The sequence below is a fragment of the Cryptomeria japonica genome, chromosome 10 (assembly GCF_030272615.1).
Source record: "Cryptomeria japonica chromosome 10, Sugi_1.0, whole genome shotgun sequence".
Classification (NCBI taxonomy): domain Eukaryota; kingdom Viridiplantae; phylum Streptophyta; class Pinopsida; order Cupressales; family Cupressaceae; genus Cryptomeria; species Cryptomeria japonica.
In genome coordinates, this window is record NC_081414.1 from 754,947,251 (window position 1) to 755,019,339 (window position 72,089).

Below are 72,089 nucleotides of genomic sequence, written 5' to 3' on the forward strand. Positions count from 1 at the left end.
AGATTGGCGCACCGCCAGTTTAAATTTAGGACATTTACATTGTAAATGACCATACTCATGACACAGACGACACCGAAATGGTAGAGTTTCATAATCTAACTACTGAACCCAAGAATAAGAACCTGCGCACATATCTATAACATCTGGAAATGGTTTACTACGATCAATTTCAACACAAATGCATGTGAAGGTCAGTACCTTTCTCCCTAGGGTTTGCATTGAAGATCCCACTGGTCTCCCTAACAAAGAAGCAAGCATCCATAGCACATCCTCTGGATAGCATTCCACAGGAAAACGTGGTAGTCAAACCCACACTGGAACCCTATTTGGGAGCTCCTTAGAAGGATTAAACCCTGCATGCCAAGGTTTGATGAACAAACTCACTTGGTTGTAAAAATATGGGTCGCCTTCAAATACCCTATGGCGATCCTCCATGCAGTTGAAAGTAACCATGAAATAGTTATTTGCCAACAGCATAATCTCCATTTCCCCTTCCAGAGCCCAAATCCTCTGCACCCAGTTTTCCAAAAACTGCAAGGACACCCTCATTCCCAAAAACTTGCAATAAAGGGAGTGTTTTGAAAATATTCAATGTCTTCAGCTATCATCTCAGGAGGAATGACCACCTTCGGCTTCTCGCTGCATCTCTCCAAACATCCATTAATCTTCATAATGCGAGAACTGCCAGCACTCCCAGTCCTAGAATCAGATGAAAAGAGACTATTGTTAAAAGTCTTCATACTTTGAAGTGGGGGTTTTGAGGCCACTGCAGCCCAAAAATCCATAGTTGACATAACCAGCAAAGCCTCACCACCAGGAGTCAACATAAGAATGGCAAAAAATAAACCACGAGGGCCAAGCACCCCCACCCCAAAGGGGCCACATAAGGAAGGACGAATCCCAAGGCACCCCCCATCCAACACCACCAAAAGGATGGCCTGCCGACACCCCTAGACCCATGGGATCAGAACCGTAGCAACCCAGATCTCCACCCTCGTGCAGCCGAAACTCAACCCTCTGCAGCCTTAGCCCTGCCCCAGCACAGCCAAAACCCCGCTCCCCAAAATCCCCGCAGCACCCTCCTCCCCTAGCTCTGAGCCCAGCACCACCCCCGTAGCCACTAAGCTCCCCCAACCCCGTGCAAATCCCTTCCCCGCTGCACCTGCAAACTCCCCATGTGCGAGCTAGGGCCACGTAACCCTAGCTCGGCCACTTAGACATCGCCCCACGCATGCCATCCATTTTTATTTTTTTTCATATGTTAAATTTATATTATTATAATATATTAATATAAATATATTGACTAAACTATATTCAATATTATACTATTTAATATGATATAATTTTAAATTTTATCATATTACTCTTAATAATGATTAAATTATTTAATGTTTCCATATTTTAGTTATAAAAAAAATTAATTATATTATTATTACTGAAATAAATTATTATAGATCAATATATAATATAGAGATAATGTTATGTTAAATATTTTATTTTTGCTAGGTGTTAGGTCAAAGATTTTCAATAAATATTATGAGTACAATTAGTTTACAAATATAAGTAAGGTTTGGTAAAAATTATGGTTTAGTGAAGGTTCAATTAGAGTTAATATTAGTATAATATCTTATAAAATATAATACTATTAGGATTATTAAATAAATTCTAGAGATATTTATCAACTTTTTCTATGTAGATTTCTTGAAAGATATATACACTAGTAAGATAGTTTACATATGCATTCTAAGGTTAAATAACTAGATATGACACACTTTCCTTTTAAGATCAACTACACCCCTCCATTCTAATTATGAGTGTTAAAACTAAGTTTTAAATAATAGGATAGTCTAGAGGGGCATAGATTTAGGAGTTAAGTGGATTTTAAATAATGATATAGTACACAAGCGCATTATAAGATTAGTTTTAAAGTGGGTTTTAAATGAATAGGTAATGCAAAAAATCAAATAATATGAATATCCACTCATATGTCCTAAGATTAAATGTTTTTTATTACAAAAAGTGTTATTGGCCCATACCGTAAGAAAAAGAAAAATCGGGATACGCCCATACCACAAAAAGCTGCCACAAGGGCATGCTAAGGGTAGAGCTCACAAGAAGTGAGATGCCCCAGGAAACACCAAAAAAGGCAAACCCTTTATTCAGAAAAGGCTTTTGATAGGAGCCATAACCAACAAGAAATGAAGTTCTGTGCACTGAAAACTACCAAATCAGGAAAGAGGGGTTTAGGAATGCACCCCAAACCATTTTAACAACTACCCTTAAGTTCAGAATGGACTAGACAAGGGGACAAGCAACAACCAGTAGATTTTGAAACACATTTTGCAATCTTTTTCCAATAAGGTAGATAAAGAAACTAACAAAGGCCACCTCAATGGGCCAAATGTCAACATAAGAATTAGGTAATAAAGTCCTAATAAGGAAAAATATAGGGGAGAAATCCATAGATAAAAAAATAAAGATTAAATGAATACAACACCTACTCAAAATGAGACGTCTTGCAGGAAATAGCCCCACAAGGAAAATTTGAAGATAGGGAGAGCAAGGGACAAAAGCAAAAGTCCTCTAGAAAGAAATCATCTTCTAGCAACAATAAGAATCCAAAACCACAGTAGACACATGACAAATAGAGTCATCTCTAGTTAAATGCCCATAGGGTAAAGAGGAAACAATCCTCCCCCCTCCCACACCCTTCAAGAAGGAGCTTCCTAAACACAAAATCTTCAAGACCCACCTCCATATGGCCAATTGAAGCAGTAGGATAAACAACACCTCCACAACCCTTCCCAAAAAGCCCACCTCAATAGGACCAAAATAACATATCCTTTCCCAATAAAACCCCCTCAATAGGAACAAAAGAACAAAAATAGAGGAGCCCTGATCCACAAGGAAAATTGATCCAAGTGGATAGATGTTTCACAAAAATAGATAGTTGTAGATGTTCCACGTGGCATCTCTCTGCAATAGAAATTTTGGTCAAAACATGGTTGGGCAAATCGAACCCCCAACCTCACATCCACTACAAACTTTTCTCATCACTATGCCCCTTCTTTACTTATGGGCGTCAGTTTGTTTTGACAAAAAAAGAGATTCATAGTGGAGATTGGTGGGGGTCGAACAACCGACCACCCAACTCCTGTTAGCATCTGTAGACCAAAGAATCCCACACGAATCTTGCAATTTAAGTGACCAAGTCCATAAATAAAATATTGTGAATGAGGTAAAACCCACGAGTGCAAGGCTCGGGCCAATCCCAAGCCCCCCAACTATCAACCATCAAAACAAAATTTTAACCTCAAATGCCTAACTCGATTAATAAGGGATTCAATAAATACCCAAAGGCTATATTTTAATGCTTAATTAATATAAGCCATACATTTTACTAGGGTATGGTTAAAATTTAAGAGTAATATGGATTTTGATGTTAATTGAAGGGGATTTTCAAGATTTAAGGTTGTAAATGGAAGATATAGGGAAATTTCCAAAAAAAAATGGTTTTAAGCCAAATTGGGAAAAAATAGTTTATAAAAAGAGGGGTATGTGGGCAGTTTGAGTTAGTAGTGATTTGTGAGAGAATTTTTCAGAGAGCTTGAGTGTTCATCTCTATTCAAGTTGGAAGATTAATGTCTTACTATTGCATTTGAAAGAGGACTTTGTACTCATTGTAATCAAGACACTTGAAACTTGTCCAAGCTGAAGACCTTCTAACTATTGTTGGAGCATAATCAAGTATCGGTCACTTTGTTGGAGAGGGGCCTGAACACGTAGCCATAGTGGTGAACTCCATTATCAACTTATATTCGTATATTCTCTCTTCTTTCTTTCTTTGTTAATTCATCGCTTTATTATTGTTATGTTCATTTAAGCATTTCAATTACACTTTCAAGACTTTCAATTTAATCATTTTAATAGTTAATTATACACATACAATAGACATATATCCTAACAACAGATAAAAAAGGATCGTGTGGAGAGACCCAAGAGGTAGGGGCCACAACCATCCACACAACTCCCATCACCAAACGGAAACCCCAAGGAGCAGCCACCAAAGCACATAGCCACACAACAACCATAGAAAAAGGCCCAAAAATGAGTCCCTCAGTGAAAGTAGAGTTAACAATGGCCCCTGAGAGTAGGTGCCCATGTGGTTTCTTAGCTTATTTTGGCTAGCAACTGTTGCTCAAGTTTCTGGGTAGAAATTTGTGGAGCTGGCAACCCCATGGACAATCAAATTTGGTGCTGGTTTTTAAGCGGTCCTTTTCAATAATATTTTAAAATAAATTTTTACTAATATTCCATTCAAATAAAATCTAGAGGCAAAAATTATTGCAAATAAATAGGAAATTAAAAAAATGGAAAGAAGCCATGTGTTATTTTAGCTGCTTATTTCCAGCCTCTCCTTTTTTCTTTAGCTTATTTTCAATTGTTAAGCAACAACTGCTCCACAAAAGTAGGAAAAGATTCTGAATTTTCCTTTTCCTATAATTAAAAAATTACATGGGGACACCTTTCTTGCTTAAAAATAAGAAAAAAATAGACTTAATATGCCACATGGGGACATGGGGTGAAATAGATCTCACAGAAGCGCAAGAATGCACCATCAAGAAACAATATACAGGGGTAAAGGAAAAAGAAAGGGGTGGGGAATCAAACACGAGCATACCATGAGGTAGGCCTCAAATATAACTCGCAAAGATCTTCCACCAGTATACACATGCCAAGAGGAAAATGTGACAAAGGGCGTAACCCCAACACGCAAGAGAAGAGAAGGGGCCAAATTGATGCTTTCCACAGGTTCTTGGGAGTGATATTTGGCCTCTATGTTTTTTAATATGGGTATATTTGATAATTAACAACACAACTCTTTTTGAAAGACTTACTATCTGCAGCCAATCTCTATAAGTTTGAAAGTGTTGTTTGAAGGAATCAAATTTTATCTCCGTTTCGTCAACTAAAAACTGATTCTTAAATGCTAAGTCCGCTGCAATCAACTAAAAAGAGAATTCTCATGAAACTAAAACTTATTCTGCAGAACAAATTTTCGTCTGTAATTAAAAAAGAAATGCCAATGTTATCTGTTGAAGATCTAAAATTTGATGGCACTAAATGATTAAAGACGGTAATAAATTTTGTAAGTGTAAAGAAAATTCCTATGAAAGTCATAACTGTTGCATGGGATTGTCTGCATGCATTCCAAGCATTTTGGAATAATTCTATACCTTAGACCGCTACGTTAGTTTATCCCTTTAAACAGATTTGATTATTTTGTTTAAAAATTGTATGTAAAATATGTGGATAATTGTAAAAATAAAATTAAGGCAGATAAAGTAATTTTTAAGTAATGGATCTATTTGTTCTTTTTATTTGAAAATAGCAAATCTCATATAAATAAAATAAGAAATCTTGTTTGTTAAATAATTATTAAATTAAAAAATTAAACAAATTTTAAAAATAAAATTAAAGAAATAAATAAAATAAAAAGTTGTCTTTCAAACAATTAGCAAAATAATAAAAATGAAATAAAATTAAAATAGAAAAATAATCTTTATGTAGGAGAGCCATTTGTTTAAAAACCATCTAAACATCATAATGAAAAAACCAAGCACAATAACCATCTAAACATCATAATAAAAAACCCAAGCAAAAAAATGGAAACATAAAGCATAGAGGAGCTAATCCTTCTTTATCAGGTTCCAGTTCCCTGGATCCTATCAATTTGAGTTTCTCACGTGTCCATCTACCTGTCTCCATCGTAAGCTTCTTTCTCTTCCTGTCCGTATTTTGCCAATTTCTTTTTTTTTTTTTAATAATTTTTCCATGTCCCAACACCAAACCCCTGACAACTTTATTCATAACACAATTAGTAATGCAACAAAGCGAGCTAAAGGCATTATAGAGATTATCAAATTTCTGTGTGTGCTCCTTGTTCGTCTCCTCCAGGTTAACAACTCTCTCTTTTAGCTTCTTCATTTGCTCAAGTACATCCCTATTGTTCTCATTTTTAGATGGAGAATCTTGAGAATAGGGGACCATTTTTTCATCATTTGGATGGTTAGGCACCATGGGACTTTGGTCAAGATTATCAGAATCCTCCTCCTTTTCACTATCCTCTTCCTTTTGACTTTCTTCTTCCATCTCTTCTTTACATTTTTCATCAGGGTCCTCTTCCTCCACCTGAAAGTCTTCATCATCCGAGTTATCAATGGAGGTCTCCTTGTTTTCTTCGAGTTTGTAGAATTCCTCTATATTTTTTGCCAATTCTTTGTTATCCAATTTGCATTTTCTCTCATTTGCTCTTAATCTAGCTGATCTTCTCTCTCCTAAGATGCTTTCTTTTCTCTCCTATTTAGAAGTCATTTATTCCTCATTCTTCTAGTGATGCAGATCAAGGTCAATAGTAATTCTCTTTCTAGCCGATTCTTTATCAGTTTTTTTTGGATTTTGTAGAGGTATTATTTGGGGTGTCCATTTTTATTTTATCAAGATTAACAATTTAACATTGAGAAGGGCCACTTCTAGGGACATAATTTCTTGAAGCATAAGGATTTTCTTGCCTTTGGGCTTGACTGGGGGAGTGGATTTAGGCGAGCAATAGGGTTTGTAGACAATTAGCTCCATCTTAGTTGAAACATCCTCTTTTTCTTGAAGGGTTCATCACTATTAGCTGATGAAAGCAAACGGCTATGGCTAGGATAGTGTTCGAAGGAAAATTTATAGAGCAGATAAATTATACCTTGATGGATTAGAGGGTTAGCTCCATTATGGATACAAGATTCTAAGGATGAGTACAAAAAAGAGGGAAGGTTTACTTTCTCACCATGTCTTATATGGTTGAGAATAAGGAAATGATATCCATACACTATAGTATACAAACCTTCTAAAGTTAAATACTTCATCACAAAATAACTAACAATGGGGTAAAGTTTAGAAAGAGTAGAGTGGTCATACCCATTTTAAATCGTCATAGGATTTACCTCTTTTTCGAAGAACATCTTCATATTGTATATGGTGAAAGTGGAAACAACAATATTGAAAGACTAAATGGATTTAACCACAAAACCCTAGCCTAACAACAATAAAGATCCACCATAACATATGAAGATTACCTAAGACAATGTAAATCAAATGAAATCACAAAGATTATACCATCACATGTCCAATAGGGTTTGGATCTCCATTCTTCCTATCTCCATTGATCTTGCTTGATATATTTGCTCTCAGATTTTATGTGTGCACAAGAGCTCAACAAAGAATGGAAATGTGGTTGCAAGTAGACTAAATGGTGTAAAAGATAAATGGTCAGCTATAATTAGAGGGTAGGTAGAGAAAATAATAAAATAATGAGAGGGTAGGTAGTGTAGGAATTAAGAGATGAATGACATGTGTCATGGGTAGAAAAAGCTAATGAATAAATTAAATAAATAAAGATTTATTTAATTAATAGAGGAAGTGGGATCAATTAAATAAATAAAGTATTTATTTAATTTAGGAAAAATGATAATTTAAATAAATAAAGGTATTTATTTAAATGAGAAATAAGGCTAGAAGAGGATAAATGAATTAATTAAATAAATAAAGATTTATTTAATTAATAGAAGAATTAGGCTAAGATAATTAAATAAATAAAGACATTTATTTAATTAGATAGGACAAGTTTAGGTGTCTACATTTTGCCCCTCTTTGAGACAATGCAGCTTGTCGCATTGTTTCAAAGAAGATTAGATGAACTAATACAAAGTTGCCCCAAGATGGGAATGATATACCCCCTCGAGAGATTGGATGAAAATGTTTGAAAAGATTGCAGACAATCTCTCGATAAAATATAAAGGGTAGAAAGGACTGAGCAGACAGGATAGAGTGACAGAGTCATGGGATAAAGAAGACTGGCTCAGGAGACGAGGGCTAGGGCTAGGGCTAGGACAGTCTATAAAATAGACCATGAGGGGAATACATCCTCATTGTCATCCACACATCCAAGAGATCAATGTGCAAAGAAAGAGGGAGCAGTCAGCAGTCAGCAGCTATGGCATTGGTGCATAGATTCAATTGCGTTCGCCGATATCAGAGGCCAGCAGATGTAGGAGAGTCGGTAAGTACCACAAAACCTCCTTGTACTTTGTTGCATTAATTGTTGTCATAAATGTATGCTAGGTAGGGTAATAAATGCACTTTAGGTATGTCTAGAAAAATGTCAAGCGGGGCAAAAACATTAAGGCGCATCTATGTTTGTGCAGTATGAAAGCACATTTATGTCTTCATGGTTGAATCGACAGTTCTGTGATAAACATATGTTGTCGATTGGATAAGCTGCTGAGAGAATACACTCAAGCAAGTCCTCTAGGGAAATCAAAATAGCAGATAGGGATAGGATTGATAATTCTGTGATAGAACATATGTTGGCAATGAAGAAACTACTCAAGAGGATACACTCAAGTAGAGGCCCTAGGATAGGATAGACCAAGGCACTTTGTGATGAACAGGGAATGCCAAAACATAATACTTTGTGATGAACAGGGAGTACTAGAAAAGAGCAGCACTTTGTGATGAACATTGAGTGCAAATATGAGCAGCACTTTGTGATGAACAAGGAGTGCAAATATGAGCAACACTTTGTGATGAACAGTGAATGTCACTAGGATAGAGTATCATAAGCACTTAGGATAATAAGAAGCATTTTGTGATGAACAGGGAATACCACTTTGACTGACACAGTTGATTTGCTTGACTGTAGGAGGACCTACCTATGCTAGAGTCACGAGAGAGATTCCTGTTGACTCAGAGTTTATGACTAGAGCTGACATTCGAGGATAGAGCAGAATTTGAGGTTATGGGCTTGCGATTTATTCTATATGTGCCTGAGTTTCGGGCGAACATGGGATTGCTAATTGCACTTGCTGAGAGATGGCACTTTGAGACTTGCATGTTTCATTTGCTGATGGGTGAGATGACAATCACCTTAGAGGATGTGTACAGGATACTGAGGATACCGATCAATGGGGAGTTGGTTCCTTATGATTGAGACAGAGATAGGGATGCACTGAGACAAGTGTTTCAGGGTCTAGGATTGGAGATGAGGGCAGGACATGTGGCTTGGGATACCATGACATAGACAAGATTAGCACTACTAGCAGTGTTGGTAGGAGTGATCAGTGGGTTCCTTTGTCCAGATAGGGTGACATGAGGATTGGCTGTGGGATGGGGGAGGATTTTAGAGAGGGATACAACTAGACTCAAGAGATAGTTGAGGGATACTGAGCAGGACAGGGATCAGACTATTCAGCGCTATACAAAGGCTGAGATAGCATTGAGGGCAGGGAGGCAGGCAGCAGAGGACATAGGGGCCAGATACGCCTTTGTTCTACAAGCTAGGGAGGAGATAGGCTACTGGAGAGACCTATACTATGGAGCAGTGCCACCAGAGTAACGGGCTAGGAGCTTCTGTAGACAATCACAGACGACGACGACCTCTAGAGGGAGAGACAAGAGACAAGCATCTAGCAGTGGGGTCATGGGTCCTCCACCACCACTAGATAGAGGGGGCATGAGAGATGATCCTGGGGTGGGTCCCTCTAGGGCTCAGACTCCATCGAGGCCAGCTGGCTCCGAGGGAGGGAGTTCATCATAGCCTTAGAGGGCTCCCTATGTATCAGTTTTGTACCATTTTGTATGATGATGTAGACACCTTCGGGTGATTTGTAGCCATATGATTTTGACATCATTGTATCATGACATGATTTTTGATATATATATGAGATGATTCATCCTTGCGGCAGCTATATGCATGTGTACCTATGTGATGCTTCTATATGTTTTATGATGTATGTTTCTTATGTGATTCTTATGATATGGATGTAATTATGTACGTGATGAAATGCAATATTTTTGTTCTTTTATGTTTTTAATATGTTATGTATGATGCAAATGTGATTGTATGAAATGCAGATGAATATGAGAATGCAAATGACTATTTACATGATGAGAATGCAAAATGTGCTAACATGCGTTGTTTGCAGATTGTGATGCAATTGTGATATCTATATGTATGTATGAAATGCCTAATAAGTGGTAATGCAATTGCAAACTACATGAAATGTAGATGTTTTTGGTGTTTCATTATACTCAGTCGCGTAATAGCAAGCTACATGGACTCAAGAAGGATGATGGAAGTCAATCAAGAAAAGGGGATGGAAGATAGAAGATATGAAAGTGAAAGAGCTTCTTGTGTGTTATCATCATTGATCTTTATTATGGTTATGACAATCGAGGCATATGTTTGACCCAGAAAGTCATTGCACCCATTTGCATGGAGATAAGATAGTCACAAAAAAGGAATGCCCTAGTTCACACTAGACTCATAGTGTCTTCATATCCTTGGACAAGTCATAGCATTACTAGGAGACAATCCACAAACAACAAAGAAGAATTGGTGATGATACCCCATCCTCGCCTTTCTAGTCAAAGACATCCTGGAGATAAAACCTCTAGTCAGAAACATCCTGGAAAAGCTAAAAGACATGTCACCAAAAAAATAAAAATCAAAAGAAAATCAAGACTCGACACCAACATCCACTGTAGTCCTCAAGTTTAGTGTCTCTTGTCATTTGTATAAGTCAATTTTATTGTGGTTACAATGTTTTCTTTCACAAAGGATAGATAGCACTGAACCATATGTTGTCTGAGTCTGTTGAAAGATTTGATTTGTTGAAGCCCATTGTTATCGATGTGTCTCATCTGAAACTGACTAAATCCATGAAACTGATACTTTATTGCAGAGAAAACAGAACTTTATTGCGGATTGGCAATGCAAGTGTTGCTTTATTATGGATTGTGCGCGGATAGACTGAAGGAAACTGAAAGAAACTGTACTCCTTAGAATGTGTGATGCTCATAGTTCTACACCCATCACTAGACGTAGGATTTTGTCTTAGCGATAGATAGGATCTAATTTATTATGGGTTGAAATGGGCAAAAATGAAGGTTTATTATGAATGGCAAACCAATCTTGGGTAGATCAATAACAAGCCATGATGAGAATGGGTATGTTTATTATGGATGAATAGGTTGTGAGTGTGTGCAAAGTGAAAGGGTGAAATGGAATCCTGAAGAAGGGAGGAGCAATGTCGCTACACATGGTGCCGCGTGACTTGGTTTTCACCATGGTACTTGCCCAGGATGCCACCAAAGTGGTTTTCACAGTTGGATGAAATGTTTTTCAGTTTTTTTTTTTTTTTTTTTTATTTTTTGTGTCACAAGGCACCTGTTTGCTAGGTTTTCACCAAGTAACGATTTTTTATTTTAATGATACTTTTTTGTATTTTTGAATTTTTTTTTTTTTTTTTGTATTTTTTAATTAGGATACTCTGAAGAGCTATGTGTAAAATCTGCGAAGGTGCATGCTATTGAGATGATCCTCCAAAGGTTCGCCCTCTATGGTTGAGAGTTGATATGCACTAGATCTATATGCTGCTATGATGATGTAAGGACTAAGCCAGTTTGGTTCGAACTTTCCCTTCTTCTCTCTGTCTTGCTGATTTTTAGGATTTTCTTTGAGAACTAAGTCACCTACCTCAAATGTGCGAGGCTTGACTTTATGATTGTAGCTATGAATCATTCATTGTTGATAAGCCTTGAGATGATTAAAAGAAGTTTGTCTTTGTTCATCCAATAGTTTAAGTTCTTGTAAGTGAGAGACCCTGTAGTCTTCATCACTAATAATGTTTTGCAAGGAGATTCGTAAAGAGGGTAACTCGACCTCAATAGGCAAGATAGCTTCAGCACCGTAGATAAGTGAATAGGGTGTAGTTCCTGTAGGTGTGCAGACGCTTGTGTGGTAAGCCCAAAGTGCAGGATTAAGTTGGATATGCCAATTGCGGCCAGTGTCGTCGACTGTCTTTTTTAGGATTTTAAGGATTGTTTTATTAGACGCCTCAGCTTGACCATTACCTTGGGGGTAATAAGGTGTGGAAAAATGATGGGTAATATGGAAGCGGTCACAGAGTTCATGAACATCTTGATTTTTGAAGAGACACCCGTTATCGGTGATGATGGAAACAGGAATACCATATTGACAAATAATATAGTTGAGAATGAATGTAGCAATTTGTTTTTCAGTGACTTGTGTGAGAGGCATGGCTTCGATCCATTTTGTGAAATACTCTATGGCAGTGATGATGAATTTATGACCATTAGAGGAAGGAGGGTGAATCTTGCCTATGAGATCGAGTCCCCACTGACAAAAGGGCCAAGGAGTCGCATTTGGTTGAAGTTCTTGCGCTGGTGCATGAATGAGGTCTCCATGAAGTTGACACTGCTTACATTTCTTGACAAATCGATATTTGTCTTTTTTTTTCCATATTGGGCCAGTAATATCCAGTCCGGATGAGTTTCTTGGCTAAGGTAGGACCACTAGAACGTGGACCACATATCCCTTCATGCACTTCACGTAACGCAATCTAAGCTTCATCCCTTTCTAAACATCTAAGAAGAGTGCCATCTAGACCTCAACGGTATAGGATATCGGCTAAAATGATGTATCGAGAAGATTGGCAAATCAAAGTGTGACGTTGGTTATTGGATAGGCCATGAGGAAGGGTATTGTCACGAAGGTATGTGAAAATGGAACCATAGAATGGGGAATCAGGACCGACGACACATATCATCTCAGTAGGAGTGATCTCATATGAGGGAACCAAAAGGTTATCCACCAAGAACTCATAGTAGGTCTCATTTTATGGTAGATCAATTAGGGAAGCAATTGTAGCCATGGCATCTTCGGCTCGATTCTACTCTCTTGGTATCTGCTCAAAGTCTAACTTCGTGAAATGTTGTTTCAGGTCATCCACCATTCTTTTGTAAGGCATTAATTTCTCATCCTTTATTTGGTAGTCATCAGTTGCTTGACGAATTACAAGTTGAGAGTCCCCAAAAACCTGAAGTTCTTGGATCTTCCACTGAACTGCAATCCATAATCTAGTTGTTAATGCCTCGTTTTATTTTATTTTACTGTGATTCTCTATGTTGTAGAGTATTTATTTAGAGATTTCATTTTATTTTATTTTTATTTCTTAAATGATATAGCATAGCATTGTGCAAAATCTTCGAATGGAGAAACATGTGAGGGTATTTAGGGTTTCCACATCTTATGAGGATTTGAATTGTGCACTGCGGGTGTTGTATGAGGATTTATATTGTAAAACCTCAATAGCATATCTGTGTCTACCATAAATGGCATAGGTCTAGGTCTTGGCATAGAGATAATATACACCGCCATAACTGGAAAATGATGTTTGAATTGGGGGCATTGCTCTTCAAGGATTGGAAGCCTGCACTTTATCCAATGGCATACTTTTTAACCCTCCTTTCTAAAAAGTATGGCCTCTGGGTGTTGCGCAACTGTGGTGAATAAGCTGTGGATAATTGGAACCATACCCAACCATGTATGACATCTCCAGAGGATTGGAACCCAGTATACAGTCCACCTACCACAACATTAAATTCCTCAGAATAAGACCTGGGTTGTTCGCCAGAAAGCATGGGCAGTGACACTAAAATGTTTAGAAAACAAGGATAAGAAGAGTTGCCTTTTTAACTATTATTTCCATCATGATTATAGTTTGACAATTCGTTATTCTTTTTAGTAACTGTTCCATATACCTGGCACTTTTCTACTACTCTAATCGTGCGAGGAGGCAATGGCTTTTGACAACGCCTCTCTATAATTATGCAAACCACAAGACCTCTGGTGGTGGTGGTGATAGCTCATTCCCACAGATCTGTAGGTGGTTCAGCAAATACCCAACTGAATGAAATTGGACGGTTGAATTACGACTTGAGATTTATAGGGCTAGGGAGTCCTAATGGGCACGTAATAGCAATGATATAAATTACCTAAAACGGATTTTAAGCTACAACGCAGGGGCAGTGGCACTTAGTAAAATGTTTAGAAAACAAGGATAAAAAGAATTAAAAAATGCCTTTTAACTATTTTTTCCATCATTATTATAGTTTTGACAACTTGTTATTCTTTTCTGTAACTGTTCTATATACCTGACACTTTTCTATTGCTCTAATATAGCAAGGAGTCACTGTCACCCCCCCACAATACACTAGTTGTTTGGAGGAGCTGAGGTATTTAGATGTAGATGTAACATACTGCAGTTTAATTTCGGTAACATGCAAACTAATTTTATTTAAAAAAATGAATTTTAATAGTAACCACTATGAAAAAACTGAAATTTATTGTACCTTTGATAAAGGCACTCATGCTACAACATGTTAATTGAAACACCCAAATATATCGTCTGATTCAACAGCTCCTAAACTCTGGTTGTTTCTTTGAATGTAGTTCAAATATTCGCCATTTTTTGTTGCCTTATACAGCCATATTGCAGCTCGCCGTAGCAGTTCGTCCTAAGACAACACCCAATAAAATCATTTCTAGTCTGACTTATTTTTACTATAATATAATCTGAAAGAAAGCATGCCACATTTAGTTTCTTTACCTGATACCCAGTATAAGGGCATAAGAATGGACAGAATGTAGACTTAACCGAGTTGAAGTAAGATCTTTCATGCTTATGAGCGAAATCAAATACCTGAAAATGAAAGTTTTATGAGCTACTGAATAATAAACAGAATTTATTAAAGCTTTCAAGCTGCTGCAAACAATGTACCATCATGGAAGAACCTGCAAGTGTTGCAGGGGTTTGTTTTACGAAACAGTAGGGATGCATGCACCTCTAAGTGTTACAGCTGTTGCGGTAGCAACATCTGACCCAGGCTTGAAAAGGTGTGGGAAGAGTTGTAGACTAAGATGGCGTAATTACTTGAGACCTAATATTAAGGATGGGGAGTTCATAGAAGAAGAAGACAGAACCATTTATAGCCTACTTTAAAAACTACAGATGATTATGTCGTCTTTTTCTGAGAACACCCATAATTAACATTATGCCTAAAGTAATTCACCATCTCAGTCCACAAGTCTTTCCACACTTTTCAATCCTACCCGAAGGATCATATAAATCAACACAACAAACCAGCGCTGGTCTTCAAAGAAGGCAATGGATTTTGACAACTCCTCTCTATAATTATGCAAACCAGTAGACCTCTCATAGATCTGTAGTTGCCTTTCACCAACATAAGAACACACAACAACACCAACTTACTAAAAAAGTCCTCACTTTAGCCTCAACAAATACCCAACTAAATAAAATTGCGGTTGAATTGCGACTGTAGAGTCCTGGATTTATAGGGCAAGGGAGGCCTAATGGGCATGTAGTGGCAATGATAGAAATTAACTAAAACAAGATTTGGGAGCTCAAGAATCTCCCTCAGAAATCACAGGAAGTCATTTACACAAGTCAAGTAGGGAGGGAGCTAAGATTTTGGGAACATATTTTAATCAATCTCCAGCGAGAGTTAATATTGGGTAGCATTTGTCCCACTGCCCACGATGTGAAAAGCGGAGAATCGTGCCAGTTTCGAAAGGCACCGACTTTAACAGGCGTGCTTCTTCTCTGTCTTTTGTTTGGTTTCTATTTCTCTTGATTTTGTTGGAGTTGAAAATTACTACAGAATATCTAGTGCGTTGGCCTTCAAAGAAGGCAATGGCTTTTTGCAACTCCACAGATCTGTAGTTGGCACAGCAAATACCCAACTGAATGAAATTGGACGGTTGAATCGCGACTTCAGAGGCCTAATGGGCAAGTAATAGCAATGATATAAATCAACTAAAACGGATTTTGTTCAACCGATTCCTATCATATTTTAGGTTTGCATCATTTATACAGAGCACTTTAGAAAAGGAGAGGATTGGGAGGACTAAGATTACGAGGTGGGGCATAAATGGTCCACTCGGATTAGAGGGTAGTTATAGAAAATAGTAAAATATTGGAATAGTGGTTAAGTGGGGCAAATTAAATTAAATAAATATATTTATTTTATTACATTAGAACAATTTTAGGTTAGGAATCATTTAGTATATTAAAATTTTATAAAAAGATGATCATTTCGTAGATTTATGAAAGCAAATATAACAAATTTATTTTACTTGTTATGTTTATATACATGTTTTAAAGTATTATAAATAGTGTTAATATAAAGGGATAGTTCATATGTGCTTTAAGTTTTTTTATTTAAAAATAAATAAAATTGAATATATTAGCTTATATGTCTATAATTTTTTTTTAAATATTTAAATTTATTCCAAATAATGAAGTAGTTTATATGTGAAACAATTTATATATGTTTATAAAAAAATATAAGTTTAAATTACGTGCAAAAGATAGAATATTTTATAAATACTTAAAAATTTTATAACGATTTAAATTCATTTTAAATTACAATTTTTTTTTTAATTAACTGTTAAACCTACATGTGTACTTAAAAACCATATATCTATCTTAAATTTTATTTTCTATTTGTTTTATAGATATTATGCTTATCATCAAATGTTAATATTTTGATTTGTAAATAGATATTAAATTTGTGATCCAATAGATATGATTTGATGTTAATGGGATCATGTGATTACACTCTATCCTTTATTGTCACTAAATTTTAAAATTGAACATAAATAATGAGATATTTCCCACATCTATTCAGAGAATCAATGGTAAAATTGGTTTTAAATAATGAGATAGTGCATACCTACATGCTAATATTAAGTGTTAAAAATGATTTTAAATAATGTTAGAAATTGATTTTAACAATTGAAGATGATCCTCTCCGAGTTTATGTCTTACTACAAAATATTTTCATGGATGAATGGATTGGCTACAAGTGGGTATTGATTGTGCTTTGCAAGAATACTAATAGGAGTAGTGGAGTCTCTTCAATACTACAAAGCTCATGCTGACATGCTCTCCTACTTATGCTTTAGTAGAAAAAGAATCATCGATGATTAGATTGAGTACAAGTGGGAATACATTGTACTCTACAAATATTCTAATAGAAAAAATGAAGTCTCTCTAAGATTACAAAGGTTAGGCTAATATTTATAATTTTAATCATGTGTTAGATTTATATTAAGTGTTACATTAAGTTTTAAAAATAGGTTAGATTTATAATTTTAATCATGTGTTAGATTTATATTAAGTGTTACATTAAGTTTTAAAAATGAGACAATCTACATGTTTGTTTAAAAACTACTATAAATTTTAAATGTGCTATATATTTTATAAATATTATGCTTATTCTTAAATATTAATATTGTGATACATCTTAATATATATCATATTTATGATCCAATAGATGAGATTTTTTGTTTATAGGCTCATGTGATTACACTCTATCCTTTATTGTCATTGAATGTTAAAGTTGATTTTAAATAATGAGATAATATACACGTGCACTCTAATATTAACTATTAAAATATACACTTTAGACCGAATTAAAATGTATATTGTGCGATATTTTACTTATATTTATAATATATGTTAAATTTATATTATTATTTTTTTTATATTGCATATAAAGGAAAAACGTTGATACAGAGATGTTACAAAAAGATTACACGGATTGTTTGAGTGGACCCTCGGTCCAAACTTACCAAAACATGCAGATTAGCTACTGCGTTTATACATGGGGGAGTATCTATTTTGATCTATAGACTATACTATTAATTACAATTGTGAACCAAAAAAAAATGGAGTCTTCAGGGCTGGCAGTCAATTATCCTTGAAGGATTTTTTCCTACAGAGCATCCATCCATGTGGTCCAACCCCAAGGGCCCTCCATCCAAATGGCTTGTTTTCCATCAAGAAGTTCTATGAGAATTTGAATCTGATCTTGAATAGGGTCTCGTGCTCTGGCCACCTCTGCTCCCAGGGTCTCCAGAGCCAGGTCCATATCTTTCTTTCCTTTGATTGTCCTCCTCCATTTGTATCCATTTTCCAGCTCGTGAAGGAACATCTTTGTGTTTCCATATTTTATGAACCTGAAGAACTTGTTCTTTTCTACATTCATCATTACTGATACCTGCAAGAGAATTCGATGAAGGGTGAGTCCACGATAAGACTCAGTAAGGGCCCTACCCTAGCCTTGAAATTTATCTTCATTTCTTAATTTCCAAATGTGCCATAAAATCTCAGAAGTAAGAACATATGAGAAAAGGTTAGTGTCCTTTTTTAGATCTTTAATATATCTGATTATAACATCAAGAACAATAAATTGAACAGGAATATCAATACCAAACAATAACTAGATCTTTGAAAATTAGGGTTTTGCATAATTTTTCTCATATCTCACAAACTGCTTGGATTGTTTGCAAAATTTTTTTATGTAGGTTGGGAATGGTATCAAGAGTACCTAGTAAACATTTTAGATTTTTTGGATCAATGTTGCATTTTCTATGAATTTTTTATGATTTTTCATACAAAATTAATTTTTGGAGCAAATTAGCAAATATTTTGGATTTTCTTACATTTTTTAAAAGCACATTGTTGATGGCCCGTTATTTCACAAAGTCTTTTGGATCTAAAATTTACATAACTTGTGTGCTTGCAGGAGGGGTATTATTGAAAAACTACTAACAAAACTTTATTGCAGAATTTTGGCAAGGGTTTTTGATCTTTATTGTGTGCGTTGTTTTCATAGATTACCAAACACTTCAATTGGTGCACTAAAATTGAACTAGTGTCTTTTGTGTCTTGGGCAATAATCTCTTTTGGTTTAATCTCTAGAGGGCCTGTCTCCCCATGTGTTCATTAGGACTACTAGTGAGGAGAGAACGACCCAAGTGGTAGCGAGGAAAACCCACCTCTTCCGAACCACTATAAATAATTGTATCCATGGTGAAAGCCATGGGTAACATGTGCTGATTAGTTCAAACCAACACTATGTCTCCCCATAAACCTGCTTGATCAAATTTATTTGATCAGTTGTAGGGCATAACCCCTACTGGCTGGGAGCCTTCTGTATTTACAGAGCTGAAAGTGCCCCATGTTCGGCCACACAAGCGGATGCCCTTACTAGTACTTTTTGATTTAGAAAGCCAAATTCCTTCTAGTTGTTGGGGTAGGAGGTCGGACCTCTGGAGCGGCCCACACACATACGGTTCTTAGTAAAGATACAAAGTTCACCACGGGGAGTTTTCATGGGGACTGATGTTTGGCTTCCTTGGAGAAGTGAGTGCCGAGGGTGGAGCTAGTGGGGTCAACCATCTAAGTATCCGCTTTGAATAGCATAGCCTCGGGGGAAACCCCATGTGGGATCAACAACTATTGTCTTGGCCATCCATAAGAATTGTTCTTGTCTTCTTTTGAACATTCGAACATTCAAGATCAAACATCAAAAAATTGTGTCTTTTGTGTCTTCAAGTGTATGCAAAACATTTTTACATCAAACAACACACTTTATTTTGAGTTATTTTGAGTCTAAACACTTGCAAACATAGAATCCTCATCAATATTGTGTCCTCTTGCCATGAAAAATAGTCACAGATTCAGATTTGGTCACAACAACAACTTTAGAAATTGGAAAACATCTACATCCAGCAAACAAGAGTAGTCAATTTCAGACTCATTGAGCTTCCTAGGTTATTTCTTTGGGTTTTCATCTATCATTCAGCCTATTTTTGGGTCTCACAAAGTTCATCATTTCTTTACATCCTGCATTACATTCATATTTGTCTAAACTTGAGTCAAAAGGTCACTTTCTTGTCCTCATCTTGCTTTGTCAACACACTACATGTAACAACATTTTGCTAAGTGGTCCCTCGTCAAGGTCTATGAACCTTTGGGTCTCATTTGGTCTTACTTAGAGTTAAGGTCAACTTACCTCATCAAGAGTAACTATCATCTCTTTGGAAGCCACACCTACTCTACTACATACATACTTGGTCTTACACTTTAGACATTGCAAGTACACCTTAGATTCATTTACATTCCATCCAACTATTGGTCTTCCATACTCATTCCATTTTCATCTAGTATCCCACATCTTGGTCAATACCTAGTTCATGGTTGAAACTCATTCCCAAAAATCTAGGAGAGAAGCTAAAGAGGCTCAAGAGTTCGCAAACATGAGTGCCTATGAGTATGACAATGATGTCTTTTTCAATTCTAATCATACCACATTACCTGACATGGATGCCTATAGAAACACTCCAAATGTTGAGAACATGGACACTACAAACAACAATGATACACATAATGACATTGTGGACAACTTTTCTGTACATTCAGCAGAAGTGGAAGACTCCATTATGGATCCCTGTTTTAATCGATTGGTTGAGGAAATAATGAGGAGAGATAGACAATATTTCTTACAAGTGATGGCACAAAGTGGAGCCAAGATACCTCATGATTTTGACATGTCTCAAATAATGGAACATAGACCTATGCAAGAAACTCAACTCAACATGGATCAAAGGAGGCCTAATAGTGGAGGTAATAGAGGACCTAAGGTCCCATACACACATGGTCAAGCATATAATACTCACCTTCATAGACCATTATGGAAGTCTTATGCAGAAAAATATACTCAATCACATACCAATGCTAAGGACCAACCACCAAAGCAATTGGATCTCCAAAGGCATGATCAAAATTTGGACACAAGGAAACCCCGCATCAAATTTGGGGGCAACACATCAGAAAAAACTCATGACATGCCTATAGAGTATGGTATACATGGACAAAATAGATATCATATTCCTCATCATGAGTCTATACCAAGTGGTCCTTATATGCAACATCACTATAGACCTCCTCCATATGAACATGTGTATGATCAATACCATCCATATATGCAACATGCTCCTCCTCCACCCAGTGGTTCAGGAATGGGATATGGTCCAAGAAGTCGGTCTCTACCTAGGAACAATTTGGAGCAGCAAATTAAGGACTTACAAAAGAAAATGGAAGATATAAATAGACTGAAGCCAGCTTACACAATGAGAGACATATGTCCCTATCCATTTGAAAAAGAACATTCTAATACCTCCTATTCCTACACATTTCATGACACCTAAGTTCAATAAGTACAGAGGCAAAGGAGATCCTAAGGCACATATAAGATAGTTTTTCACAGATTGCATTGAGGTAGTAGCAGAAGAAACATATTTGATGATATTATTTTCACAAAGCTTAGGTGATCAAGCTATGGAATGGTTCTCTCAACTATTAAGTCATGGGGTTATCTAGCAAAAGCTTTTATCCAACATTTCTCATATAACATAGAGACAGACATATCACTCACTACTTTGTGCTACACCAAGCAAAAGGATGGAGAGTCTTTTTCATCATTTTTAAAAAGATGGAATAGCTTTTGACTGGAGCTATGAACCAGTGGGAACAATCTTAGAATTCCGCTTTAGATGTCCCTATTGGGAATTGAACTTGGGTCTCCATAGTGAGAAACCAGTATCTTAACCAGTTAAGCTCAACACCTTGGGCTGTTATATTTATATTATTATATTGTATTATATTATATTATATTAATTTTAATATTAACTAAACTATATTCTATATTTAAAAATTTAATATAATATAATATTATATTACTCTTAATAATTTTCAAATCCTTGACTTACAAAAGGTTGTTAGACAGTTCCTCTGGTCTGATGGTAAAGGAAAAAAAATTGCATTTTGTTAAGTGGAAGTGGTGTCACATTGACAAAAATCTTGGTGGCCTTGGTTTGAAAGATCTTAAAATCCAAGGTATTGCCCTCGCTGCGAAATGGATATCCCATCCGTTGGAAGGACAGTAACCTTGGAAGATTCTAGTTAGAAACAATATTTAGAATGTGGTTCCTATGAAATCTAAGTCGTTGAAGGGTCTTCCCTTTAGTGACCTTGTGGTTGGAACCTTCCCTATCTTGGTCCAAGGTACTCGTGTCTTCAAATCTATCTAGAAAGCATGAGAGCATGTTAGGAGGCTTATTGTTAATACTAATATTAACAACAATAATTTCTTGCATGGGGAAAGGTCAATTTGGTAGAACCTCTACTATACTTCTAAATCTCTGGCGCTTACTCAAGGTTGTTCTGCCAAACTTTAGGCCAGGAAAGGCATAAAATACCTTATGAACATTCTTGAATTTAGTGATTTAATAAGTTGGGAGGACCTTAGCTCCAAATTTGATCTTCCTGCTTCCCAAAAATGAACCTATAACATGATCAAAAGTTCTTGTGTGGTCCTCTCCTTGCCTATTATTTCCCATGTGGATTCTCATAGGTTTCTTTCCTTCGAGTGGCAAGATGGCTTTCTCCTCACTAAAGTCAAGGCCCACTCTATTTACAATTTACTCACCTATGATGACTCCACTATTAAACATGCTAATCTGAACTGGTACTCTAATTTGAATGAATCTTCCTAGCAGAAAATTTTGGGTAGACTGTGGAAGAGCACTATCCCTCCCAAAATCCAATGCTTCAAATGGTAACTTATCTTAGATATAATTCCAACTAAGAAGGTTACCAAGAGTATTGAACTCTTCTCTATCTGTAGAGTCCCCGAGGCTAGTAGACACATATTTTTTGATTGCTCTATGGCTAAAGAGGTCTAGTTAGTTTTTGGTATATACGTTCCTGTCACTGTGGATGTTTTAGATTGGTACTATCCATGGGCTCAAAAAAGAAGCTAATTTATTTTGGTTTATTCTCTCAGCTCATACTCTATGGTATATTTCAGAAATTAGAAATGAAGAAAAATTCCATGGTAATGACAAAATCTTTACCGAGTCTTTCTGTAGGCTCACTTTTTATAATATTGATGTGCAGATCTATTTTACTATGAATGTTGAGGAACAAGCTCCTTCGATTCCTTAGAGATGGCTACAATACTATGTTCATTTACGAGATGAAGGATGGTACGAATGGAGAAGGATTTCGGAGAACCAAGTTTCCTTTGAACATGCCCTTTTTAAGCTATTGGAGGAGATAAAGAGCAACAGAGGACTCTCTTATGCTCATGTGGAGATGTTGTTGCAGCTTCAAGTCTACAAGAAGATTGTTTGGATGGAGGGAGCGCAAGGTTGGACTGCATGGGTAGAATCACATTATGAGATCCTTCAATGAGCTATTTTTACTACAACACTATATGTTTTGGCTCAGGCTTAAAACTCTTACTCTCTTTTTTGGTTGAGGTCTGGCGTCCCCAGATGTACTCATTGCTTTAATAACGATTTTTAATACAAAAAAATAAAATAAAATAATAATTTAATATTTCCATATTTTCATTACAAAAAAATGTTAAATATATTATAGAAAAATATTATTATTAAATTTTACATTATTATAGATCTATATAATATACATATATAGGGTTAGCTCCATGTTTTTCAATAACATTAGTACAATATAATATAGAATATAATAATATTAGGATTATTAAATAGATTCCAAAGATATTTGTCCCCATTTTTTAAATAGATTTCTTAAAAGATGTATATGCTAGTAAGATAGTCTAAATATGTATTAAAACGTTAAATAAAAAGGCAGGCCACACTTTCATTTTAATATCAAGTGTTAAAAATAATTCTTAAATAGTATAATAGTTGAGATGTGTATTCTAATATAAGATTAGGGTTTAAGTGGATTTTAAATAATGAGATAGTACACACGCTCAATATAAGATTGGGGTTAAACTATATTTTAAATAATGAGATAGTTCACAACATCAAATAAGAAGACTTTCCCCTTATGCACCCTACGAGTAAATGCTAAAATCATTAAATACATAAATAAGACTATCCCTTCATGTGTCTTACTATTTTACTTTTTTAAACTAATTTTAACCAATAAGAATGAGATAGTCCACAATATGAAATAACAAGACTATCCTCTCATACGTTCTACAATTAAATGTTAAAATCATTAAATACATAAATAATTCACAACTTTAAAATAAATCTTTTTAACTAATTTAAACCACTCAAATAGACAAGCAATCTCCTCTAAATTACACATAACTCACTCCAACAAATTCAAGAGAAATAGAAGCCAAATACAAGATAGAGAAGAAACACACTTATTAATATCAGTGACTTTAGAAACTGATAAGATTGAGTAGATCGTCCTACTTTTGCACATCATTCATTGATGTCCTTTACAAGCTTGGTGAGGATTGAGATCAAGCTTGGGGGCTTAATATTTGCAAAAGGAGGAGGGTTTGTGGGAGGGGAGGGAAGGTTAGCATCATCATTAATATTCTTGATAGAGGATCAATCTGATCCTGTGGTTTTGGAGGAATTTGACTTATTAGAGGAAATTGAATGACATCTTGAGTCCTCAATAATTTCCACCTCCTTATGCTCCTCAATGTAGAGATCCTCAACAAGGTCATTTTGAGAAGTAGAGATGGCCTTGTGTTTGGCCATGTGTGCGAGGTTTTTTCTAGTAGAAAATTTAGGTCTTGACTGGGAAACTTCAATAGAATTAGATGGGGTGATAATGAGGTCAACATACAAATTAGGGTTATAGGTGGACCCAATTTCAACAACGAGGATCACACCTAAGGGCATTTGGTACAAATGAAAATAATATAGCCTAAAAATAAGACCCTGTCAAGGGGAGGTTTACCATAGCAATAGCCCTAGAGATAGATTGAGACAAGGAAAATAAACCCCAATAAAGAAATTTTAGTCTTATCCCATGGTACAAGTGGTTCAACATAGACAAGAGCTGAAGGTGAAATCTCCTCTTCTTGCCATTGAACATGAAGTATTTCATAAATAGTAGGGCAACCTCCTTCCAAACACCTGGGAGATTCTTACGATTGTAGCCACTTTAAAATTTAGAAACAAAGGCTATAGATAATTTCGGGTCATGGTGGGCCATGCCCTTCACATAGGAGTCCAAATCTCCTTGAAAAACCTTTCCTTAGAGTTTGCCATTATTTTTAAATTGAGAGCACTCGTTTGGTTCAACCTGTTTCAAATCTATCCCCATCTTCGCAAACCTAGATGCCAAAATATGATAGTGATAGGTCTTAAAAAAATAGGGGTGGCTACCAACATAAATAAAATTTTGTTGCGTTAACTAGTTGGGAAAAAAAAAGGGCAAGAATAGAAAAATTTAAAAAGGAAATTTGTGCAAATGGAGCCAAACTTTCAAATTGTTAATCATCTTTCTCAACTCGACCGACTTGTCCACCACCCCATTACTCTTGCGTTGCTCGTGGCAAAATCTGACTTCTTCAAAGGTAGGGCAGAGGGGGTGAGACTTGTCGATGAGAAGTTAAACCTTCTGGTCTAGCCTAGTCACGTCATTCAGCATCATGATGGTGTAATGAGAGTCTACCTTCAATAATGATTTTTCTAAGGCCCAACTCACTTGCCACATGAAGCCCATGAAAACCGACTACCACTTTAGCCATCTCGTGAAAAATTTGTTGTTTCAACATTAACCCCATAGGTCATTCATATTTATATGTGCTTAATTAATCATTAATTAAACACACATATATGTGTTTCACCTATATATTACCATGATACACACAATTACATAATTCCATCAGGTCATTAGGCCTATCTCTTAACTAAAACAGGAGATTTTTATGCATTCTCTTTTTACATTTGTGCCACTATTGTCATATCTAACAACATTGTATTGATATTTCCTCTTTTACACATTGTTATAGTTTGTTACATTATCTTTCCCATGGGGTCTCTGATTTATAGAAATCTCACACTTATATCATTAATGAAATTCTAGGGTGTTATGCTTAACACTTGTTTTTTTTTTAATTTGGGGGTATTGAGCTAGACACTCCACTTGATTTTATTCTTCAACCTTGAAACTTGTGCTCCTTCTCCTCTCTACCCTTTTCATCTATTTAATCCAGCTAAGTCTTGCATACTTTCATTTTTCTCTCGACATTTCTCTCTAAAATCCCGATGGTGGTTCAACTAGTCTGACATGAAACACTGATACAAAAATCTTTTACATAATTGAATCCAAAAAATTTCTCATAAATTACTATTTCCCTCTTTTGATAGTTCCTTTCATCCTATTACATCAATTATTGATCGCATGTCTTATAACCAATGTAATAGAGACTCACCTTATGTATATTATTATACATACAAGGTAAACATGGGTGGTTGTATCCTTACAGAGTCCATTTTTTTATATGGGTTGATGAACTGATATCCTTAAAGCACTTGAGATATTTAATTTACATTCATATTTTTAATGCCACATGCTTTAAAATGTATAAAATTATTTTAAACCTCACATGTATATCAAGGTGGGGACAAAAAGTAATGGTAAAGTTTACATACAATGTCATTTTACATTTATTTTTTTTTCTCTATTTTTTTTATTGGAGTACTTTTATACACAAAGACATTGACAAATGGTATATTCTCAAGTAAATGTGAATTAGTTTGGCAGAGGACCAACTAAACACAAATTTGTGTGTTTGAACGACTAAAGATTGTTGTATCTAATCATCAAACAAAGTTAAGGAAAGTAAGTTACAAATCATACAAAGACAGTTTATACCACAAATACAATTTTCTACTTTATATTCTACTCATTTATAGACATATTCAATTTACTATTTTATTTTATCTTTATTTGAAGAGATATTTTACTTTGTGAAAAAAATCATTTTATTTCACAAATCTATCATTCATTATTTAGTAATTTGTTTCATTATAAGATGATTATTTTGTTTTGTTCTTACTTTGAAAAATATAGAAAAATGTATTATTATACATTTAAAAGTTATTTGTCAATAGTTTTATTTGTATAAAATGATTTTCATGAAGGAAATAAGATTATTTTGACTGAAAATATAAAAAAATATGTTTTGATTGCAACAAAAAATAAGAGAAAATAAATTTATTTGATTGTTTATTTTTTGAATTAATGAAAGCAATAACAAGAAAATATATATTATTTAATTGATGATGAATTGAACATTGAAATAATTAAATTTAGATAAAACTAATTAACTAGATGTGACTTTAATATAGACTAATTAAATAGACAATTTCATGAATTAAATTTTTATTACACTTAAAAACACTTCATTTACAATGATAAATTTTATCTTTTATCAAACAAAATAACCAAATGTGTTTAAAGGGTAAACTAACCTAGTAATCTAAGGTATAGATTTATTTTAAAACTGTTGGAATGCATGTAGACAATCCTCTACAAGAGTTATGTGTTTCTGGGAAATTTTTCTTTGCACTTTGAATAGTTACTGTATGGTTTATTATCGTCTTTAAACATTAAGTGCCATCAATTTTTTTGATATTTTAACAGATAACATTTAAGTTTTAAGTAAAGACAAAAAATAGTTTTGCGCTGATGAGAATTCAAGGATAAAAACAATTTGATCCTTTGATCGTACAGTTCTGGTTTCAAAGGTAAGCCCTGCAACGTTTAGTATTTATCTTTTGATCATTTTTGTTGAGGTCAGAACAATTTACACCGCCATAACTGGAAAATGATGTTTGAATTGGGGGTATTGCTCTTCAAGGATTTTAAGCCTGCACTGTATCTAATGGCATACTTTTTAACCCTGTTTTCTAGGAAGTATGGCCTCTGGGTGTTGAGAAACTGTGGTGAATACACTGTGGGTACGTGGAACCATAGCCAACAATGTATGACATCTCTAGAGGATTGGAACCCAATATACAGTCCACCTACCACAACATAAAATTCCTCGGAATAAGACCTGGGTTGTTCGCTAGAAAGCATGGGCACTGACACTAAAATGTTTAGAAAACAAGGATAAATAGAGTTGCCTATTTAACTATTATTTCCATCATGATTATAGTTTTGACAACTCGTTATTCTTTTCAGTAACTGTTCCATATACCTGGCACTTTGCTACTGCTCTAATCGTGCGAGGTGTCAATGTCATCGCCCCACAAGACACTAGTGGTTTGGATTAGCTGAGGTATTCTGCATTGGCTTCATCAGCTCCTAAACTCTGGCTGTTTCCTTGAATGTAGTTCAAATATTCGGTTGTTTTCTTGCGTTATGCAGCCATGCAGCTCCCCGTAGCAGTTCATCCTAAGACAACACCCAACAAAATCCTTTCAAGTCTGACCTATTTTACTGCTATATAATCTGAAAGCATACCACATTTAGTTTCTTTACCTGATACCCAGAATAAGAGCAACAAAATGCACAGAATGTAGACTTAAGGGAGTTGATTTAAGATCTTCCGTGCTTATGAGAGGAATAAACTACCTAGAAGAGAAAGTTTTATGAGCTACTCAATAATAAACAGAATTTATTAAAGCTTTCAAGCTGCTGCAAACAATTTACAATCATGGAAGCACCTGCAAGTGCTGCAGGGCTTTGTTTTACGAAACACTAGGGATGCATGCACCTCTAAGTGGTGTAGCTGTTCCGGCAGCAACATCTTAGCCAGGCTTGAAAAGGTGTGGGAAGAGTTGTAGGCTAAGATGGTATAACTACTTGAGACCTAATATTAAGGATGGGGAGTTCACAGAAGAAGACAGAATCATCTATAGCCTAACCTAAAGACTACAGATGATTATGCTTCAAGTAATTCATCATCTAAGTCCACAGCTCTTTTTACACTTTTCAAGCCTACCCGAAGGATGAGCGATACCCCAAGGATCAGATAAATCAGTAAAGAAAATCTAAAGCGTTGGCCTCGAAAGAAGGCAATGGCTTTTGACAACGCCTCTCTATAATTATGCAAACCACGAGACCTCTGGTGGTGGTGGTGGTGATAGCTCACTCCCACAGATCTGTAGTTGGGTCAGCAAATACCCAACTGAATGAAATTGGACGGTTGAATTGCGACTTGAGATTTATAGGGCTAGGGAGGCCTAATGGGCACGTAATAGCAATGATATAAATTAACTAAAACGGATTTTAAGCTAAAAAGCAGGGGCAGTGGCACTTAGTAAAATGTTTAGAAAACAAGGATAAAAAGAGTTAAAAAATGGCTTTTAACTGTTTATTCCATCATTATTATATTTTTGACACCTCGTTATTCTTTTCTGTAACCGCTCTATCTACCTGACGCTTTTCTGTTGCTCTAATATGGCGAGGACTCACTGTCACCCCCCGCACAATACACTAGTTGTTTGGAGGAGCTGAGGTATTTAGATGTAGATGTAACATACTGCAGTTTAATTTCGGTAACGTGCAAACTAATTTAATTTTAAAAAATGAATTTTAATAGTAACCACTATGAAAAAACTGAAATTTACTGTACCTTTGATAAAGGCACCCAGGCTACAACATGTTAATTGAAACATCCAAATATATCGTCTGATTCAACAGCTCCTAAACTCTGGCTGTTTCCTTGAATGTAGTTCAAATATTCGGCATTTTTTGCTGCCTTATGCAGCCATATTGCAGCTCCCCGTAGCAGTTCGTCCTAAGACAACACCCAATAAAATCATTTCTAGTCTGACCTATTTTAACTGTAATATAATCTGAAAGCAAGCATGCCACATTTAGTTTCTTTACCTGATACCCAGAATAAGGGCATTAGAATGGACAGAATGCAGACTTAACCGAGTTGATGTAAGATCTTTCATGCTCATGAGAGAAATCAAATACCTAAAAGAGAAAGTTTTATGAGCTACTGAATAATAAACATAATTTATTAAAGCTTTCAAGCTGCTGCAAACAATTTACCATAATGGAAGAACCTGCAAGTGCTGCAGGGGTTTGTTTTACGAAACACTAGGGATGCATGAGTGTTACAGCTATTCCGGTAGCAACATCTGAGCCAGGCTTGAAAAGGTGTTGGAAGAGTTGTAGACTAAGATGGCGTAATTACTTGAGACCTAATATTAAGGATGGGGAGTTCACAGAAGAAGATGACAGAACCATCTATAGCCTACTTTAAAGACTACAGATGATTATGTCGTCTTTTTCTGAGAACTCCCATGCTTAACATTATGCCTAAAGTAATTCACCATCTCAGTCCACAAGTCTTTCCACACTTTTCAAGCCTACCCGAAGGATCATATAAATCAACACAACAAACCAGCGCTGGTCTTCAAATAAGGCAATGGATTTTGACAACTCCTCTCTATAGTTATGCAAACCAGTAGACCTCTCACAGATCTGTAGTTGCCTTTCACCAACATAAGAACACACAACAACACCAACATACTGAAAAACTCCTCACTTTAGCCTCAAAAAATACCCAACTAAATAAAATTGCGGTTGAATTGCGACTGTAGAGTCCTGGATTTATAGGGCAAGGGAGGCCTAATGGGCATGTAGTGGCAATGATAGAAATTAACTAAAACAGGATTTGGGAGCTCAAGAATCTCCTTCGGAAATCACAGGAAGTCATTTACACAAGTCAAGTAGGGAGGGAGCTAAGATTTTGGGAACATATTTTTATCAATCTCCAGCGAGAGTTGATATTGGGTAGCATTTGTCCCACTGCCCACGATGTGAAAAGCGGAGAATCTTGCCAGTTTCGAAAGGCACCGGCTTTAACAGGCGTGCTTCTTCTCTGTCTTCTGTTTGGTTTCTATTTCTCTGGATTTTGTTGGAGTTGAAAATTAGTACAGAAAATCTAGAGCGTTGTCCTTCAAAGAAGGCAATGGCTTTTGCCAACTCCACAGATCTGTATTCGTCTCAGCAAATACCCAACTGAATGAAATTCGACGGTTGAATTGCGACTTGAGAATTATAGGGCAAGGGAGGCCTAATGGGCACGTAATAGCAATGATATAAATCAACTAAAACGGATTTTGTTGAACCGATACGTATCAAATTTTAGGTGTGCATCATTTATACAGATCACATTAGAAAAGGAGAGGGTTGGGAGGACTAGGATTACGAGGCGGGTATAAATGGTTCATTCGGATTAGAGGGTAGGTATAGAAAATAGTAAAATATTGGAATAGTGGTTAAGTGGGGCAAATTAAATTAAATAAATATATTTATTTAATTACACTAGAACAATTTTAGGTGTAGGAACCATTTAGTATCTTAAAATTTCATAAAAAGATGATCATTTCTTAGATTTATGAAAGCAAATATAACAAGTTTATTTTGCATGTTAAGTTTATATACATGTTTTAAAGTATTATAAATAGTGTTAATATAAAGGGATAGTTCATATGTGCTTTAAGTTTTTTTATTTAAAAAAAATAAAATAGAATATATTAGCTTATATGTCTATAATTTTTTAATAAATATTTAAATTTATTCCAAATAATGAAGTAGATTATATGTGAAACAATTTAGATATGTTTATAAAAAAATATAAGTTTAAATTAGGTGCAAAAGATAGAATATTTTATACATACTTAAAATTTTTATAAGGATTTAAATTTATTTTAAATTACAAGATTGTTTTTATTTTCTATTTGTTTTATACATATTATGCTTATTGTTAAATATTAATATTTTGATTTGTAAATAGATATTAAATTTGTGATCCAATAGATATGATTTGATGTTAATGGGATCATGTGATTACCCTCTATCATTTATTGTCACTAAATTTTAAAATTGATCTTAAATAATGAGATATTTCCCACATCTATTATGAGAATCAATGGTAAAATTGGTTTTAAGTAATGAGATAGTACATACCTACATGCTAATATTAAGTGTTAAAAATGATTTTAAATAATGTTAGAAATTGATTTTAACAATTGAAGATGATCCTCTCCGAGTTTATGTTTTACTACAAACTATTTTCACGCATGAATGGATTGGCTACAAGTGGGTATGGATTGTGCTTTGCAAGAATGCTAATAGAAGTAGTGGAGTCTCTTCAATACTACAAAGCTCATGCTGACATGCTCTCCTACTTATGCTTTAGTAGAAAAAGAATCATCAATGATTAGATTGACTACAAGTGGGAATGCATTGTACTCTACAAATATTCTAATAGAAAAAATGCAATCTCTCTAAGATTACAAAGGTTAGGCTAATACTTATGTTTTTAATAATGTGTTAGATTTATATTAAGTGTTACATTATGTTTGAAAAATGAGACATTCTACATGTTTATTTAAAAACTACTATAGATTTTAAATGTGCTATATATTTTTTAAATATTATGCTTATTACATCTTAATATATATCATATTTATGGTCCAATAGATAAGAGTTTTTGTTTATAGGCTCATGTGATTACACTCTATCCTTTATTGTCATTGAATGTTAAAGTTGATTTTAAATAATGAGATAATATACATGTGCATTCTAATATTAACTATTAAAATATACACTTTAGACCTAATTGAAATATATATTGTGTGATATTATACTTATATTTATAATATATGTAAAATTTATATTATTATAATATATTAATATAAATATATTGACTAAACTATATTCAATATTATACTATTTAATATGATATAATTTTAAATTTTATTATATTACTCTTAATAAAGATTAAATTATTTAATGTTTCCATATTTTAGTTATAAAAAAAATTAATCATATTATTATTATTGAAATAAATTATTATAGATCTATATATACTATAGAGATAATGTTAGGTTAAAGATTTTATTTTTGCTAGGTGTTAGGTTAAAGATTTTCAATAAATATTATGAGTACAATTAGTTTAAAAATATAAGTAAGGTTTGGTAAAAATTATGCTTTAGTGAAGGATCAATTAGAGTTACTATTAGGATTATTAAATAAATTCTAAAGATATTTATCCACTTTTTCTATATAGATTTCTTGAAAGATATATACACTAGTAAGATAGTTTGCATATGCATTCTAAGGTTAAATAACGAGATAGGACACACTTTCATTTTAAGATCAACTCCACCCCTAGGTTCTAATTATGAGTGTTAAAACTAAATTTTAAATAATAGGATAGTCTAGAGGGGCATAGATTTAGGATTTAAGTGGATTTTAAATAATGAGATAGTACACACCTACATTATAAGATTAGTTTTAAAGTTGAATTTAAATGAAGAGGTGATGCAAAAAATCAAATAATACGAGTATCCACTCATGTGTCCTAAGATTAAATATTTTTTATTACAAAAAGCGTTATAGGCCCATACTGTAAAAAAAAAGAAAAATCAGGATAGGCCCATACCACACAATGCCGCCCCAAGGGCATGCTAAGGGTAGAGCTCACAAGAAGTGAGATGACCCAGGCAACACCCAAAAAGGAAAGTCATTTATTGAAAAGAGGCTTTTGATAGGAGCCATAACCGACAAGAAATGAAGTTTTGTGCACTAAAAAATACCTAATCAGAAAAGAGGGGTTTAGGAATGCACCCCAAACCATTTTAACAACCACTCTTAAGTTCAAAATGGACTAGACAAGGGGACAAGCAACAACCAGTAGATTTTGAAACGCATTTTGCAATCTTTTTCCAATAAGGCAGATAAAGAAACTAACAAAGGGCACCTCAATAGGCCAAATGTGAACATAAGAATTAGGGAATAAAGTCCTAATAAGGAAAAATATTGGGGAGAAATCCATAGATAAAAAAATAAAGATTAAATGAATCCAACACCTACTGAAAATGAGACGTCTTGCAGGAAATAGCCCGACAAGGAACATTTGAAGATAGGGAGAGCAAGGTACAAAAGCGGAAGTCCTCAAGAACTAAATCATCTTCTAGCAACAATAAGAATCCAACACCGCAGTAGACACATGACAAATAGAGTCATCTTTAGTTAAATGTACACAAGGTAACCAACCCACAATACCTACTGAAAGTTCACCAACTCTAATAAATAAGAGTAACCACTAAGAAGAACACCACCATCCTAAAAAGAAAACAACCCTCCCCCCTCCCACACCCTTCAAGAAGGAGCTTCCTAAACACAACATCTTCGAGACCCACCTCCATATGGCCAATTGAAGCAGTTGGATAAACAACATTGCCAAAACCTTTCCCAACAAGCCCGCCTTAATAGGACCAAAATAACATATCCTTTCCCAATAAGCCCCCCTCAATAGGACCAAAAGAACAAAAATAGAGGATCCCTGATCCACAAGGAAAATTGATCCAAGTGGATAGATGTTTCACAAAAATAGATAGTTGTAGATGTTCCACATAGCACCTCTATGCAATAGATGTTTTGGTCAAAACATGGTTGGGGAAATCGAACCCCCAACCTCACATCCACTACAAACTTTTCTCATCACTATGCCCCCTCTTTACTTATGGGCGTCAGTTTGTTTTGACGAAAAAAGAGATTCATAGTGGAGATTGGTGGGGGTCGAACTACCGACCACCCAGCTCCCATTAGCATCTCCAGACCAAAGAATCCCATGCGAGTCTTGTGATTTAAGCAACCAAGTCCATAAATAAAATATTTTGATTGGGGTAAAACCCACAAGTGCAAGGCTCAGGCCAATCCCAAGCCCCCCCCACTGTCAACCGTCAAAACAAAATTTTAACCTCAAATGCCTAACTCGATTAATAAGGGATTCAATAAATACCCGAAGGCTATATTTTAAGGCTTAATTAATATAAGAAATACATTTTAAGATGGTATGGTTAAAATTTAAGAGTAATATAGATTTTGATGTTAATTGAAGGGGATTTTTCAGGATTTAAGGTTGTAAATGGAAGATATAAATAAATTTCCAAAAAAAATTGGTTTTAAGCCAAATTGGGAAAAAATGGTGTATAAAAAGAGGGGTATGTGGGCAGTTTGAGTTAGTAGTGATTTGTGAGAGAATTTTTTATAGAGCTTGAGTGTTCATCTCTATTCAAGTTCGAAGACTAATGTCTTGCAATTGCATTTGAAAGAGAAGTACTTTGTACTCGTTATAATCAAGAGACTTGAAACTTGTGCAAGTTGAAGACCTTCTAACTATTGTTGGAGCATAATCAAGTATCAGTCACTTTGCTGGAGAGGGGCCTGAACACGTAGCCATAGTGGTAAACTCCATTATCAACTTATATTCGTATATTCTCTCTTCTTTCTTTCTTTGTTAATTCATCACTTTATTATTATTATGTTCATTTAAGCATTTCAATTACGTTTCCAAGACTTTCAATTTAATCATTGTAATAGTTAATTATACACATACTACAGACATAGATCCTAACATTAGATAAAAAAGGATCGTGTGGAGAGGCCCAAGAGGTAGGGGCCACAACCATCCACTCAACTCCCATCACCAAACAGAAACACCAAGGAGCAGCCACCGAAGCACATCGCCACACAACAACCATAGAAAAAGGCCAAAAAATGAGTACCACAGCGAAAGTACAGTCAATAATGGCCCCTGACAGAAGGTGTATTTTGGCTAGCAGCTGTTGTTCAACTTTTTGGGTAGAAATTTGTTGAGCTGGAAACCCCATGGACAATCAAATTTGCTGCTAGTTTTTAAGCAGTCCTTTTCAATAATATTTTAAAATAAATTTTTACTAATATTTCATGCAAATAAAATCTAGAGGAAAAAATTATTGCAAATAAATAGGAAATAAAAAAAATGGAAAGAAGCCATGTGTTATCTTAGCTACTTATTTCCAGTCCCTCCTTTTTTCTTTAGCTTATTTTCAATTGTTAAGTAGTAGCTGCTCTGCAAAAGTAGTAAAAGATTCTGAATTTTTCTTTTCCTATAATTAAAAAATTGCATGGGGACACCTTTCTTGCTTAAAAATAAGCAAAAAAGAGACCTAATCCACCACATGGGGGCATGCGGTGAAATAGATCTCACAGAAGTGTGAGAATGGACCATGAAGCCGCAATATACAGGTGTAAAGGAAAAAGAAAGGGGTGGGTAATCAAACACGAGCATACCATGAGGTAGGTCTCAAATATAACTCACAAAGATCTTCCACCAGTATACACATGCCAAGAGGAAAATGTGACAAAGGGCATAACCCCAACAAGCACCAGAAGAGAAGGGGCCAAATTGATGCCTTCCACAGGCCTGCAAGAAAGAGTCTAGCCCTTCTCAAGCCACACAAGATAGGAAAAACACCAACACACAAACACACCGAGTACAATGGACCTAAACACATCGAGGGCACAAAACACAGTAGGCGGAAACCTTCATCACGAACCACACACCCGCAAATGGAAAAGATCTGCAAGGAAGCTACACCAAGAAAATTGGATGTTAAAAGAGAAGTACTAAATTCAAACCCACATGTAGATATAGAAATAAAAATAATGGGGACACCATCATATTACATAGGGTACTACCTGCCGCAAATAGAAAAGATCTGCAAAGAAGCCACACCAGGGAACTTGGATGTTAGAAGAGCAAGGCTACATTCAAACCCACATGTAGATATAGAAATAAAATAAAGGGGACACCATCACAGTACCAAGGTACTACCTAATGGACAAAACATGGAGTAGATACACCTACCAAAAGGGAAGGTAGCATTCAACACAAAATACAAACTGGGAGCACAACACCCCAAAAGTCAGGATGGACAAGCATAGAATAGAGAAAATAAGTCTCCATTCCCAAACAACCCTCCATCTAGACAAAGCCATGAGAAGAAGGGAAAAGATAAACCTATGCATGTCATCAACAAGCGGCCAAAGAAACAATGTCGCAAAGAACAAGAGCCAAAAACTCCCTTCATCAGCTTCCCATCTCCCTCTGCCAAAGAAACAATGTTGCAAAGAAGAGGAGCCAAAAAACCTTGTCATTAGCTTCCCCGTCTCTCTATACATCTTCCCCTATATCTCCCTCTCCTATCAAACCCTAATTCTCGATCCACAACCGCTCCCTCTCCTGCTCTCCATTTTCTTATGCGCTAAAATATTTTCAACATAATGGAGAATAATTGTACTAAGATTAAATGTTAAAAACTAGTAAATATAGAAATAATCCACAACTTTAAGAGAAAAGAAGCCAAACACAAGATAGAGAAGAAATACGCTTGTTAACACAAGATTGAAGGAGAAAAATGTCAAATTTAAAGTATTTCACTAGATTTTTAAGTTTGTTTCTAATTAAGTTAATTTTAAAAAATCAATGGTTTTAAATAACGAGATAGTCCACACATGCATGCTACTATTAAGTGTTTAAAATCAATTTCTAACATTATTTAAAACCAATTTTAACACATAGTGGTCTAATAAAGGATAAAGTGTAATTACATAATCTAATTAACATCAAATCTTATCTATCACATCATAAATCTAATATCTATGTACAAATTAAAATATTAATATTTAACAAGAAACATCATATATATAAAATAAATTAAAATATTTAAATAGACATGTAGATCTTTATTATTTAAAATTATCTTAATACTTAATTAAAAACAAACTTAAAAATCTAGTGAAAGAGTTTAAATTTGACATTTTTCTCCTTCAATCTTGTGTTAACAAGCGTGTTTCTTCTCTATCTTGTGTTTGACTTCTTTTTCAAATACAAAAAAATTCATAAGATAAAGGTTATTGTTATTTTTATGTGTAAACATGTATCAAAAATATAATTGAATAGATATCTTTTACTGTCATTGAGTGTTAAATTTGATTTTAAATAATGAGATCATACACACCTGCATTCAAATTTTAAGTTTTAAAAATTATTAATAAGTACTGTTAGAAATTGATTTTAAACAACTAAAGACAATCCACATGTGCATTCTAATATTACATGTTAAAATGGATTTTAAATATTAAGACAATAAAATTGATGTTAATATTTATAATATTATGTTAATGACCTAGTGAGAACCCAATGTTTTAACCAGTTAAGCTCAACCCCTTGGACTATTATATGTATATTATTATATTGTATTATATTATATAAATTTTAATATTAACTAAACTATATTTAAATATTTAATATAATATAATATTATATTACTCTTAATAATTTTCAAATCTTTAAATTACAAAAGGTTGTTAGAAACTTTCTCTCATCCGATGGCAAAGGAAATAAAAAATTGCATGTTGTTAAGTGGAAGTGGTCTCACATTGACAAAAAGATTGGTGGCCTTGGTTTGAAAGATATCAAAATCCAAGGCATTGCCGTCGCTACGAAATGGATATTCCATGTGTTGTAGGGACAGGAACCTTGGAAGATCCTAGTTAGAAACAATATTTAGAATACGGTTCCTAAGAAATCTAAGTCGGTGAAGGGTCTTCCCTTTAATGACCTTCTAGCTAGCACCTTCCCTATATTGGTCAAAGGTACTTGTGTCTTCAAATCTATCTAGAAATCATGTGAGCATGTTAGGAGGCTTATTGTTAATACTAATGTTAACAACAATAATTTCTTGCATGGGGAAAGGTCAATTTGGTGGAACCTCTACCATACTTCTAAACCTCTCGCGCTTACTCAAGGCTGTTCTGCCAAACTTTGGGCCAGCAAAGGCAAAAACTACCTTATGGACATTCTTAAATGTAATGATTTAATAAGTTGGGAGGACCTCAGCTATAAATTTGATCTTCCTGCTTCCCAAAAATGAACCTATCACATGATTAAAAGAACTTGTGTTGTCCTCTCCTTGCCTATTATTTACCATGTGGATTCTCATAGGGCTCTTTCCCTCATGTGCCAGGATGGCTCTCTCCTGACTAAAGTCAAGGCCCTCTCTATATACAATTTACTCATTTATGATGACTCTGTTTCTAAACATGCTAATTTGAGTGGGTACTCTAATTTGATTGAATCTTCCTAGCAGAAAATTTTTGGTAGACTGTGGAAGAGCCCTATCCCTCCCAAAATCCAATGCTTCAAATGGAAACTTATCTTAGATAGACTTCCAACTAAGAAGGTTACCAAGATTATTGAACTCTGTTCTATCTATAGAGTCCCTGAGACTAGTAGACACATATTTTTTGATTGCTTTGTGGCTAAAGAGGTCTGGTTACTTTTTGGTATATACATTCCTGTGACTGTGGATGTTTTAGATATTATTTATGGTACTATCCATGGGCTCAAAAAAGATGCTAATTTATTTTGGTTTATTCTCTCAGCTCATACTCTATGGTATATTTGGAAAATTATAAATGAAGAAAAATTCCAGGGTAATGATAGAATCTTTACTAAGTCTTTTCGTAGGCTCACTTTTTATAATATTGCTGTATAGATCTGTTTTACTATGAATTTTGAAAGGAACAATCTCCCTTGATTCCTTAGAGATGGCTAAGACACTATGTTCATTTACGAGATGAAGGATGGGTATGAATGGAGAAGGATTATAGAGAACCAAGCTTCCTTTGAACATGCCCTTTCCAAGCTACTAGAGGAGATAAAGAGCAATAGAGGACTCTCCTATTCTCATGTGGAGATGTTGCAGCTTCAAGTCCGCAAAAAGATTATCTGGATGGAGGGAGCTCGAGGTTGGACTACGTGGGTAGAATCTCATGATGAGATCCTTTAATGAGCTATTTTTGCTACAACACTATATCTTTTTTGATTATGTATGATACCTATTGATATTTGTGGTATAGCCGAGGTAGGCGTGTGATGTAATAGTTTTTGCTCGGGCTTAACACTCTAACTCTCTTTTTTGGTTGAGGTCTGGCCTCCCCGGATGTACTCTATGCTTTAACTAACAATTTTTAATATAAAAATAAAATAAAAAATTATTTAATATTTCCATATTTTAGTTACAAAAAACTGTTAAATATATTATAGAAATATATTATTATTTAATTTTACATTATTATAGATCTATATATAATATACATATATAGGGTTAGGTTCATGTTTTTCAATAATATTAGTACAATATAATATAGAATATAATAATATTAGGATTGTAGACACCTAAAATTGTCCTGTCTAATTAAATAAATATATTTATTTATTTAATTATTTTAGCCTAATTCTTCTATTAATTAAATAAATCCTTTTTTATTTAATTGATCTCACTTCTTCTATTAATTAAATAAATCTTTATTTATTTAATTAATTCATTAGCCTTTTCTATCCCTGACACATGTCATTCATCTCTTAATTTCTACACTACCTACCCTCTTATTATTTTCTTATTTTCTCTACCTACCCTCTAATCTTGGCCGACCATTTATCTTTTACATCTCTCAATCTTATCCCTCCATTTCTTATAGTGTCTTCTATATAAGGAGATGCTTCCTTCATTATCAACCATATTACACTAATCATCTACACATTCTAATCAGCTAATCAAGTATTCTAGCATTTGAACTTTTATATGCGATCAAGCCTACTTTCAACCACATCTTTATTGAGCTCGTGTACACATAAAATCTGAGAGCAAATATATCAAGCCAGATCAATGGAGATACAAAGAATACAGATCCAAACCCTATTGGACATGTGATGGTATAATCTTTTTAATTTTATTTGATTTGCATTGTCTTAGGTAATCTTGATATGTTATGGTGGATCTTTGTTGTTGTTACGCTAGGGTTTTGTGGTTGAATCTATTTAGTTTTTCAATGTTGTTGTTTCCATTTTCACCATAAACATTTTGGCACACCCAGTGGGACATGGATTTTTGTTAGATATATGTTTTTTGCAGATTTTTCTAGCCCTATATTGCGGTTTTGTAAAACAATTTGGAGAATAACCTTGTGCAGCAAGGGTTTTGAACACAAAATTAAGATCTTGAAGAGATTTGATCCTATTTCACAAACAACTTGGAATTTTTGCACTAAGTTTTGTTGGCAGGTTGAAGACAATATTAAGGGATCTCAGTCCAAAATTCAGAATTTTTCGGGCGCATCTCTATTTTCTATGATTTGTTTATGAATTTTCATGAAAATTTAATTTTGAGAGCAAATGAGCGAATTTTTTTGATTTTCTTTCATTTTTGGAAATCTCTCAGAATTGTACACAGGATTTTTTCTTTGTGACTTTAATTTTGATGCAAAATATTTCCTTAAAAATAAGATCTTTGAAAATTAGGGTTTTTCATTATTGTGATCAGGTCTCACAAACGACTTTGAATTTTGACATTAAAAAAAATTTCAGGTTAAAAAAAGTATCAGGAATGCTTAATAGAAAATTTAGATTTTTTGAGCATATTTGAATTTTCTATGAATTTTGTATGTATTTTCATAAAGAAATTAATTTTGAGAGAAAATGAGAGAATTTTTCAGATTTTCTTACGTTTTTGGAAATCTCACAGAATTATACATAGGATCTATTCTTTGTGATTTTAATTTTGATGCTAAATATTTCCTCAAAAAGCAAATTTTTAAAAATTAGGGTTTTTCATTATTTTGATCAGATCTCACAAACTAGTTTAAATTTTGACATCACATTAAATTATTTGCAAGTCAAAAAATGTATTGGAAATTTGCACTAAAAAAATCATAGTTTTTGGATAATGTGTGAATTTTGTATGAACTGTTTATGCATTTTCATAAAAAAATAATTTTGAGAGCAAATGAGCACATTTTTCAGATTTTGTTACATTGCTAGAAATCTCTCAGAATTATACACAGAATATATTCTTTGTGATTTTAAATTGGATGCAAAATCATTCCTAAAAAATTAGATCTTTGAAAATTAGGGTTTTGTATTATTTTGCTCATATCTCAAAAACTGTTTAGATTGTTTGCAGTTTTTTTTTATGCAGATTGAGAATGGTATCAAGAGTTTCCAGTAAAATTTTTAGATTTTTTGGATCAATGTTGCATTTTCTATGAAATTTTTATGATTTTTCATAAAAAATTAATTTTTGGAGCAAATTAGCAAATTTTATAGATTTTCTTACATTTTTGAAAATTTCTTGAAATTTTATAGGTTCTCTATTTTTTTATGATGCAAAACAACTCATGGAAAATCAAATATTTGAATTTGTCAAAAAACACATTGTTGAAAGCCCCCTATTTCACAAAGTCTTTTGGATCTAAAATTTACCTAACTTGTGTGCTTGCAGGAGGGGTACTATTGAAAAACTACTAACAAAACTTTGTTGCAGAATTTTGGCAAGGTTTTTTTATCTTTATTGTGTGCCTTGTTTTCATAAATTACCAAACACTTCAATTGGTGCACTAAAATTGAACCAGTGTCTTTTGCGTCTTGAGAAATAAGCTCTTTTTGTTTAATGTCTAGAGGGACTGTCTCTCCGTGTGGTCATTAGGACTACTAGTGAGGAGAGAATGACCCAAGTGGTAGTGAGGAAAACCCACCTCTTCTGAACCACTATAAATAACTGTATCCATGGTGAAAGCCATGGGTAACGTGTGTTGATTAGTTCAAACTGACACTATGTCTCCCCATAAACCCATTTGATCAAATTTATTTGATCAGTTGTAGGGCATAAACCCTACTGGCTGGGAGCCTTCTGTATTTACAGAGCTTGAAGTGTCGCATGTATGGCCACATGAGCAGATGCCCACTAGCACCTTTTTATTTTAGAAAGCCAAAATCCTTCTAGTTGTTGGGGAAGGAGGTCGGACCTCTGGAGCGGCCCACACACATACGGTTCTTAGTAGAGATACAAAGTTCACCACAGGGAGTTTTCATGGGGACTAATGGTTGGCTATTCTGGAGAAGTGAGTGCTGAGGGTGGAGCTAGTCGGGTCAAGCATCTAAGTATTCATAATGAATAACGTATCCTCGAGGGAAACCCCATGTCAGATCAACAACTATTGTCTTGGCCAGCCATAAGAATTATGCTTGTCATCTTTTGAACATTCAAACATTCAAGATCAAACATCGAAACATTGTGTCTTTTGTGTCTTCAAGTGTATGCAAAACATTTTTACATCAAACAACACACTTTCTTTTGAGTCATTTTGATTGTAAACACTTGCAAACATTGAGTCCTCATCAATATTGTGTCCTCTTGTCATGAAAAACAGTCAGTAATTTAGATTTGGTTACAACAACAACTTCAGAAATTCGAAAAAATCTACAATCCAACAAACAAGAGTAGTCCATTTTAGACTCATTGAGCTTCCTAGGTTATTTCTTTGGGTTTTCATCTAGCATTCAACCTATTTTTGGGTCTCACAAAGTTCATCATTTCTTTACATCTTGCATTAAATTCACATTTGTCTAAACTTGAGTCAAAAGGTCACTTGCTTGTCCTCATCTTGCTTTGTCAACACACTACATACAACAACATTTTGCTAAGTGGTCCCTTGTCAAGGTCTATCACCTTTGGGTCTCATTTGGTCTTACTTAGAGTCAAGGTCAACTTACCTCATCAAGAGAAACTATCATCTCTTTGGAAGTCACACCTACTCTACTACATACATACTTGGTCTTACACTTTGGACATTGCAAGTACACCTCAGAGTCATTTACATTCCATCCAACTCTTGGTCTTCAATACTCTTTCCATTTTCATCTAGTCTCCCACATCTTAGTCAATACCTAGTTCATGGTTGAAACCCATTCCCAAAAATCTAAGAGATAATCTAAAGAGGCTCAAGAGTCCGCAAACATGAGTGCCTATGAGTATGACAATGATGTCTTTTTCAATTTTTATCATACCACATTACCTGAAGAGAGATAGACAATATTTCTTACAAGTGATGGCACAAAGTGGAACCAAGATACCTCATGATTTTGACATGTCTCAAATAATGGAAGATCGACCTATGCAAGAAACTCAACTCAACATGGATCAAAGGAGGCATAATAGTGGAGGTAATAGAGGACTTGAGGTCCCATACACACATGGTCAAGAATATAGTACTCAACTTCATAGACCATTATGGAAGTCTTATGCAAAAAAATACACTCAATCACATACCAATGCTAAGGATCAACCACCAAAGCAATTGGATCTCCAAAGGAATGATCAAAATTTGGACACAAGGAAACCACGCATGAAATTTGGGGGCATCACTATATACCTCACAGAACATCACTATATATCTCCTCCATATGAACATGTGTATGATCAATACCATCCATATATGCGACATGCTCCTCCTCCACCTGGTGGTTCAAGCATGGGGTATGGTCCAAGTAGTTGGTCTCCACCTAAGAACAATTTCGAGCAGCAAATTAAGGACTTACAAAAGGAAAAGGAGGATATAAATAGACCAAAGCTAGCTCACACAATAAGAGACATATGTCCCTATCCATTTGACAAAGGTATTCCAATGCCTCCTTTTTCTACACATTTCATGACACATAAGTTCGATAAGTACAGAGGCATAGGAGGTCCTAAGGCACATAAAAGATAGTTTTTCACAGCTTGCATTGAGGTACTAGCAGAAGAAACATATTTGATGAGATTATTCCCACTAAGCTTAGGTGAGCAAGCTATGGAATGGTTCTCCCAACTTCCACCTAGAATTAAGTCATGGGGTGATCTAGCAGAAGCTTTTATCCAACATTTCTCATACAACATAGAGACAAACATATCACTCACTACGTTGTGCAACCCCAAGAGAAAGGATGGAGAGTCTTTTTCATCACTTTTACAAAGATGGAGGAATCTAGAGAACAGATGCTCTTGTGAAATTCCACAAAAAAAATGGTAGAGATGTTCACACAGAATGTCCATAGAGAAATTGGTTATGAATTAAGAAAATCTTTTTTGTCCACCTACAAGGATGTCATTGAAAAAGGCTTAGCGATAGAGAAGGTCCAAATTGAACAAGGAGTCATTAAGATATTCAAAGAAAACAAAGAGGACTTTAAAGGAAAAGACAAGCCAAGATTTTGGAATAAAAACAAGAACACAACCAATGATGATGTTGTTGATGCCAATACAGTATGACCCAAAATCATTTTTTTCTACATCAAGATCTACAAACAATCAAGTGAATACTCAAACAACTTCAAAACCACAAAGAAAATACACCCCATTGGGAGAACCACTTGAATCAGCTTTCAAGAAGCTGGTGGCAAACAAAATAATAACAATTTTATATCTGCCTCCATATGAGCAGACCAACTATACCAAACCATCCTATAACTATGATTCAACTATAAATCACATTTCAATGGACAATTATGTCTCTACCATTATCATCAAGGACAAAACACCTAAAAATTCTACCCAATGACCCAAGGTTGTCCTAAAAGGCATTGGATCTTCTTTCGAACCTACCTCTGAATGTAATGTTACAACTCATTGAGGTAAATTCACATTGCAAGGTTATCCAGCTAAAACCATCGCTTTCTCATCAACCAAACCTGAGTATGACCTTGTAGAACAGTTAGGGAAGACACCTACACATATCTCCATCCTAGAGCTTTTACACATATCCCCTGCACATAAGGCCATTCTTGACAAAATTTTGAGAGACACTTATGTCCCCATAGATTTGAACATGGACCAATTTCAATCCATGGTGGGATACCTTTCCGTTCCACACTCCCTTACATTCATAGAAGCCGAGGATGCCTCTGTGAGCCAACCAAATAATGCATTTTTACACATTGAATCCTTCCTACACAAACATCGAATAAAATGTGTCTTGATAGATGGAGGAGTTGGTCTCAATATTTGTACATTGAGCACTATTAAACATAAAATCTAAGAACAAATATATCAAGCAAGATCAATGGAGATAGGAAGAATGGAGATCCAAACCCTATTCGACATGTGATGGTATAATCTTTGTAATTTTATTTGATTTGCATTGACTTAGGTAATCTTCATATGTTATGGTGGATCTTTGTTGTTGTTAGGCTAGGGTTTTGTCGTTGAATCTATTTAGTCTTTCAATGTTGTTGTTTCCATTTTCACCATAAACAAGGATTATTAAATAGATTCCAAAGATATTGTCCACGTTTTTTTTTAAATATTTCTTAAAAAATGTATATACTAGTAAGACAGTCTACATATGTATTAAAAGGTTATGTAGAAAGGCAGTTCACACTTTCATTTTAATATCAAGTCCACCCCTCCAGGTTGATATTAACTGTTAAAAATAAATTTTAAATAGTAGAATAGTTTAGAGGTGTATTCTAATATAAGATTAGGGTTTAAGTGGATTTTAAATAATTAGATAGTACATAAGCTCATTATAAGATTGGGGTTAAACTATATTTTAAATAATGAGATAGTTCACAACATCAAATAAGAAGACTATCCCCTTGTGCGTCCTACGAGTAAATTCTAAAATCATTAAATACATAAATAAGACCATCCCTTCACGTGTCTTACTATTTAACTTTTTGAAACTAATTTTAACCAATAAGAATGAGATAGTCCACAATATGAAATAACAAGACTATCCTCCGATGTGTTCCATGATTAAATGTTAAAATCATTAAATACATAAATAATTCACAACTTTAAAATAATTTTTTTAACTAATTTAAACCACTCGAATAGACAAGTGATCTCTAAATGACGCATAACTCAGTCCAACAAAATCAAGAGAAATAGAAGCCAAATACAAGATAGAGAAGAAATGCGCTTGTTAATACCAGTGACTTTGGAAACTAACAAGATTGAGTAGATCATCCTACTTTTGCACATCATTCATTAATGTCCTTCACAAGCTTGGTGAGGACTACGATCGAGCTTGGGGGCTTAGTATTTGCAAAAGGAGGAGGTTTTGTGGGAGGGGATGGAAGGTTAGCATCATCATTAATATACTTGATAGAGGATCAATCTGAGCCTATGGTTATGGAGGAATTTGACTCATTAGAGGAAATTGAATCACACTCTGAGTCCTCAATAATTTCCACCTACTTATGCTCCTCAATGTAGGAATCCTTAACAAGGTCATTTTGAGAAGTAGAGATGGTCTTGAGTTTGGCCATGTGTGGAAGGTTTTTTTTAGTAGGAAATTTAGGGCCTGAATGGGAAACTTTAGTATAATTGGATGGGGTGATAATGAGGTCAACATAAAAATTGGGGTCATAGGTGGACCCAATTTTAACAATAGGGATCCCACCTAAGGGAATTTGGTAAAATTGAAATTAATATAGCCTACAAATAAGACCTTGTCAAGGGTGTGTTTACTGTAGCAATATCCCTAGAGATAGATTGAGACAAAGAATATAAAACCCAATAAGGAAAGTTTAGTCTTACCCAATGGTACAAGTGGTTCAACATAGACAAGAGCTCAAGGTGAAATCTCCTCTTCTTGCCATTGAGCATAAAAAATTTCACAAAGAGTAGGGCAACCTCATTCCAAACATGCGGGAGATCCTTAAATTTGTAGCCACTTTGCAATTTAGAAACCCCTTCAACAGGTTGATAGAATTGGTCAAAATCTTCCTAATAATTTCACTTAGGTATTTTTAGGAAGGCAATGTTGTCGAGGGCCAACCCAGTAACTCTCACTATTGTTTCCTCAAACACATCAAAGGTAATGCTCCCAAGCTTCACAATGGCATTGTTCCAGGCTTGAACAAAGGTTGTAGATAATTTGGGGTCATGGTGGGCCATGCCCTCCACATAGGAGTCCAAATCTCCCTGAATAACCTTGCTTTAGAGTTTGTCATTATTTTTTAATTGAGAGCATTCATTTGGTTCAACTTGTTTCAAATCTATCCCCATCTTCACAAACCTAGATACCAAAATGTGATAGTGATAGGTCTGAAAGCATTAGTGGTGACTACCAGCATAAATAAAATCTCGTTGTCTTAACTAGTTGGGAAAGGAAAGGGCAAGAATTGAAAAATTTAAAAAGGTAAGCTTGGGATTACACATCATTAGTTGGAATGTAATTTTAGATCATGGCATGAGCCACAATGGGTAATTTGTGCAAATGGAGCCAAAATTTCAAATTGTTAATCATCTTGCTCAACTCGACTGACTTGTCCACCACCCCATTAAGCTTGTGTTGCTTGTGGCAAAATCTAACTTCTTAGAAGGTAAGGTAGAGGGGGTGACACTTGTTGATGGGAAGTTCAACCTTCCGGTCTAGCCTAGCCACCTCATTCAGCATCATGATGGTGTTATGAGAGTCACCTTCAATAATGATTTTTCTAAGGCCCAACTCACTTGCCACATGAAGCCCATGAAAACTGACTACCACTTTAGGCATCCTGTGAAATATTTATTGTTTCAACATTAATCCCATAGGTCAATCATATCTATATGTGCTTAATTAATCATCTATTAAACACATATATATGTGTTTCACTTAGATATTACCATGATACACACATTTACATAATTCCATCAGGTCATTAGGCCTATCTCATTCAATTAAATCGGATACATTATTTAGTTATTATACTATGACAATGAACTTAAATTAGTGTATCTCTTGACTAAAACAGGAGATTTTTATGCATTCTCTTTTTACATTTGTGCCACTATTGTCATATCTAACAACATTGTATTGATATTTCCTCTTTTACACATTGTTACACTTTGTTACATTATCTTTCCCATAGGGTCTTTGATTTGAAGAACTCTCACACTTATATCATTGATGAAATTCTAGGGTGTTATGCTTAACACTTTTTTTTTTTTTAATTTGGTGGTATTGAGATAAACACTCCCCTTGATTTTATTCCTTCAACCCTGAAACTTGTGCTCCTTCTCCTCTCTACCCATTTCATCTATTTAATCCAGCTAAGTCTTGCATATTTTCATTTTTCTCTCGACATTTCTCTCCAAAATCCCCATGGTGGTTCAACTAGTCTGACATGAAACATTGATACAAAAATCTTTTACATAATTGAATCCAAAAAATTTCTCATAAATTACTATTTCCTTCTTTTGATAGTTCCTTTTATCCTATTACATCAATTATTGATTGCATGTCTTATAACTAATGTTCCTATATTCAATAGTGTATATGATATAAAGATATTATAGAGACTCACCTTATGTATTGTCAATACATACAAGGTAAACATGGTGGTTGTATCCTTACAGAGTCCATTTTTAAAGCACATGAGTTATTTAATTTACATGCATATTTTTAATGCCACATACTTTAAAATGTATAAAATCATTATAAACGTCACATGTATATCAAGGTGCAGACAAAAAAGTAATGGTAAAATTTACATACAATGTCATTTTACATTTTGTTTTTTTCTCTATTTTTTTTTAATTGGAGTACTTTTATACACAAAGACATTGACAATTGGTATATTCTCAAGTAAATTTGAATTAGTTCCGCAGAGGACCAACTAAACACAATTTTTTGTTTTTGGACGACTAAAGATTGTTGTATCTAATCATCAAACAAAGTGAAGAAAAGTAAGTTACAAATCATACAAAGATAGTTTATACCACAAATACAATTTTCTACTTTATATTATACTCATTTATAAACATATTCAATTTACTATTTTATTTTATCTTTATTTGAAGAGCTATTTTACTTTGTGAAAAAATTCATTTTATTTCACAAATCTATCATTCGTTATTTAGTAATTTGTTTCATTATAAGATGATTCTTTTGTTTTGTTCTTACTTTGAAAAATATAGAAAAATGTATTATTATACATTTAAAAGTTATTTGTTAATAGTTTTATTTGTATAAAATGATTTTCATGAAGGAAATAAGATTACTTTGACTGAAAATATAAAAAAATATGTTTTGATTGCAACAAAAAATAAGAGAAAAGAAATTTATTTGATTGTTTATTTTTTAGAATTAATGAAAGCAATAACAAGAAAATATGTTTTATTCAATTGATGATGAATTGAAAATTGAAATAATTAAATTTAGATAAAACAATTTAATTAGATGTGACTTTGATACAGACTAATTAAATAGACAATTTCATGAATTAAATTTTTATTACACTTAAAAACACATCATTTACAATGATAAATTTTATCTTTTATCAAACAAAATAATCAAATGTGTTTAAAGGGTAGACTAACCTAGTAATCTAAGGTATAGATTTATTTTAAAACTATTGGAATGTATGTAGACAATCCCCTACAAGAATTATGAGTTTTTGGGAAATTTTTCTTTCCACTTTCAATAGTTACTGCGTCTTTAAAATTTTTGATATTTTAATAGATAACAATTAAGTTTTAAGTCAAGACATAATATAGTTTTGTGCTGATGAGAATTCAAGGATAAAACAATTTGATCCTTTGATCGTACAGTTCTCGGTTTCATAGGTAAGCCCTACAACGTTTAGTATTTATCTTTTGATCAGTTTTGTTGCGGTTTTACTGTGATTCTCTATGCTGTAGCAGATTCATTTTATTTTTTTTACTGTGATTCTCTATGCTGTAGAGTATTTATTTAGAGATTTAAGTCCCAACACATTTCTTTTGTGTATCCTTCTCTATTGCAATGAAAACACTTAATACAATGCCTTTTATGGGCTGTTTTGTTTGAACTAGTAGCATCATTTTCTTTTCTTGTGACATATCCAAGACCTTCATACTTTGGCCTCATTATAGGCTCAATAGGCTCTCTAATTCCTTGTTCTTGTTTTCCCAATCCTTGACCTTTATAACCCATTTTCTTCATGATTTTTAAACCAATATTCTTATCATCACAACTAACATAATTTGCAAACACATTCTCATTTTCTTTCTTACATTATTTATCACAAACAGTTTCAACTAAATCATTTTCACCAAATGATGAACACAAATCTTCTGTGTCACATGAAGCATCACTAACTAGTGGTTTTAACTTCAAACATTCATTCTCTTATTTCAGATTTAAATTTCCTTTTTTTGTAAACTGTTTTCTTCTTCTAACCTTTTTGACATTTCTTCCAAATCATAAAACTTCCTTTTGATATCATCAAATAACTGTAATTTCTCTTCTAATTCCTTATTTTTATCTTTAACTTCATTCAATTCTTTTTCAAGATTATAATTTTCATCTAACAGTTCACATTTTTCCATTTGCTTCTCTTTTAAAAGAAATATCATTTCTGAAATTTTCTTCTTACATTCCTTCAATTCTTCTTTTAAATCATTTGTTTTCTCTTTCATTACTCTGTCCACTTTACCCATTGAAACAAAAAAAATAAGAATAAACATACCTTACCCTGACACTTGACTGTGTTTCTGCTGCTGCAAATTTCTTCCTTTATACCACTCTATATACCTTCACAATCTTTACCCAACAACTTACACTTCCAGTCTGCTAGAGTCTTCTCCTTTTGACAACCTTTTTAACTGCTATGGCCTCCTTTTTAACTGCTAGTATTTCTTTTGTTCTCCCTCACAGATCTCTTCTGTTGCATTCTTTTGCAGCTACTTTCCCAGTAATTTTAAAATTTCATACCTTTGGCTCTGATACCACTGATAGAAATGAAACAGACCAAAACAAAACACAAAAACACTAGAACATAGCAAAGATTATTCAATGCAAATCATACAAAGCCAGCAGAACAACCTTAACCCTTTCTGTTCACAATGTGCACAAGAGATTTATGTTGGGTGTTTTCCCTATGTCTATGGATCTGTTAGATGATAATTTGGGTGATTTAAATGGGAGGTGTCATTAATTTGACTTGTGAGATTATGTGAAATCCATGTGTCTCAATTTGGAGTGTTCTCTATGTTTTATCCCGATATCTGTGTTTTGTAGTGTGTTCTCTGTGAAATAAAAATCCAGAGGGCTTACTTCCCTAGGCACCCTGCAATACTTTTGTAATAAGTGACCAGTCTCTTGCCTCATATTTCTGAAAGAGTAGTGTGTTCTAGTTTGCAGAGTTTTGTTGTGTTTGTTTTTCTTGAAGTCAGATTGTTCTTGTTTTTTGGTGCCATAGAAGATGAAGGTGTTTCAGATATTTGCCAAGTCAAAGGGAGATGAAAATGGAAGCATGGGCAGACCTATGGGATTCAAAGCTTCAAGCGCGCTACAATGGAATCAAGTACTAGAGGAAGTTGGGCTACTGGCCATAGTACACCAACCAATAGCTTTAGAGTGTTTTGGTTGGAGGTGAGAAAAATGATGTTTTGATAAAAAGTTTAAAGTGTTTTGATCACATTTGTCTAAACTTGAGTCAAAAGGTCACTTGCTTGTCCTCAACTTGCTTTTTCAACACACTACATACAACAACATTTTGCTAAGTGGTACCTCGTCAAGGTCTATCACCTTTGGGTCTCATTTGGTCTTACCTAGAGTCAAGGTCAACTTACCTCATCAAGTGAAACTATCATCTCTTTCGAAGCGACACCTACTCTACTACATACAGACTTGGTCTTACACTTTGGACATTGCAAGTACACCTCAGATTCATTTACATTCCATCCAACTCTTGGTCTTCCATACTCTTTCCATTTTCATCTAGTCTCCCACATCTTGGTCAATACCTAGTTCATGGTTGAAACCCGTTCCAAAAAATCTCGGAGAGAAGCTAAAGAGGCTCCTAAGTCTGCAAACATGAGTTCCTATGAGTATGACAATGATGTATTTTTCAATTCTGATCATACCACATTACCTGACATGGATTCCTATAGAAACATTCTAAATGTTGAGAGCATGGACACTACAAACAACAATGATACACACAATGACAATATGGACAATGTTTCCATACATTCAGCAGAAGTGGAAGACTCCATTATGGATCCCCATTTTAATCAATTGGTTGAGGAAATAATGAGAGATAGACAATATTTCTTATAAGTGATGGCATAAAGTGGAGCCAAGATACCTCATGATTTTGACATGTCTCAAATAATGGAACATCGACCTATGCAAGAAACTCAACTCAACATGGATCAAAGGAGGCCTAATAGTGGAGGTAATAGAGGACCTAAGGTCCCATACACACATGATCAAGCATATGATACTCATCTTTGTAGACCACTATGGAAGTCTTATGCAGAAAAATATACTCAATGACATACCAATGCTAAGGACCAACCACCCAAGCAATTGTATCTCCAAAGGCATGATTAAAATTTGGACACAAGGAAACCTCGCGTCAAATTTGGGGGCAACACATTAGAACAAACTCATGACATGCCTATAGAGTATGGTATACATGGACAAAATAGATATTCTATTCCTCATCATGACTCTATACTAACTAGTCCTTATACATAGCATCACTATAGACCTCCTGCATATGAACATCTGTATGATCAATACCATTCATATATTCAACATGCTCCTCCTCCACCTGGTGGTTCAGGCATGGAGTATGGTCAAAGAAGTCAGTCTCCACCTAAGAACAATTTGGAGCAGCAAATTAACGACTTACAAAAGAAAATGGATGATATAAATAGACCAAAGCTAGCTTACACAATGAGAGACATATGTCCCTATCCATTTGACAAAAGCATTCCAATGCCTCCTTTTCCTACACATTTCATGACACCAAAGCTCAATAAGTACAGAGGAAAAGGAGATCCTAAGGCACATATAAGATAGTTTTTCACAACTTGCATTGAGGTAGCATCAGAAGAAGATATTTGATGAGGTTATTCCCACAAAGCTTAGGTGATCAAGCTATGGAATGGTTCTCCCAACTTCCACCTGGAATTAAGTCATGGGGTGATCTAGCAGAAGATTTTATCCAACATTTCTCATACAACATAGAGACATACATATCAGTCACTACTTTGTTCAACACCAAGCAAAAGGATAGAGAGTCTTTTTGATCATTTTTACAAAGATGGAGGAATCTAGCCAGCAGATGCTCTTGTGAAATTCCACAAAAACAAATGGTAGAGATGTTCACACAGAATGTTCATAGAGAAATTGGTTATGATTTAAGAAAATCTTGTTTGTCCACCTACAAGGACGTCATTGAAAAAGGCTTAGCGACAGAGAAGGTCCAAATTGAACAAGGAGTCATTAAGATATTCAAAGAAAACAAAGAGGACTTTAAAGAAAAAGACAAGCCAATATTTTGGAATAAAAACAAGAACGCAGTCAATGTTGGTGTTGTTGATGCCAATACAGTACGACCCAAAATCATTTTTTCTGGATCAAGCTTTACAAACAATCAAGTGAATACTTAAACAACTTGAAAACTACTAAGAAAATACACCCCATTGGGAGAACCACTTGAATCAACTTTCAAGAAGCTAGTGGCAAACAAAATAATAACAATTCCAGATCTGCCTCCATATGAGCCAAAGGTCAAACCAAATTGGTGGAATGATGATGAGTATTATAAATTTCATAAGAGAAAGGGTCATAAAATGGGAAATTGTCATCGGCTGAAGAACATCATACACGATCTTATTGATAGAGGTGACATTGAGATTGAAGGACACTCATCCAATCAAGAACATGAAATGTTTAAAGAACCATTCCCAAAACATGACAAGGGAAAAGCTAAAGCCACAGATGAGCAGACCAACTATAACAGAGCATCCTATAACTATGATTCAACTATCAATCACATTTCAATGGACAATTATGTCTCTACCATTATCATCAAGGACAAAACGCCTGAAAATTCTACCCAAAGACCCAAGGTTGTCCTAAAAGGCATTGGATCTTCTTCCGAACCTACCTCTAAATGTAATGTTACAACTCATCAAGGTAAATTCACATTGCAAGGTTCTCCAGCTACAAACACTACTTCCTCATCAACCAAATCTAAGTATGACCTTGTAGAACAGTTAGGGAAGACACCCACACTTATCTCCATTCTAGAAATTTTTATGAATATCTCCTGCACATAAGCCCATTCTTGACAAAACTTTGAGAGACACTTATGTCCCCATAGATTCGAACATGGACCAATTTCAATCCATGGTGGGATACCTTTCCATTCCGCACTCCATTACATTCATAGAAGCTGAGGATGCCTCCATGAGCCAACCACATAATGCATTTTTACACATTGAAGCCTTCCTAGACAAACATCGAATAAAATGAGCCCTGATAGATGGAGGAGCTGGTCTCAACATATGTATATTGAGCACTATTAAACAATTGGGATATTCTAAAAAGGTGTGAATTCTACAAAAAAAAATACCATCAAGGCATATGATAATGAAGAGCGATCATCCAAGGGCACAGTCACCTTACCTCTCAGAGTTGGGCTAGTTATAAAGGATGTGGTTTGTCAAGTCCTAGACCTCGATCTCACATATAACATACTCTTGGGATGCCCATGGATTCATGAGATGAGCGCAGTCTCATCTACATATCATCAATATATCCAGTTTCCACACAATGGAGTTGAAGTTACCATCAAAGCTGATCTGAATCCATTCATATATTGCAACAATCTATGACCTAGATCAAAAATAACAATTCTAGCTAATAGAGAAGCTATTCCTTCATCAGTATATGTGGATCCATAATCATTAAAAGCTTCTACATCCAAACAAACAGAGCTAAAAGAAAAATTTAGGATTAAAGACATGGGATGTGGTGAGTATATCTTTCATGTTGATCAACTCTCACTATCTCCTAAGGTATTTAGTCAACAAGCACAACCTACAAACAACTTGCAATACCAAGGAATTGGGTGTGAACTACCTAGTGTTGTGGCTACTAAATTTGAATGCAAATCTCCTCTAGTAGTGCAAGTGTCTCTTGATATCAATAGTCCTAAGAGTGGTTTCAACGAAGAATCTATTGAGTGTATCGCCAGCCATCTTAAGAACTCACATAGCCTTACCATATCATCTATTCATTTCATTTCCACTCTACTCATCGACTTGGATGAACAAGAATCAAAAAAGCCCTTACTAATTGCAGATCAAGAATCAAGCTTTGAAAAGAAAAATCTAAAAGTCAAGAATTAAAAAAAAGTCTTGTAGTCCAAAGCAAAATCAAAAGCTATTGGACTCTAAAAAAATCAAGGTCAAAGATAAAAATCATATGAAGAAAAAAGAACAAGAATTGATCTCCCCTAATATCAAAATAACTAGGGGCAAAACGTCTACAATTTCAAGTAAAAAAGCATACTTGTTGATCCTAAGTCTCCATCATGCTATCCTACTTTCACTTCTTTTCACAATCATAAGCCTTCATCACTCATCCACTTGTTCTGCACATCCTTTCCCTTTTGGTGATACATCATAGACCTTTTTATGGAGCTTCCTTGAGGGACTTTGTTGTTAACGATGCCCAAACTTCTTTAGGTGACATGTATATGGGCTTACCTAGTCCACACACTAGTAATTTTATCTTAGTTCCTTTATCAAGGAAAGAGTCACTCGAGCTACACATAATTTAGTCAAGGAACAATGAAGCTACAATCATAAGGTTAAGCTTCATATGTTTGAGGTGGATGACTTAGTTCTAAACAAAAATCTTAAAACTAAGCAAGACAGAGAGAAGAAGGGAAAGTTCGAACCAAATTGGCTTGGTCCTTACATCATTACAACAGCCTATGGATCTGGTGCATATCAGCTTTCAACTCTAGATGGTGAAGCTTTGAAGGATCCTATCAACAACATGCACCTTCACAGGTTTTACACATAGCTCTTCAGAATATCCTAATTCAAAAAAAAAAAGTTAAAAAAATTTAAAAAAATTCAAAAAATTCAAAAATACAAAAAAAAAATAAACATAAAAAAATCATTACATGGTAAAAACCTGGCAAACAAGTGCCTTGTGACACAAAAAAATTGGAAAATAGAAAAACATTTCGTCCAATGGTGAAAACCACTTCGATGGCACCCTGGGCAAGTACCATGGTGAAAACCGAGTCACCAGTGCCATGTGTAGAGACATTGCTCCTCCTCCTTCAAGATTCGATCTCATCCTTCACTTTTCACACACTCACAACCTATCCATTCATAATAAACTTACCCATTACCATTATGGCTTGTTATTGATCTACCCAAGAATGGTTCACCATTCATAATAATCCTTCCTATTCACAACCTTTCCATCCATAATAAATCAGCTCCTATCTATGGCTAAGGAAAATAATACGTCTAGTAATGGGTGTGGAACTGAGAGGCATCACACATTCTAAGGAGTATAGTTTCTTCCAAAAATTTTTTAGTCTATCTGTGTGCAATCCATAATAAAATAACATTTTCATCACCAGATCCACAATAAAGTTTCGTCTTCTCCACAATAAAGTATCAGTTTCATGGATTCAATCAGTTTCAGATGAGACGCAACAATAATGGGCTTCAACAAATCAAATCTTTCAACAGACTTAGACAACATTATGGTTTAGTGCTATCTATCCTTTTGTGAAAGTAAACATTGTGACCACAATCAAATAGACTTATACAAGTGACAAGAGACACTAAACTTTTGGACTACAGTGGATGTTTGTGTGGAGTCTTGATTTTATTTTTGATTTTATCTTTTGGTGATATGTCTTTTAGCTTTTCCAAGATGTCTCTAACTAGAGATCTTATCTCTAGGACGTCTTTGACTAGAAAGGCGAGGATGGGGTATCGTCACCTATTTTTATATGAGGGGTATGTGGATTGTCTCTTAGTAATGCTATGACTTGTCCAAGGATATGAGGATATTGTGAGTTAGTGTGAACTTGGGCATTCCTTGTTTGCGATTGTCTTATCTCCATGCAAATGGGTACAATGACTTTCTGGGTCGAACATATATCTGGACTGTCATAACCTACTTGCCATAATAAAGCTCAATAATGATAACACACAAGAAGCTATTTGACTTCCATATCTTCTATCCCCCTTTCTTGATTGACCTCCATTGTCCTTGAGTCCATGTAGCCTGCTATCACATGACTGAGTATAATGACACACCAAAAACATTTGCATCTCATGGAGTTGCACCTGCATTATCACATATTAAGCATTTCATACATACATATAGATATTACAATTACATCACATCCTGTACACAACACATGCTAGCACATTTTACATTTTCATCATGTAAATAGTAATTTTTATTTTCACCTACATTTCATACATTCACATTTAGATATGCATAACATTTAAAAACATAAAAGAACAAAAATATTGCATTTTAACATGTACATATTTGCATCCATATCATAAGAATCATCATGCATTAACACATAGAAGCATCATATAGGTACACATGCATATAGCTATCGCAAGGATGAATCATCTCACATATATGTCAAAATCATAAGTGTCATGATACAATGATGTCAAAATTAGATGGCTACAATCACCCGAGGGTATCTACATCATCATATAAAATGCTACAAAAACTGATACATAGGGAGCCCTCTAAGGATATGATGAACTCCCTCCCTCAGAGCCAGCTGGCCTTGATGGAGTCTAAGCCCTAGAAGGACCCACCCCAGGATCATCTCTCCTACCCCCTCTATCTGGTGGTGGTGGAGGACCCATGACCCCACCGCTAGACGCCTGTCTCTTGTCTCTCCCTCCAATGGTCGACGCAGTCTATGATGGTCTTCAGAAGCTCCTAGCCCGCTGATCTGGTGGCACCACTCCATAGTACACATCTCTCTAGTAGGCTATCTCCTCCCCTACCCGTAGAACATAGGCGTATTCGGCCCCTGTGTCCTCTGCTGCTCGCCTCCCTACTCTTAGTGCTGTCTCAACCTCTTTATAATGCTAAATAGCCTGATCCCTCTCCCACTCAGTATCCCAAAGCTGTCTCCTAAGCCTAGTTGTATCCCTCTCTAGAGTCCTCCCCCATCCCACAGCCAACCCTTGTGTCACTCTATCCAGACAGATGAACCCACTGATAACTCCTACCAGAACCGCCGATAATTCTAATCTTGTCTGTGTCATGGTGTCCCATGCCACATGTCTAGCCCTCATCTCCAGTCCTGGATCCTGAAATACTCGTCTTAGTGCATCCCTGTCTCCATCTTGATCATAAGGAACTAACTCCCCATCGATCAGTATCTTCAGTATCCTGTATACATCCTCTAAGGTGGCTGTCATCTCACCCATCGGAAAATGAAATGTGCAAGTCTCTGAGTGCCATCTCTCAGCTAATGCAGTCAGCAATCCCATGTTCACCCGAAACTTAGGTACATATAGAATATTTCGCAAGCCCATACCCTGAATTGCTGCTCTCTCCTTGAGTGTCAGCTCTGGTCACAAACCCTAAGTTGAAGGAAATCGCTCCCCTGACTCCAGCATCGTTAGGTCCTCCCGCAGTCAAGCAAATCAACTTTGTCAATCCTAGTGGCATTCCCTATTCATCACAAACTATTGTTTTTTTATCTTAGCACTTATATCTATCATATGGCACTCTATCCTAGTAGCATTCCCTATTCATCGCAAAGTGCTGCTCTTTTTAGTACTCCCTGTTCATCACAAAGTACTTCTTTTTTATCCTAGTAGCATTCCCTATTCATCACAAAGTGCTACTTTCATCCTATATTTTAGGGCACCTACTTGAGTGTATCCTCTTGAGTAGCTTATCCAATTGACAATGTATGTTCTATCACAGAATTGTCAATTTCTCCTCGTACTCCCTGTTCATCATAAAGTGCCTTGATCTATTCTATCCTAGGGCCTCTACTCGAGTGTAACCTCTTGAGTAGTTTCCTGATTGGCAATGTATGTTCTATCACATAATTGTCAATCCTAGCCTTATCTGCTATTCTAGTCTTCCCTAGATGACCTGCTTGACTGTATCCTCTCAACAGCTTATCCAATTGACAGCGTATATTTATCACAAAACTATTGATTCGTTCTTGAAGACACAGACACTATTACAATCATAGACGCATCAGGCACAAACACAGACGTGCCTGGCACTGACATAGATGTACCTTAGCATTTTTCCCCTACTTCACATTTATTAAATCCACATTTATTACCTACTTGACATGCATTTATGACAAAATTTAATGCAACAAAGTACAAGAAAGTTTTGTGGTACTCACCGACTCTCCTACATCTGCTGGCCTCTAATATTGGTGAACACAATCAAATCTATGCACCAATGCCATCCCTGCTGACTGCTCTCTGCTCTCTGCACTCTGATCTCTTGGATGTGTGGAGGACAATGAGGATGATTTCCCCTCATGGTCTATCTTATAAACTACCCTAGCCCTAGTCTCCTGAGTCAGTCTTCTTTATCCCATGACTTTATCAGTCTATCATATCTGGTCAGTCCATTTTAGCCTTTCTTTGTTATCAAGATATTGTTTGTGATCTTTTCAAACATTTTCATCCAATCTCTCGAGGGGGCATATCATTCCCATCATGGGGGAACATCTTATCAGTTCATCCTATCTTCTTTGAAACAACGCGACAAGATGCATTGTCTCAAAGAGGGGCAAAATGTAGACACCTAAAATTGTCCTGTCTAATTAAATTAATATATTCATTTATTTAATTATTTTAGCCTAATTCTTTTATTAATTAAATAAATCCTTATTTATTTAATTAATTCATTTATCCTCTTCTAGCCTTATTTCTCATTTAAATAAATACATTTATTTATTTAAATTACCCTTTTTCTAAATTAAATAAATACTTTTATTTATTTTATTGATCCCACTTCTTCTATTAATTAAATAATTGTTTATTTATTTAATTAATTCATTATCCTTTTCTACCCATGATACATGTCATTCATCTCTTAATTTCTACACTACCTACCCTCTTATTATTTTCTTATTTTCTCTACCTACCCTCTAATCTTGGCCAACCATTTATCTTTTACACCTCTCAATCTTATCCCTCCATTTCTTATAGTGTCTTCTATATAAGGAGATGCTTCCTTCATTATCAACCCTATTCAACTAATCATCTACGCATTCCAATCAGCTAATCAAGCATTCTAGCATTCAAACTTTCATATGCGATCAAGTCTACTTTCAACCATATTTTTCGTTCTTTGTTGATCTCTTGTCTACACATAAAATCTTTGTGATTTTATTTGATTTGCATTGTCTTAGGTAACCTTCATATGTTATGGTGGATCGTTGTTGTTGTTAGGCTAGGGTTTTGTGTTTGAATCTATTTAGTATTTCAATGTTGTTGTTTCCATTTTCACCATAAACAAGGATTATTAAATAGATTCCAAAGACAGTTGTCCATGTTTTTTTAAATAGTTTTTATAAAAGATGTATATGCTAGTAAGATAGTCTACATATGTATTAAAAGGTTAAATAAAAAAGCAGGCCACACTTTCATTATAATATCAAGTCCACCCCTCGAGGTTGATATTAAGTGTTAAAAATAAATTTTAAATAGTAGAATAGTTTAGAGGTGTATTCTAATATAAGATTAGGGCTTAAGTGGATTTTAAATAATGAGATAGTACACAAGATCATTATAAGATGGAAGTTAAACTATATTTTAAATAATGAGATAATTAACAACATCAAATAAGAAGACTATCCCCTTATGTATCCTATGAGTAAATGCTAAAATCATTAAATACATAAATAAGACTATCCATTCACGTGTCTTACTATTTAACTTTTTGAAAGTAATTTTAACTAATAAGAATGAGATAGTCCACAATATGAAATAACAAGACTATCCTTCGAAGTGTTCTACGATTAAATGTTAAAATCATTAAATACATAAATAATTCACAACTTTAAAATAAATCTTTTTAACTAATTTAAACCACTCAAATAGACAAGCAATCTCTAAATGATGCATAACTTAATCCAACAAAATCAAGAGAAATATAAGCCAAATAAAAGATAGAGAAGAAACATGCTTGTTAATGCCGGTGACTTTGGAAACTGACAAGATTGAGTAGATCGTTCTACTTTTGCACATCATTCATTAATGTCCTTCACAAGCTTGGTGAGGACCGCGATTGAGCTTGGGGGCTTAATATTTGCAAAAGGCAGAGGGTTTGTGGGAGGGGACGGAAGGTTAGCATCATCATTAATATTCTTGATAGAGGATCAATCCGAGCCTATGGTTTTGGAGGACTTTGACTCATTAGAGGAAATTGAATCATACTTCGAGTCCTCAATAATTTCCACCTCCTTATGCTCCTCAATGTAGGGATCCTCAACAAGGTCATTTTGAGAAGTAGAGATGGTCTTGAGTTTGGCCATGTGTGCGATGATTTTTCTAGTAGGAAATTTAGGGCTTGAATGGGAAACTTCAGTAGAATTGAATGGGGTGATAATGAGGTCAACATACAAATTGGGGTCATAGGTGGACCTGGTTTCAACAACGGGGATCCTACCTAAGGGCATTTGGTACAAATGAAAATAATATAGCCTATAAATAAGACCCTGTCAAGGGTGGGTTTACCGTAGCAATAGCCCTAGAGATAGATTGAGACAATGAATATAAAACCTAGTAAGGAAAGTTTATTCTTACCCCATGGTACAAGTGGTTCATCATAGACAAAAGTTGAAGGTGAAATCTCCTCTTCTTTCCATTGAGCATGAAGTATTTCATAAAGAGTAGGGCAATCTCCTTCCAAACACGCGAGAGATCCTTACGATTGTAGCCACTTTTCAATTTAGAAACCCCTTCAACAGGTTGATAGAATTGGTCAAAATCTTCCTTATAAATTCACTTAGGTATTTTTAGGAAGGCAATGTTGTCAAGGGCCAACCCAGTAACTCTCACTATTGTTTCCTCAAACATCTCAAAGGTAATTCTCCCAAGCTTCACGATGACATTTTTCTAGGCTTGAACAAAGGCTGTAGATAATTTGGGGTCATGGTGGGCCATGCCCTCCACATAGGAGTCCAAATCTCCCTGAATAATCTTTCTTTAGAGTTTTCAATTATTTTTAAACTGAGAGCACTCATTTGGTTCAACTTGTTTTAAATCTATCCCCATCTTTGCAAACCTAGATGCTAAAATGTGACAGTGATATGTCTAAAAGCAATAGGGGTGACTACCAACATAAATAAAATCTTGTTGCCTTACCTAGCTAGGAAAGGAAAAGGAAAGAATAAAAAAATTTAAAAAGGTAAGCTTAGGATTACACATCATTAGTGGGAATGTCGTTTGAGATCATGGCATGAGCCACAATGGGTAGTTTGTGCAAATGGAGCCAAACTTTCAAATTGTTAATCATCTTGCTCAACTCGTCTGACTTGTCCACCACCCCATTAATCTTGCCTTGCTTGTGGCAAAATCTAACTTCTTCAAAGGTAAGGCAGAGGGGGTGACACTTGTGGATGAGAAGTTCAACCTTTTAGTCTGGCCTAGCCACCTCATTCAACATCATGATGGTGTTATGAGAGTCACCTTCAATAATGATTTTTCTAAGGCCCAACTCACTTGCCACATGAAGCCCATGAAAACCAACTACCACTTTAGCCATCCCGTGAAATATTTGTTGTTTTAACATTAATCCCATAGGTCATTTATATCTATATGTGCTTAATTAATCATATATTAAACACACACATATATACGTTTCACCTAGATATTGGCATGATACACACAATTACATAATTCCATCAGGTCATTAGGCTTATCTCATTCAATTAAATCAGATACATTATTTAATTATTATACTATGACAATGAACTTAAATTATTGTATCTCTTCACTAAAATAGGAGATTTTTATGCATTCTCTTTTTACATTTGTGCCACTATTGTCATATCTAACAACATTGTATTGATATTTCCTCTTTTACACATTGTTACACTTTGTTACATTATCTTTCCCATAAGGTCTCTGATTTATAGAACTCTCACACTTTATCATTGATGAAATTCTAGGGTGTTATGCTTAACACTTGTTTTTTTTTCTAATTTGGGGGTATTGAGCTAAACACTCCCCTTGATTTTATTCGTTCAACTTTGAAACTTGTGCTCCTTATCTTCTCTACCCTTTTCATCTATTTAATCCAGCTAAGTCTTGCATACAAAAATCTTTTACATAATTGAATTCAAAAAATGTCTCATAAATTACTATTTCCCTCTTTTGATAGTTCCTTTTATCCTATTACATCAATTATTGATGGCATGTCTTATAACTAATCTTCCTATATTCAAAGGTCAATATGATTATAAGAGATTATAGAGACTCACCTTCTGTATAGTAATATACATACAAGGTAAACATGGGTGGTTGTATCCTTACAGAGTCCATTTTTTCATGAACTGATATCCTTAAAGCACTTGAGATATTTAATTTACATGCATATTTTTAATGCCACATACTTTAAAATGTATTAAATCATTTTAAACCTGACATGTATATCAAGGTGGGGACAAAAAGTAGTGGTAAAATTTACATACAATGTCATTTTACATTTTTTTTTTCTCTATTTTTTTTTATTGGAGTACTTTTATACACAAAGACATTGACAAATGGTATATTCTCAAGTAAATGTGAATTAGTTCAATAGAGAACCAACTAAACACAAATTTGTGTGTTTGGACGACTAAAGATTGTTGTATCTAATCATCAAACAAAGCGAAGGAAAGTAAGTTACAAATAATACAAAGACAGTCTATACCACAAATACAATTTTCTACTTTATATTCTACTCATTTATAGACATATTCAATTTACTATTTTATTTTATCTTTATTTGAAGAGCTATTTTACTTTGTGAAAAAATTCATTTTATTTCACAAATTTATCATTCATTATTTAGTAATTTATTTCATTATAAGATGATTCCTTCGTTTTGTTCTTATTCTTTTGTTTTGTTGTTATTTTGAAAAATATAGAAAAATGTATTACTATACATTTAAAAGTTATTTGTCAATAGTTTTATTTGTATAAAATGATTTTCATGAAGGAAATAAGATTATTTTGACTGAAAATATAAAAAAATATGTTTTGATTGCAACAAAAAATAAGAGAAAAGAAATTTATTTGATTGTTTATTTTTGGAATTAATGAAAGCAATAACAAGAAAATATGTTTTATTCAATTGATGATGAATTGAAAATTGAAATAATTAAATTTAGATAAAACTATTTAATTAGATGTGACTTTGATACAGACTAATTAAATAGACAATTTTATGAATTAAATTTTTATTACACTTAAAAACACTTCAATTACAATGATAAATTTTATCTTTTATCAAACAAAATAATCAAATGTGTTTAAAGGGTACACTAACCTAGTGATTTTAAGGTATAGATTTATTTTAAAATTGTTGGAATGTATGCAGACAATCCCCTACAAGAGTTATGAGTTTCTGGGAAATTTTTCTTGTCACTTTGAATAGCTGCTGTATGATTTATTATCGTCTTTAAACATTAAGTGCCATCAAATTTTTAATTTTTTAACAGATAACATATAAGTTTTAAGTCAAGACAAAAAAATAGTTTTGCGCTGATGAGAATTCAAGGATAAAAACAATTTGATCCTTTCATCGTACAGTTCTCGGTTTCATAGGTAAGCCCTTCTCGGTTTCATAGGTAAGCCCTGCAACGTTTAGTATTTATCTTTTGATCATTTTTGTTGCGGTCAAAACAATTTTTGAGTAGAAATTTTTTCTATTTTAGCGGTAATAACAATTTGTGACTGAAATTTCATTGAATTTTTATATTTTTTCAAGATTCTGTTAGAGATTTTTTTGTAGATTTCAGAGTATTTTTAGTGTGATTCTCTATGCAGTAGCAGATTCATTTTATTTTTTTACTGTGATTCTCTATGCTGTAGAGTATTTATTTAGAGATTTCATTTTATTTTGTTTTAATTTCTTAAATGACGTAGCATAGCATTCTGCAAAATCGTCCAATGGAGAAACACGTGAGGGTATTTAGGGTTTCCACATGTTATGAGGATTTGAATTGTGCACTGCGGGTGTTGTATGAGGATTTATATTATAAAACCTCAACACCATATCTGTGCCTACCATAAATAGCATAGGTCTTGGCATAGAGATAATATAAACCGCCATAACTGGAAAATGATGTTTGAATTGGGGGCATTGCTCTTCAAGGATAGGAAGCTTGCACTGTATCCAATGGCATACTTTTTAACCCTGCTTTCTAAAAAGTATGGCCTCTGGGTGTTAAGCAACTGTGGTGAAGACGCTGTGGGTACTTGGAACCATACCCAACAATGTATGACATCTCCAGAGGATTGGAACCCAGTATACAGTCCACCTACAAAAACATAAAATTCCTCTTGTTCGCCAGAAAGCATGGGCAGTGACGCTAAAATGTTTAGAAAACAAGGATACGAAGGGTTGCTTTTTTAACTATTATTTCCATCATGATTATAGTTTTGACAACTCGTTATTCTTTTCAGTAACTGTTCCATATACCTGGCACTTTGCTACTGCTCTAATCGTGCGAGGAGTCAATGTCATCGCCCCACAAGACACTAGTAGTTTGGAGTAGCTGAGGTATTTTGCATTGGCTTCATCAGCTCCTAAACTCTGGCTGTTTCCTTGAATGTAGTTCAAATGTTCGGTTGTTTTCTTGCGTTATGCAGCCATGCAGCTCCCCGTAGCAGTTCACCCTAAGACAACACCCAACAAAATCCTTTCAAGTCTGACTTATTTTACTGCGATATAATCTGAAAGCATACCACATTTAGTTTCTTTACCTGATACCCAGAGTAAGAGCAACAAAATGCATAGAATGCAGACTTAAGGGAGTTGATTTAAGATCTTCCTTGCTTATAAGAGGAATAAAATACCCAAAAGAGTGTTTTATGAGCTATTCAATAATAAACAAAATTTATTAAAGCTTTCAAGCTGCTGCAAACAATTTACCATCATGGAAGCACCTGCAAGTGCTGCAGGGGTTTGTTTTATGAAACACTAGGGAGCATGCACCTCTAAGTGGTGCAGCTGTTCCGGCAGCAACATCTGAGCCAAGCTTGGAAAGGTGTGGGAAAAGTAGTTGTAGTACCTCTACTAGTTTGAACTCATTAGACTCATATTTTATTATTGGTTGTTTTTCAGTGGATACATTACCATGACATATTATTCAGATTTTTATGACATTATGCTTTATTTGGAGATGAGATGTATAATTTATTTGTAGTATTTCAGTACTTGTGATTTATGGCATTTTATGTATTATTGCTATGTACTGACATTTTACTTTAATTATGCAATGTGGAATTATATGTTGTGTGTTTGCAAGTGTATTGGATGCAAGGGGATGATTTTCCTTCACTCATTTCGGTGAGACAAGAAACGTCGCGATTCTCCTTCATCGGTGTGTATGCCATGTTTTCAATATATATATATATATATATATATATATATATGCATGTGTGGTTCGGTGATGCAGGATATTGTAGGTACAAGTACCGGGTAGGTACGGGGTATCGTCTCCACCTAGCTTCACAGGTCTGAGTGTGCCTTATATTTTCCAATGGAAGTGGAGGAGATAGTAGTTGACCCTATTTTACTCAGTTACACTCGTATGAGTGTCGTCGGTTAGTCGTTTTGTCAGTTAGTTCGGTCTTCGTATTTTGTCATTTTATCTTTTATGGGTAATTGCTTGAGATTTGTTTAATTTGAGTGTTTTAGTGGATTTAATTAATTAGTTAATTAAGTTTATGATATTATCTCATTATTGTATTGTTTATGCATTGAGATTATAGATTTAGTTAATTAAAGAAATTATTAAATTAAGTTGCATGGTATTAAAAATATTTTAAAAAATAAAATAAAAATAAATTAGATTAATTGTATTCTAAAATTATAATTAAATAAATGAATAAAAAGATTAATTGGAATTAAAGTATTGTTTTAATTCTTTATTTAGAAAAATGATTAATTGAAATTAAAGTATTGTTTTAATTCTTTATTTAGAAAATTAATTAATTAGAATTAAAATATTGTATTAATTCTTTATTTAGAAAATTAATTAATGTGCATGAGAAAAGTAATGAAAGAATAATGTTTTTTAATTATTGCATGTGATAAATTTAGAAAATAAAATAAAATAAATTACTATTATTCTAAATTTAAGTTTTTTGTGAAAAAAGTTATTGAACCTAGAATTTTAGTTTAAATATGGGTTAGGTCTTTATTTTAGTTACACAGACAGGAACACACAGGAATAGGTCAAGAATTTAGGTGAAGAAAATTTATTGGAAGTTATTGAAGGGATTAGGGCTCTTCTACAAAATTCTTCCAGGAAAGCTATACTAGGTTGGATGATTTCTTAGTTTTGTGTTTTATTAAAAATATGGAAATTATTATAGAAAGTTTCAAGTTTTTATGGTGCATGGGAATTGCACGATTTAGGAGAAAGGGTATTTACTGAGAAATGGTTTTAATTATCTTAAGAAAATAAATTTTATTATACATTAAATTTATTTAGGTTAATTAAATTTAAAAAAAAAAATGAAGAAGGATTAAAATTTTGTTAAAATAGAATTATGGGAAAAATATTGTTTTTGTTATTATTGTTTTTAAAATTTTATTAAAATGAAATTATTAAAAATAAATATTGATTAATTATTTTTCTGTTTAAAAATATATATAAAAAATATATATATAAAATAATTATTAAAAAAATATAAATTAAAAAAAATATATATAAAAAAAAAAATAATAAAATAAAATTTATTACCTACGGTAGCAGTGCTACCAGTGGTAGCAATGCTACCGGACGGTAGTACTAGCTACCGGCGGTAGCGTAGGCTACCGTGACAGACCTTTTTTTCAATGATTAAAGTGGTTTTTATATTTTTAATTAATTTTTTAAACCTTGTCCACTGTTTCGGGTTTCGTACCCAGGGAATTAAATAAATTAGATATTATTATATGTATGTATATAAATAAATATATGTATATTTATATATGTGTTTATATATATATATATATACATATATATATATATATATATATACATATATATATATATATATATACATATATATATATATATATATATATATATATATAATATTAGATATATTTCTTTTGGTAGTTATTATAATATTTTAAATGTTATTTGAAATATTATTTAATTATAGTTTGGAATGTTAATTTAAATAAATATGTTGAAAATACTTTAGGAGAATTATTTGTATTTTTAAATCTTTTTGGACAAATAACAAAGTGAATGTTTTTGGTATTAAAAGGTTGTAAATTCTTGTTATCTGGGAATTTGTAAATTGCATGTTATTTATGCTTTGGCTGTTTTTAAGGAAAGATTGCCTGTAATAGGATCTTGCGTATATTGTGTTCTTAGTCAAGTGTTATTTCATTGCAATTTTGGTTAAATTGTCATTGTGTCCTATGTTATTATTTCTCCTAGACCAGGTGTTGTTGTATAACCTATTTGATATGAGCCATTGTGTGTCTTTGTCCAAATGGTCATTCTTGGGTTGGTATTGTGTATCCATCACCTGTGTTTGTCAGGATTGTTTATGGTTGCCTGTTTCACCATAGAGTTCTCGTAGAGACAAACATTTCTTGTTAGTGTCCTAAGAGAGAGAGTGGCTTTCGAGCAGAGGCCGTGCCCAAAGTGGATGACAGAATAACCCATCGAAAGTTAGTTAAAAAGTGATAACCTAATAATTGATTAGGGGGTGGGTAGATTTAAATATTAATTAAGATAAATGTGCCTCGTGCATAGATGAGTGCTTGTACAGGGCTCATGATGTTACAAGAAGGCTTGGAATGGCAAACTTACTACCTTGTCTTCACGAAAGGATTGGTAGGGTCCGCATGAGACTTAGTTGAAACTAGAGGCTCGGGAGAGGTTACCAAGAGAAACCCGAGTATGGGGGATGGGACCTATGGAGGCTGTACCATGGTAACCATCAAGCTATGCAATGACACTCTCTTCTTAGAGTCACTAGTGTTTTGTGAGTTGTGTTACATGGATGGTTGTAGAGTCTTGTAGTCCTTTTGTACTTGTCTTGCTTTGCTTGCTTGAGGGTTTTCTACTATCTCCTAGCACGGTGGGGTGGTTCCATTTCGGGATCACATGGTCGGGTGGTAGTGCCACTTCCCATCAGATGTTTTGGCTTGTATCTTAAGGCGAGGAAAGGCTTCCCCGGTGTTTCTTGGATCGTGGTTTATGTACCAGCTCTTGTTTGAGATCAATGTTAAGTTGAGACTTTGTGGTCATTGTATCAGACTTTTATGTAACCTTGATATTGTATCTTTGTAACCAGTGGTATTATTGGAAGTCATGTATTTATGGATATTGTAATATTATTATGTCAGTGAAATAAATGTTGTTGTTTTGATCTTATGTTTAAATGATTTATGAAGAATGGATACATTGGAATACTTGTATATTTTTGTTTTGGGATGTATGTGTAGTTTTAAACTGAAGTTTTCAATTTATCTTATTGAATGGATTAACTGTGGTGTCAATATAATCTATGAAATTAATCTTCGTTGGTTACCCTTAGGAAAACTTATGATAGACTTCCGTTGAGTTGTTAAATGTGCAATGATTATAGTTAGTACACTTAGTCTTTAACAAAAAAAAATTATTTCACCCTTTAGTTGCCTAGTTGTGTTGTTTTCCTTTAGGGTTCCTGACGGGGCATTACAGTTGTAGGCTAAGATGGTATAACTACTTGAGACCTTAGGATGGGGAGTTCATAAAAGAAGAAGATAGAATCATCTATAGCCTAACCTGAAGACTACAGATGATTATGCTTCAATGATTATGCTTCAAGTAATTCACCACCTAAGTCCACTGCTCTTTCCACACTTTTCAAGCCTACCCCAAGGATCAGATAAATCAGCACAGAAAATCTAGAGCGTTGGCCTTCAAAGAAGGCAATGGCTTTTGATAACACCTCTCTATAATTATGCAAACCACTAGACCTCTGGTGGTGGTGGTGGTGATAGCTCACTCCCACAGATCTGTAGTTGGGTCAGCAAATACCCAACTGAATGAAATTGGACGGTTGAATTGCGACTTGAGATTTATAGGGCTAGGGAGGCCTAATGGGCACGTAATAGCAATCATATAAATTAACTAAAATGGATTTTATGCTAAAAAGCAGGGGCAGTGGCACTTAGTAAAATGTTTAGAAAACAAGGATAAAAAGAGTTAAAAAATGCCTTTTAACTTTTTTTTCTATCATTATTATAGTTTTGACACCTTGTTATTCTTTTCTGTAACTGTTGTATATACCTGACGATTTTCTATTGCTCTAATATGGTGAGGTGTCACTGTCACCCCCCACAATACACTAGTTGTTTGGAGGAGCTGAGGTATTTAGATGTAGATGTAACATACTGCAGTTTAACTTCGGTAACATGCAAACTAATTTTATTTTAAAAAATGAATTTTAATGGTAACCACTATGAAAAAAATGAAATTTATTGTACCTTTGATAAAGGCACTCAGGCTACAACATGTTAATTGAAACACCCAAATATATCGTCGGATTCAATAGCTCCTAAACTCCGGCTGTTTCCTTGAATATAGTACAAATATTCGGCATTTTTTGTTGCCTTGTGTAGCCATATTGCAGCTCCCCGTAGCAGTTCATCCTAAGACAACACCCAATAAAATCATTTCTAGTCTAACCTATTTTTACTATAATATAATCTGAAAGCAAGCATGCCACATTTCATTTCTTTACCTGATACCCAGTATAAGGGCATTAGAATGGACAGAATGCAGACTTAAGCGAGTTGATGTAAGATCTTTCATGCTTATGAGCGAAACCAAATAGCTAAAAAAGAAAGTTTTATGAGCTACTGAATAATAAACAGAATTTATTAAAGCTTTCAAGCTGCTGCAAACAATTTACCATCATGGAAGAACTTGCAAGTGCTGCAGTGGTTTGTTTTAGGAAACACTAGGGATGCATGCACCTCTAAGTGTTACAGCTGTTCCAGTAGCAACATCTGAGCTAGGCTTGGAAAGGTGTGGGAACAGTTGTAGACTAAGATGGTGTAATTACTTGAGACCTAATATTAAGGATGGGGAGTTCACAGACGAAGAAGACAAAATCATCTATAGCCTACTTTAAAGACTACAGATGATTATGTCATCTTTTTATGGTCTTTTTATGAGAACTCCCATGCTTAACATTATGCCTAAAGTAATTTACCATCTCAGTCCACAGCTCTTTCCACACTTTTCAAGCCTACCCAAACGATCATATAAATCAACACAACAAACCAGCGCAGGTCTTCAAAGAAGGCAATGGATTTTGATAACCCCTCTCTATAATTATGCAAACCAGTAGACATCTCACAGATCTGTAGTTGCCTTTCACCAACATTAGAACACACAACAACACCAACATACTGAAAAACTCCTTACTTTAGCCTCAACAAATACCTAACTGAATAAAATTGCGGTTGATTTGTGACTGTAGAGTCCTGGATTTATAGGGCAAGGGATGCCTAATGGGCATGTAGTGGCAATGATATAAATTAACTAAAACAAGATTTGGGAGCTCAAGAATGTCCCTCGGAAATCACAGGAAGTCATTTACACAAGTCAAGTAGGGAGGGAGCTAAGATTTTGGGAACATATTTTTAGCAATCTCCAGCGACAGTTGATATTGGGTAGCATTTGTCCCACTGCCCATGATGTCAAAAGCGGAGAATCTTGCCAGTTTTGAAAGGAACCGGCTTTAACAGGCGTGCTTCTTCTCTGTCTTCTCTTTCGTTTCTATTTCTCTTGATTTTGTTGGAGTTGAAAATTAGTACAGAATATCTAGAGCG